The 72,089-nt window shown below is 32.6% G+C and overlaps 1 protein-coding gene across 1 annotated transcript; it reads right to left on the bottom strand.

Moving 5' to 3' along the window:
- Positions 1 to 35,986: 35,986 nt before the first annotated feature.
- On the bottom strand, positions 35,987 to 54,569 carry LOC142224369 (uncharacterized). The gene is made up of 3 exons (XM_075294142.1): positions 54,219 to 54,569; positions 36,960 to 37,118; positions 35,987 to 36,888 (listed from the first exon to the last, which is right to left on the bottom strand). The coding sequence occupies exons 1-3, from the start codon at positions 54,406 to 54,408 to the stop codon at positions 36,014 to 36,016; spliced, it is 1,224 nt and encodes a 407-aa protein (XP_075150257.1). The 5' UTR covers positions 54,409 to 54,569; the 3' UTR covers positions 35,987 to 36,013.
- Between the last annotated feature and the right edge of the window lie 17,520 nt (positions 54,570 to 72,089).

Raw genomic sequence — 72,089 nt, 5'->3', positions numbered from 1 at the left:
AACCTACTTTGAATTCTATATATAGAAAGATAGATTTAAAGCTACACGCAAAGAAAAAACAAGTATATACGGCCGTAAGTTCGGCCAGGACGAATCTTATGTACCCTCCACCATGGATTGCGTAGAAACTTCTACGAAAGACTGTCATCCACAATCGAATTACTTGGGTTGTGGTATCTTAAAACTTCTTAACATCGTTTTCTAAATTGTGAGTTAGTTCATACGTGGTATGTTTTAGACAATACGTAGAGAGCCAGAATTGAAATATGGGGGTCGCTTATATGGGGGCTATATACAATTATGAACTTGATATGGACCAATTTTTGTGTGATTGGGGATCGATTAATCTGATGGCTATATATAACTATAGACCGATATGGACCTAGTTAAGCATGGTTGTTAACGGCCATATACTAGCACAATGTACCAAATTTCAACTGACTCGTATGAAATTTGCTCCTCCAAGAGACTCCAAAAACCAAATCTCGGGATCGGTTTATATGGGGGCTATATATGATTATGGACTCATATGGACCACTTTTGGCATAGTTGTTAAATATCAAATACTACCACCTAATTTCAACCAGATCGGATGAATTTTGCTTCCCCAAAAGGCACCGGAGGTCAAATCTGGAGATCGGTTTATATGGGGGCTATATATAATTATGGACTGATATGAACCAATTCCTGCGTTGTTGTTGGATACCATATACTAACTTCAGGTACCAAATTTCAACCGAATCGGATGAATTTTGGTCTTCCAAGAGGCTCCGGAGGTCAAATCTGGGGATCGGTTTATATAAGGCCTATATATAATTATGGACCGATTTCGACCAATTTTTGCAAGGGTGTTTGAGGCCATATATTAACACCACGTACCAAATATCAACTGAATCAGATGAATTTTGGTATTCCAAGAGGCTCCGGAGGTCAAATCTGGTGATCGGTTTATATGGGGGCTATATATAATTATGGACCAATTTTTGCATGGTCATTGGAGACCATATATTAACACCATGTACCAAATTTCAGCCGGATCGGATGAAATTTGCTTCTCTTAGAGGCTCCGCAAGCCAAATCGGGTGATCGGTTTATACGGCGGCTATATATGATTATGGACCGATATGGAACAATTCTTGCGTGTTTGTTAGAGACCACATACTAACATCATGTACCAAATTTCAGCCGGATCGGATGATATTTGCTTCTCTTAGAGGATTCGCAAGCCAAATTTGGGGGTCCCTTTATATGGGGGCTATACGTAAAAGTGGACCGATATGGCCCATTTGCAATGCCATCCGACCTACATCAATAACAACTACTTGTGCAAAGTTTCAAGTCGATAGCTTGTTTCGTTCGGAAGTTAGCGTGATTTCAATAGACGGACGGACGGACATGTTCAGTTCGACTCAGAATTTCACCACGACCCAGAATATATATACTTTATGGGGTCTTAGAGCAATATTTCGATGTGTTACAAACGGAATGACAAAGTTAATATACCCCCCATCCTATGGTGGAGGGTATAAAAACGATTGGAAAAGGTGTACCGAAAACGTTTTTCTTTTGTTAGAGTTTTTAGAATTTCTTCGAAAAATTCGTTTGTTAAAAAATTTTTATTTTTTCTTGGTATGCAAGGCGGACGTACCAACCACTGCTCCACGGTGCCCAACTAAATGTATGTTTCTGTTAAATACAATTTTTTTAATCGGCTCGTGATCGCCGCACACTATGCTATATAAATATAACTTATAAGGATATTTGTCTATTGATGACAATAACAGCTACGTAGCCCAGTGGATAGTGTGTTGGCTTACAAATTGCATGGTCTGCGGTTCGAGTTTCCGTCCAGGCGAAAGGTAAAATTTAAAAAATTATAAAATCGATTAATTTCTTCTACATTGTTTATATTGCAGAAAAAGGTGCTAAGAGCTAAAAAAAACTCGTGGAAGTGAGAAAGATGTGAGAGAAAATGCAATTAGCCAGAAAAGATTGTTTTTTTGAGTTAGTCTTTACGAAATTGTTTTAACACCCTGGAAAAGAATAAATGTTTATCACAAAAAGTATATACTTTTGTTTCAAATAAACTTCCTTACAGCGAAAAGCAAATGAGAAACGATTTTTGTTTGTCTAAAATTTCGTTTAGGAGGAAAGAATTAGTTTTTTTTTGCGTGTAGGCAGCTCCCATTTTTATTATTTAAACAAACCATATCTTTGGCTCGGATGGTCTAAATATTTGGATTCTTACTTGAGGCCAAACATTTTGAGTTTAGAATGTAAAAAGGGCGAAATTGACGAAAGAATTTTACGAACCCTTTTCTAATCCCCTCCATTCTCATCCTCTGAAGGACATATAAATGTTGCTACTACTTTCAAAGCCTCTTTGCTACAGTACTAGTACTACTTCCACCACGTCCGCGAATGGGGTACATTCACATTGAGTAGAGGCGAAAAAGTCATCAAGTTAATATCGTATATTAAACACCAATGCCACTTTGTATTTCATAATTTCCATTTAATGGTTACTCCATGGCCCACGCCACTCTTCTATAGAAAAATCCATAGTTTTATGTCCATGCAACTCTTGCCCAGTTTATTATAACTTGCCATGCATATCAGTTAAACAAATACTCGCATTGAGTTTATGGAACTCGGTAATATTTCAATAATTGATTGAAGAGTTACTTATGTGGCTTTTGTTGTCCTGTGCTAGGTATACCCAGCGGCGTAAATCGAGAGCACTTTAAATTTAAAGCATTCACGGAGCCCTTATTTTAGAGGCAATACTCATACGATTAGGTCTTACAAAATAATCCATTTTGTAAGACCTCTTCCTTCTTTACAAAAAAAGTTGATACTCATTCATCATTCATTGCAAAAAACAGGCCTTAAAAAAGGTCTTTATTTACTAAGATTGCTATCCCTTTTCTCATAGCATACTTGTCGAGGCCTTTTGAAATGGCTTATCTGGGACAAGTAACCGAAAGTTAAGAATAAAAATAATTTTGCACAATTTAAAGCAAAACGTGTTTCTTCATTCGGACTTGTGATTTCGTTGGAGCAAGTCGCGGTGTTTGTTTTTTTTTTTGTTTGTTTTTGTTTTAAGTAGCTGAATTGTCAAATATTCGGTAAGTATATATTTTTTTGACTAATATACTATATTGAATTACATTATAATAATAATTTTATAATAATTTAACTTATTTATTTAGCGGCAACTTCTACATTGAAAGCCAATGTTCTGTTCAATATGTGGAAATCAGACGTCCAATACGAAATCAGTTCCTATGAAGAAGGTGATTTATTTTTTATAGTACAAATTTATATAGTACAAAAAAAAAATAAAAAGAAAAAACAAAAAGAAATTTGGGTTTCTTATTTATATATGAAATTTGGAGTAGGTCCTATATAGGGTATGTAAACAAGGCCTTTTAAACAGCCTTCATAAAAAGGCATTAAATTGGCATTATTTTAAATTCCTATTAAGAGGCCTCTTTTTATATATGCATCATAAAGCCTTTTGATGTATACATTATAAAAGGCCTTATTTTATCACACATTATAAAGAACTTATTTGAGGCACTTCCTAAAAGGCCTTAAAATATTCACCTTATATTAGCCCTTATGCTGTAAGTTGAAGTCGGAGCCCTTGGTCGGCTATGACACCCTGTGTAAAAAATCAATGAATATGTAATGGGAAGTCAATACCTTGTGTCTGCAAATAAATGCCTTTTAAAAGGCCTTATGAAGAGCGATTTCCGCCGCTGGGTAGGTGTAGTCGTCGGGTGTGCGTATGTTTGTTTGTTTGTAAGGGAATATAGTTTTGTGGCTCTATGAGTATATTAGTGATTACCGGCTAACTGACCACCACCACTCTGTTGGTGGGTGGAGGTCAGCTTTTAAAGATGATTTCATGTGATAAGTTGAAAAAGCCCATTACATCGACATTCGTTCTGTTGGCACTCGAACTTCATCGATTATTCAAAAGGGACAAAGTACTTAAATGCACTAAATTATAATTATACAACAATATGAAAAATAAGTCAAAGGCTTTTAGCCAAGTACTCCAATGATTGGTAGTGGTAGTGGTCAATTGTTGAAATACTCGGTCTGGACAGAACACAAATGTTTACATCTTAATGATGGCATTGGCGATAGTTTTGGAAGAGTTTTCTACTGCCGTATGTCTTATTAACAAATTTGTTGTATGTGTTCTATCCTGATCAAAAGTAATTATTAATGATACCCTCCAGAAAAGGGTAAGGATTATGGAAATTATTTCCATTACAATTCAATGAAATGCGAGGGGGATCTAAGTACTTATTACTTAAAAAAGTGAAATGCCCTGGTGTACTTTTTAACTGCAGCTCACGAAATCACATCCTCTCATAGAACTAACTCAGCAAAAACTGGGTAAAAACTAGTGATTCTTTGAGTAATACCGGTAATCAAAAAGTTACTACTTGCAGTATTACCTGGGATCAGGGCTGCCGATTTATCGGGCTTTTTGACGATTTTTTACTCACAAAATAGACAATTCCGATATTTTCCTATATTAACTCCGTTCTTTAGACACACAGTTTAAGGAGTTAAAGTTTTTACATTTTGAAGAAATTTTTGAAAATATTAAGCCTCTAATGCCCAATCTCGTCTTTAGGCGGGCTTCATTAAATCAGCAAGCTTTTAGTAAAACACACCTTAAGACAACAAAAATTAATAAAATAAAAAAAAGAAAACTTAGTTTAAATTATTCAAGAGGCTTTACAGCATATACTGAATTTTACCATATAATTTTTTCTTGTTTATTTTTCTTCTTTTTGTGTCGTTAACATTGAACATTTAATCCGCTGGCAAAAAACTGGGGCATTAGAGGGTTAAAATAAATTTGAAAAATTTTGGGAAAAAATTCGGAAACAAAACGTGGAGTATTTTGCTTTTCGAGTTTTGTCAAAATTCGTACAAATTATAATAATGATTCTTCCATACTCCACAGCAAACGTAGAATTTTTTAAGCAAAAAAACTAAAATTAGATGATAGTTGGAGAATAAGTCATTGGACGGAATATTCTGTTAAAAAAATAACCTAAAATGAAATAACTCAAGTTGTTTTAATACCAAAATTGATAATGATTTACTCAGATTGTGCAACAGAAACTTTTACTAATTATGATAAAATCCTAGTACACTATAAAAAATAACCACATATAGACATATCTATCGGAAACACCATAAATAATCACTTGTTTTGGAAAAAACGGGACTTTTTGTTTCGTTTCAAAATATTTAATTTTTAAATAAAAATGTTACTCAATTAATAACAATATTTTAGAAAAATAGATTTTTTATACAAAAATTACGAAATATTTTTGTTTAACTAGAAAATGACTTTTATGTTAATGTTATTTGCGTACAAACCTGATTTCTTTGTATCTTATTTTATTGTATCTTTGGATCCGAGTAAACTTTTTTTTTAGTGCGTACGTATGTCGCAAAAGTCGTAAAATTAATTTTCTCGTCTCATTTTCTTATAAGAAATTTGTAATATTTATTCAGGTTGGAAGGATTAATAAATATTTAAAAAAAATACTAAATTCTAAGTTATACAGTTAATATACACATATTACTAAATATTTTTTACTGAATATTGTTAAACTTCATTCTCGACCTAGCAATTTTTGGCATCGTCTTTCTTAGATCTGACATGACATAATCTGTTCCGTATATTCCGGTGTATGTACATGCGACCTATTTAGGAAAAAAGCTTCTAATTCGAATTGCTTCTACACCCTCAAAAAAAATCGCTTCTTTAACATATGTTCCAAACATATTTTGCAGGAAGCACATATATTATTGGATACTGCCGAAACATTAATATGTTTGTTTTATGTGAACATATTATATGTTTGGAAGAATTTTGAGCCCAAAAATATTATATGCTTGGAAGAATTTTTCCCAAAGACGGTTGTGCTCATTCCCTAACATACTCGTTATTTTCACTTCCACGAAATATTTTAATTCTTGGCACCTTTTTCTGTAATACAAATAATGTTGAAGAAATTATTCATTTTTATAAATTGTTTAAATTTTACCTTTCGCCTGCACGGAGAATCGAACCGAGGACCATACAGTTTGTAAGCCAACACACTATCCACTGGGCTACGTAGCTGTTATGGTCACCAGCAGATAATTATCGTTATAAGTTACATTTATTTATATAGCATAGTTTGCAGCGCCCACGAGCCCATCCAAACATAACATTATTTAACAGAAACATACATTTGTTTGCCACGTGGAGCAGTGGTTAGCATGTCTGCCTTGCATGCAAAGGGTCGTGGGTTCAATCCCTGCTCCGACCGAACACTTTTTTTTAATTTACACATTTATATTTATATTATATTAAATTTTTATAATGAAACTTCGAAATATGGGTTATTAAAGATTTATAGTCATTAACAATGCTTGATATAAACGAAATTGACTGATTTTTGGATAAAATATTATTTTTTTATTGCAAAAATAACAATTTTGTAACAAAAAACTGTTTTTTGTACAAAACTTTAAAATTTGGAAGGAATTCAAAAACTCTAACAAAAGAAGAACGTGGAGTCGAGTATAAACATACATAAATAATTTTATAATATAAACATAAATTTATTTAGGTTTTTAGGTTTTTTACTAGCATTTAACACCATCGGTCTAAAATGCCTTTTATTTTTCTTTAATAATTCATTTTAAAGAAAATAAACTTTTTAAATTGTTTTAGCTGCAAAACTCGAACTTAATGCCCGATTTTATATTTGAAGGTGTCCGTCAACACCTCTTGGACTACTTATTAATAAAGAGGAACTAAACTTTATTTTTATACATTTTACTGTGTAATTTTTCACTATTTCCTCCTTATTTCATTTTACTGTCCCAACTCGTTATTTTTATGAAGACCCCTGATTTCTTTTAATGAACCAAGAAAAAAATTGTGCCCATAATGCCAAAATGATAAACAAAACACATGTCCACACATACATACAATGCTGCTCTCAAGGCGAAAACACATGCTTTTTTTTCAAATGTCTATTCTCTTGGTTCCGAATGTCCATTCTCTTTATTCAAATTAAATAATATTTAGACTTAAGCATATCAAATTTTTGGCCTTATCATAAAACAGTTTTCCGAAACAACATACCAGCGGTTTCACAGAAATTGTTCTCTTTTGATTCTTTCGCTGTGTTATGTTGATATCTTTCGTCAACTCTCCCGGTTTCCATCTCTATTTCTTTCTCTAAAATATCACAACATTTGTATGTTTAGTCGAAATTTGTAAATTTATATATGTTTGCATTCACACATATGATTTTTATGAAACATTCATGCCCCAAACATAATTTATTCTAATATATTAACATAGATGTCCCAAACATTTAGTGTTTGTTTAGGAACATTACATGTTTGCACTTAAATATATTGTGTTTTAAAATTGTGCCCGAAACACATTTTGTTTATATCGGAACATATGAAAAACATATTTTTCTAAGAGTGTAATAGTAAGGTCAGATAAAGACTTATGGCAGTTATGCTCCAAAGTAGGGATATCTTGTCTTTTTAAACAAGTTTTTTTTTTAATCCGAAAACCATGTTGAATCCATTTTATTGAGTTCTTCCAAAGCAAAGTGCTACGCAAGCTCGATTTATTTTTTCTTTAGTTTAACTGCGTATTTATCACAGGCTTCTATTTACTAAAAAAAATATAATACCTTGTTCCACAGTGTGGAGCAGGGTATAAAAAAAAAAAAAACAAGTAAGAAAAGTCTAAAGTCGGACGGGGCCGACTATATTATACCCTGCACCACTTTGTAGATCTAAATTTTCGATACCATATCACATCCGTCAAATGTGTTGGGTGCTATATATAAAGGTTTGTCCCAAATACATACATTTAAATATCACTCGATTTGGACAGAATTTGATAGATTTTTCCAAAATCTATAGACTCAAAATTTAAGTTGGCTAATGCACTAGGGTGGAACACAATTTTAGTAAAAAATAAAAAAATATGGGAAACATTTAAATCTGAAGCAATTTTAAGGAAACTTCGCAAAAGTTTATTTATGATTTATCGCTCGATATATATGTATTAGAAGTTTTGGGGAAATTAGAGTCATTTTTACAACTTTCCGACTAAGCAGTGGCGATTTAACAAGGAAAATGTTAAATCTGAACCGATGTCAACTAAATTTGGAACGCATAGCTACAATGCTAATTCTGCTCCCTGTGCAAAATTTCAACTAAATCGGAGTTAAAAATTGGCCTCTGTGGTCATATGAGTGTAAATCGGGCAAAAGCTATATATGGAAGATATATCCAAATCTGAACCGATTTCAACCAAATTTGACACGCATAGTTATAATGCTAATTTTACTCCATATGCAAAATTTCAACTAAATCGGAGCAAAAAATTGGCCTCTGTGGGCAAATGAGTGTAAATCGGGCGAAAGCTATATATGGGAGCTATATCTAAATCTGAACCGATTTGGCTGATATTTTGCAAGTTTTTCGAGACTCATAAAGTATTCGGATGTACGGAATTTGAGGAAGATCGGTTGATATACACGCCAATTATGACCAGATCGGTGAAAAATATATATGGCAGCTATATCTAAATCTGAACCGATTTTTTCCAAAATCAATAGGGATCGTCTTTGAGCCGAAACAGGACCCTATACCAAATTTTAGTACAATCGGACTAAAACTGCGAGCTGTACTTTGCACACAAAAATACATCAACAGACAGACGGACATCGCTAAATCGACTCAGAATTTAATTCTAAGCCGATCCGTATACTAAAAGGTTGGTCTATGATTACTCCTTCTTGGCGTTACATACAAATGCACAAACTTATTATATCCTGTACCACAGTAGTGGTGAAGGGTATGAAAACAATATCTTTTTAGGTTTGCTCGGCCGAACATATCCATCCAAGCTTTCGTTGCATCATCAATTGTGTGATAGATTTGTTTAAAATTTTCATTTATTATAACAACTGGCACTAATTCGACAAAAAAAATTTCTTAACAGATTTTATAAACATTTTTACTTAAGTTTAATGGCCTTCCCTTCTGTCAGTTTCTGCAGAAATTTGCTTCATATATTTATGAGCCAGGACAGTCCATCATTGTACCATCGAGTAGCACATGGTAATTTTGGCATGGAGCGTCCCATTCTCCAGATTTACATTTTTGAATTTAAGATTTTTTTTAACATTCCTGAAAAATGGGACTTTTCGCACATCAGCCTTAGTTATGGTCCCAAATTTTCTAAATGGAGAGATACACAATCCAACAACGTGTTAAATGGTTCCAAGAAATGGCAACAGTGGATGATCAATTTTCGAAGAAAATCATCTTCAGTGATGAGGCACATTTTCAACTCAGTGGATTCGTCAATAAACAGAATTGCCGCATTTGGGCGAATGAGAATCCAAGAATGATTGTCGAAAAACCAATGCACCCACAAAGAGTGACTGTTTGGTGCGGTTTATGGGCTGGCGGCATCATCGGGCCGTATTTTTTCCAAAATGAGGCCGGTCAGACAGTTACTGTGAATGGTGTTCGCTATCGTGAGATGATAACGAACTTTTTATGGCCCGAATTGGAAGATATGGATGTGGACGATATGTGGTTTCAGCAGGACGGTTCCACTTGCCACACAGCTAACGAAACAATGGCTCTTTTGCGCAACAAATTCAATGGCCATGTTATCTCACGTAATGGCGATGTCAATTGGCCGACAAGATCATGTGATTTGACACCGTTGGACTTTTTTCTTTGGGGTTATTTGAAAGAAAAGGTGTACGTCGATAAGCCAGCAATAATTCAAGAGCTAAAGGATGAGATAATTCGGCACATTAACGGCATAGAACCTCCATTATGCCTCAGCGTCATCGAAAATTTGGACCATCGGATGAAGGTGTGCCACTGAATTCGCGGCGCCCATTTGGCCGATATTTTGTTCCATACATAATTGAGTAATACCAATATATCATAATAAAATAAAATTACAATAATTTCCTAAATAGTTTGTGATTTATTCAAAATCAACATCGGCCCTTGAAATTTTAACCACCCTTTAATAATGCAATGAATGCATATTTTCTCGAAAATTATGTATTTCGGCAACCATATATATGTTTTCCGAGAAAGTAACATTTTTGCAACAAAAGTTTTCCATGTTCAACGTCCCAAACTATTATCTTGCTCTTAAAATTTGTTTGGTGTGATCATATTATTTAATTATTAGAATTATTAGGGTCTGCATGCAGGTCAAGTTCGAAGATGGGCTATATCCGTCCAGGTTTTGATATAGTCCCTATATAAACCGACCTCCCGATTTGGGCTTATAAAAACCGTAGTTTTTATCCAATTTGCCTGAAATTGCAAACCTAGGGGTAGTTTAGAACCGTCAAAAGGTGTGCCGAAAATTGTGCCCATCGGTCCATGTTTTGGTATAGCCCCCATATAGACCGATCTCTCGATTTAACTTCCAGGGCGTCTAGAAACTGTATTTACAATCCGATTTGCCTGAAATTGGAAATCTAGAAGTATTTTGGAACCATAAAGAGGTGTGTCGAAAATGGTCCGTATAGGTTCATGTTTTGGTATAGCCCGCATACAGACCGATTTCCCGATTTTGCTTCTTGGGCGTCTAAAAACTGTATTTACAATCCGATTTGCCTGAAATTGGAAATTTAGAGGTATTTTAGGACCATCAAAAGGTGTGCCGAAAATGGTGGCTATTGCCCATGTTTTGGTGTAGCCCCCATATAGACCGCTCTCCCGATTTTACTTCTTGGGAGTCTAGAAACTGTATTTTCTAACTGATTTGCTTGAAATTGGAAAGCTAGAGGTATTTTAAGACCAAAAATAGGTGAGTCGAAAATGGGATGAATTGGTCCGTGGTTTAGTGTAGCTCCCATATAGACCGATCTTCCAAATTTAGTTCTTGGGCTTCTATAATCCGTAGTGTTTACCCAATTTGTCTGAAATTGGAATTCTAGAGGTATTTGAGAACCATTAAGAGGTTTGTCGAATATGATGAGTATTGGCCCATGTTTTGGTATAGCCCCCATATAGACCTACCTCCCGAATTTATTTCATGGGCTGCTAGAATCTGTAGTTTTTATCCACTTTGCCTGATATTGGACACCTAGAGGTAACAGGTTGGCTGATAAGTCTCCGGTCTAACAAAGAAAAATATTTTTTTGTCAAAATTCGTTTTTGTTATTCAACATAGTTCCCTTCAAGAGCGATACAACGTTTATAACGACCTTCCAATTTCTTGATACCATTTTGGTAGTACTCCTTCGGTTTTACCTCAAAATAGGCCTCAGTTGAATGAATTTTTGCCATCGTTCTCAATGACTTGTGGCACGGTGCGTTGTCTTGGTGGTGCCGCGATTTCGACCTTTAAACGCTCCAATAACGCCATCTAGTAGTCACTGTTTATGGTTTTTCCCTTCTCAAGATAATCGATACAAATTATTCCATGCGCATCCCAAAAAACAGAGGCCATTACTTTGCCAGCGGACTTTTGAGTCTTTCCACGCTTCGGAGACGGTTCACCGATCGCTGTCCACTCAGCCCACTGTCGATTGGACTCAGGAATGTAGTGATGGAGCCATGTTTCATCCATTGTCACATATCGATGGAAAAACTCGGGTGTATCACGAGTTAACAGCTGCAAACACCGCTCAGAATCATCAACACGTTGTTGTTTTTGGTCAAATGTGAGCTCGCGCGACACCCATTTTGCGCAGAGCTTCCGCATATTGATGAAAGATATGACCAACACGTTCCTTTGATATCTTTAAGGCCTCCGCTATCTCGATCAACTTCATTTTATGGTCATTCAAAATCATTTTGTGGATTTTTTGATGTTTTCGTCGGTAACCACCTCTTTCGGGCGTCCACTGCGTTCACCGTCCTCGGTGTTCATTTCACCACACTTGAATTTTGCATACCAATCAATTATTGTTGATTTTCCTGGGGCAGAGTCCGGAAACTCATTATCAAGCCAAGTTTTTGCTTCCACCGTATTTTTCCCTTCAGAAAACAGTATTTTATCAAAACACGAAATTCCTTTTTTCATTTTTTTTCACAATAACAAAAGTTGCTTCACAAAAGACGCTCTATCTCACAAACTAATTGACTTACAGACGTCAAATTTTGACACGAATCATTTGAAGGTTGGTGCTATATAAAAATAATATGCATTTAATACTAGCGACGCCATCTATGTGTCAGACCGTGGACTTATCAGCTAACCTGTTATTTTAGGACCACACATATGACAGCCGAATATGGTGTGTATCGAGCCATGTTTTGATATAGCTCCCATATAGACCGATCTCACACACATATGACAGCCGAATATGGTGTGTATCGAGCCATGTTTTGATATAGCTCCCATATAGACCGATCTCCAGAATTATCTCCTTGGGCTTCTAGAAATCGTAGCTTTTATCCGATTTGCCAAAAACAAATTAAATATACTGGTATTTTAGACCCCAAAAAGTCTGTATCGCATTTATTTTTACCGGCCCATTTGGTACGGCATCGATATAGACAGATTTCACTTCTTGCGGGTATAGCAGATAAATTGTATGATCATAAGAATTCATTGAAATTTCCAGATTGTACTCCTCATAATAATTTAAATAATGCCGGTGAAAATCGACAGATTTTAGATTTCGAATTAAGGCTTTATTTCATCATTTACTCGATATGTTTATGGTTTCTCTAAAACTCCAACAAAATTTGGTTATTATAAATCCAGAATCTGATTTAGTCTTCATAGTTAGAATCTTTACATTTATCTTCACGAAGCGTACTAGTTGAACTAATCTGCGTGGGAGAATATCTGCACGCAAAAAAAAAATAATTCTTTCCTCCCAAACGAAATTTTAGACAAACAAAGTTGGTTTCTCATTTGCTTTTCGTTGAAAGGAAGTGTATTTGGAAGAAAAGTATATAAAGGGTGATTTGTTAAGAGCTTGATAACTTTTTTTTAAAAAAAAACGCATAAAATTTGCAAAATCTCATCGGTTCTTTATTTGAAACGTTAGATTGGTCCATGACATTTACTTTTTGAAGATAATTTCATTTAAATGTTGACCGCGGCTGCGTCTTAGGTGGTCCATTCGGAAAGTCCAATTTTGGGCAACTTTTTCGAGCATTTCGGCCGGAATAGCCCGAATTTCTTCGGAAATGTTGTCTTCCAAAGCTGGAATAGTTGCTGGCTTATTTCTGTAGACTTTAGACTTGACGTAGCCCCACAAAAAATAGTCTAAAGGCGTCAAATCGCATGATCTTGGTGGCCAACTTACCGATCCATTTCTTGAGATGAATTGTTCTCCGAAGTTTTCCCTCAAAATGGCCATAGAATCGCGAGCTGTGTGGCATGTAGCGCCATCTTGTTGAAACCACATGTCAACCAAGTTCAGTTCTTCCATTTTTGGCAACAAAAAGTTTGTTAGCATCGAACGATAGCGATCGCCATTCACCGTAACGTTGCGTCCAACAGCATCTTTGAAAAAATACGGTCCAATGATTCCACCAGCGTACAAACCACACCAAACAGTGCATTTTTCGGGATGCATGGGCAGTTCTTGAACGGCTTCTGGTTGCTCTTCACTCCAAATGCGGCAATTTTGCTTATTTACGTAGTCATTCAACCAGAAATGAGCCTCATCGCTGAACAAAATTTGTCGATAAAAAAGCGGATTTTCTGCCACTGATTTTGGTAATAAAATTCAATGATTTGCAAGCGTTGCTCGTTAGTAAGTCTATTCATGATGAAATGTCAAAGCATACTGAGCATCTTTCTCTTTGACACCATGTCTGAAATCCCACGTGATCTGTCAAATACTAATGCATGAAAATCCTAACCTCAAAAGAATCACCCTTTACTTTTTTGTGATAAAAAAACAATTTCATAAAGACTAACTCAAAAAAAAATGTTTTCTGGCTAATTGCATTTTCCCTCACATCTTTCTCACTTGCACGAAGTTTTTTAGTTCTTAGCACCTTTTTCTGTAATACAAACAATGTAGAAGAAATTATACGATTTTATAAATTTTAATTTTTTTTTTACCTTTCGCCTGGACGGAGAATCGAACCGCGGACCATGCAATTTGTAAGCCAACACTATCCACTGAGCCATGTAGCCGGTATTGTCATCAATAGACAATTACCCATATAAGTTATATTTATATAGCATAGCTTGCGGCGCCCACGAGACGATTAAACAAAGTTTATTTAACAGAAAAATACATTTAGTTGGACACCGTGGAGCAGTGGTTGCTACGTCCGACTTGCATGCCAAGGGTCGTGGGTTCGATCCCTGCTTCGACCAAAGTTTTTTTTTTTTACATATATTCCAGATATGGTCGGAAGATTCCGAAAAAATGTTCAACATTACATTCTACTATATTAAATTTTTACTATGAATTGTAAAATGTGCCTTATTAAAAACCTTAAGTCAAAAAAGAACAGTGTTTGATATAAAAGGAAAAAATAAAAATTTTGTAACAAACGAATTTTTTTGGTGATAAACGTGTATACTTTTCGAAGCAATTCAAAAAACTCTAACAAAAGAAAAACGTTTTCGGTACACGTTTTCCAAACGTTTTTTCTTTGCGTGTGTTATTAAACCCCCTGAAATTCTATATATTATTAAGTAATCCGCTACGACGAAGAGTTTTCAAAGTAAACTACTACCCAGCAAAAAATTTGGAAGTTCTTCTAAAGGCACAACTTTAAATGCACATCCAAAAATGTTCTCCCACAGATGTTCTTTATTTTAATTACTCAGGAAGTTATTTTATTTAAATTTTTATACCCTCCACAATAGGATGGGGGTATATTAACTTTGTCATTCCGTTTGTAACACATCGAAATATTGCTCTAAGACCCCATAAAGTATATATATTCTGGGTCGTGGTGAAATTCTGAGTCGATCTGAGCATGTCCGTCCGTCCGTCCGTCTGTTGAAACCACGCTAACTTCCGAACGAAACAAGCTATCGACTTGAAACTTGGCACAAGTAGTTGTTATTGATGTAGGTCGGATGGTATTGCAAATGGGCCATATCGGTCCACTTTTACGTATAGCCCCCATATAAACGGACCCCCCAAATTTGGCTTGCGATTGCTCTAAGAGAAGCAAATTTCATCCGATCCGGCTGAAATTTGGTACATGGTGTTAGTATATGGTCTTTAATAATCATGCAAAAATTTGTCCATATCGGTCCACTTTTACGTATAGCCCCCATATAAACGGACCCCCCAAATTTGGCTTGCGATTGCTCTAAGAGAGGCAAATTTCATCCGATCCGGCTGAAATTTGGTACACGGTGTTAGTATTTGGTCTTTAATAATCATGCAAAAATTTGTCCATATCGGTCCACTTTTACGTATAGCCCCCATATAAACGGACCCCCAAATTTGGCTTGCGATTGCTCTAAGAGAAGCAAATTTCATCCGATCCGGCTGAAATTTGGTACATGGTGTTAGTATATGGTCTCTAACAACCATGCAAAAATTGGTCCATATCGGTCCATAATTATATATACCCCATATAAACCGATCCCCAGATTTGAACTCCGGAGCCTCTTAGAGGAGCAAAATTCATCCGATCCGGTTTAAATTTTGTACGTGGTGTTACTATATGGTCTCTAACAACCATGCAAAAATTGGTCCATATCGGTCCATAATTATATATATCCCCCATATAAACCGATTCCCAGATTTGGTTTGCGGATCCTCTAAGAGAAGAAAATTTCATCCGATCCGGCTGAAAGTTGATACATGATATTAGTATATAATCTCTAAGAACCATTCAAAAATTGGTCCATATCAGTCCATAATTATATATAGCCCCTATATAAACCGATCCCCAGATTTGAACTCCGGAGCCACTTGGACGAGCAAAATTCATCCGATCCGGTTGAAATTTGCAACGTGGTGTTAATATATGGCCGCTAATAACCATGCCAAAATTGGTCCATATCGGCCTATAGTTATATATAGCCGATCCCCAATCACACAAAAATTGGTCCATATCGGTTCATAATCATGCTTGCCACTCGAGCAAAAATAATCTAGCAAAATTTGTCGAAATTTTATTAATTTTATATTATTTTGGCAAAATTTTATTTCTGTGGAAAATGTTGTCAAAATTTTAATTCTATAGAGAATGTTGTCAAAATTTTAAATCTTTTGAAAATTTAGTAAAAATTTTATTTCTATAGAAAATTTTGTCAAAATGTTATTTCTATAGTAAATTTTGTTAAAATCGTATTTCTATAGAAAATTTTGTCCAAATTTTACATCTATAGAAAATGTTGTCAAATTTTTATTTTGTCAAAATTTTATTTCTATAGAAAATTTTGTCAAACTTAATTAATCGGCCATTTTAAGTTTAATATATACCACGTATGGACTACGTGGTATATATTACGGTATTAGGAAGTTTTAAGATACCATGTCATCGGCAAAAGTTACCGCAACCCAAGTAAATCGATTGTGGATGACAGTCTTCAGTATAAGTTTCTACGCAATCCATGGTGGAGGGTACATAAGCTTCGGCCTGGCCGAACTTACTGCCGTATATACTTGTTTATAACTCGCTTTTTCATATTTTTAAAAAGTAATTTTAACATTTATACCCACCGGGCGTATAATAAGTTTGTCATTCCGTTTGTAACACATCGAAATATCGATTTCCGACTATATAAAGTATATATATTTTTGATCAGGGAGAAATTCTAAGACGATATAACGATGTCCGTCTGTCAGTCTGTCTGTTGTAATCACGCTACAGTCTTCAATAATGAAGCAATCGTGCTGAAATTTTGCACAAACTCGTTCTTTTGTTTGCAGGCAGGTCAAGTTCGAAGATGGGCTATATCGGTCCAGGTTTTGATATAGTCCCCATATAAACCGACCTCCCGATTTGGGGCCTTGGGCTTATAGAAATCGAAGTTTTTATCCAATTTGCCTGAAATTTGAAATCTAGAGGTATTTTATGACCATAAAGAGGTGTGCCAAAAATGGTGAGTATCGGTCCATGTTTTGGTATAGCCCCCATATAGATCGATCTCCCGATTTTACTTCTTGGGCTTATAGAAACCGCAGTTTTTATTCAATTTACCTGAAATTGGAAATCTAGAGGTATTGTAGGAACAAAAATACGTGTGCCAAAAATGGTGAGTATCGGTCCATGTTTTGGTATAGCCCCCATATAGACCGATCTCCCGATTTTACTTCTTGGGCTTATAGAAACCGCAGTTTTTATTCAATTTACCTGAAATTGGAAATCTAGAGGTATTGTAGGACCACAAATACATGTGCCAAAAATTGTGAGTATCGGTCCATGTTTTGGTATGGTCCCCATAGAATCCGAAGTTTTTATCCTATTTGGCTGAAATTGAAAATCTAGAGGTATTTTCGGGTCATAAAGAGGTGTGCCAAAAACGGTGAGTATCGGTCCATACTTTAGTATAGCCCCCATAAGAACGATCTCCCAATTTAACTCCTTGGGTTTCTAGAAACCGTAGTTTTTATCTGATTTGCCTGAAATTCTAAATATTCTGGTATTTTAGGCTCACAAAAACGTGTATCGGATTAAGTTTTTATCGGTGCATTTGGTAATGCCTCCATATAGACCGACTTCACTTCTTGAGGGTGTAGAAGGCGCACTGATCATGGAAATTGCTTGAAACTCAATGTAAAATTTCCAGATTTTACTTCTACAGATTTAAGATTTCAAATCAATAACGTCTTGATTTATAACTTTCTTGCACACTTACAAGAGATGTTAATGATTCCTCTAAAACTCAAACAAAAATGGTTCTTATAAATCCTGAATCTGATATAGTGCTCATAGGTGAAATCTTTAAATTTATCTTCGGGAAGTGTCCTCAAGTACTCAAGCCCTACTGAAATTTCAAAGGAAACCCTGATATTTGGTTCATGGTGGTGGGTATTTAAGATTCGGCCCGGCCGAACTTACTGCTGTATATACTTGTTGAAAATATTTTAGTTCAAGCGTTTCAGGCAAACAGGTAGAATGCATTAAAAATCATAAAAAAAAAATTTAAAGTATTTAATTATCAAAATATCACAAAAATTTTCAAATCACATCAAAACCACTGAATTCGGATCACAACTTAAGAAGCAATGAATATTCAGTGCAATGGGTGTTGAAATGGTGGACATCCGCCCATGTTAAATTCATCGCTTCTGCGCCAATTTTACACCACTTCCGGATCCAAAAAGAACATTTTCACTACTTTTTGGGCGACGCGTTTTTGCTGGGTATATTTGATTCATGGTGGTGGGTATTTAAGATTCGGCCTGACCGAACTTACTACTGTATATACTTGTGTTTATTTATTCTATTTAAAATCGGATAAAACTTTTTGCATTAATTTTTGAAAATTTTACATAGTACCAAAGACCAACTCCCAATAGCTTTGGGATAAATCCTTATACATTCATAACCCATTACTTTTAGTAGATATGTACTCTTCTACTCTACATATCTGGTATCGCGTGACGTTGTCTCATTTATAACAGAAAAACACGCATCCATTAAAGGGCCCAGTTGGTGGTTCGTTGTTCTTTACGCCTCTCATAGACATCCGTCTCCCCTCCACCCGCAACAATAGCAATACCTTTTAAATGGAATTCATTTTTTAAAGAGTTGTACTTAATGTGTCCTTCACACACACACACACCTGCATACACATATCACACAAAGGCCTCTAAAAGCTGTTGCTATCTCCAGCTGAGAACCCTATAGATTGGTAAATTTTTATGATTCAAAACAACAACAACAATAAACAAAAACAGCGAACATGTTGTAATAGTTCCTTATTTGTCACTGGCAATTGTTCCAGCCATTGTGTTCTGTTCTGTTGTGTTCGTTTTTTTATGGCATTGACTTAATTGAGCACGCGCCAACACTTTGTTGCCGTTTAGTAAAGTACTCACCATGGAATACCGATTCCATTTTCTTGCATTATTTTAATGCCATATGGAATAGAAAAAATAGGGACACATTTGTGGTTATGTCCTTGTTGGCACAGTGGAGAAGTTGAAAAAATCTTGATAAATATCAATAGGATATAGCGATATTAAAAGAATTATTTAGTTATATTTATATAGAAAATTTCCTCAAAATTTTATTTCTACAGAAAATTTTGTCAACATTTTATTTCTATAGAACAATTTCTCACAATTTTTTTTTTATAGAAACTTTTTCCAAAATTTTATTTCTAGAGAGACCTACCAAAACATGTAGAACTCTACCAATCTACCAAACAGAAAAACTATTTTTGGTAGAATTCTTCCAACTGTGGCAACCGCGGTGGTTGCATTATCATATGTTTTAAGATAATAAAGCACATAGAACCATATTTATTTTGTATATTTGGTTTAAATTTAACGAAAAATATTGTAGGGGAAATTCTTTGAGAATTTAGGGAAAATTAATGAACTTTTTTTTGTCCTTGTAGGGCAAACCGAAAAATTTCCCTGCAACACTGCACAGTGGGCCAAATGACAGGTTTTTGACGCATTAAATCAACGGAAACACCCAGAGCTCTGAAATTTTGTACCACTGGGGATGAGAATAAAGTACGATTAAAATTTTGGACCGATCCGCCCACTGCCACGCCCACTTTAAAATGAAGGCCTATTTCAACCCAAAGGAAGCGCCTAGAGCTCTGAAATTTTGTACATGTACCACTGGGGATGAGAATAAATTATGATAAAAAATTTGGACCGATCCGCCCATTGCCACGCCCACTTTAAAATGAAGGGCGTATTTCAACCCAATGGGTGCGCTTAGAGCTCTAAATTTTTGTACATGTACCACTGGGGATGAGAATAAAGTATGATCAACATTTCGGACCGATCCGGCCACTGCCACGCCCACTTTCTAGTGTAGGATGTATCTCAACCACATTTATCATACACCAAATCAAATATTTCAATATGTAGTAACATTGGAAACTGAAAATCTAGATTAGAACTGATGCTCACTGTTACTCCATCTTGATCACTGCCTTAAAGTGTATATGATTTCAGCAATTTTAGTTTAATTCAATCGCTCATTTTAGCTAAAAGTTTCAAAAACCATCATTTCTGAAATGGGAACATATTCGTTAAAAAATAACATTTTGTTCTTGAAACATGTTTGCAGTGATCATATTACTTCTGTACGTGTCACTACCTTGACACTCTGCTATATGTAAGTCTATATGTAAATATTAGCTTTATGATTAAGCATATTTTGTAACTGAACTTGTGTCGACGAATCAGTTACAGTAAGACACCCAGGACGACATTTTATTTTATATACCTATTATTAATGATATGGTAGATATTGCAGATTTACCTAAATTTCTCATTCGTTACTATTGTTTTGTCCAGATGTTTCTACTAAACAAAGTAACGCTACTTCATTCTATTTCCCTGCACAATTATTTTACTTTTTTCTTGATGGTAGACTTATCACTTTTTAATGTTTTTGCATTATTATTACAGCACTGGGAGTTGTTTTCTATCCAATATTTAATAATTTCTGCGTTTTGATTGTAAAACCATAATTATAACAGGGTAGCTTCATTAGCACTTATAAGCAGACAAATTTATGTTTGCAAGAAAGACAACATCTCAACCTTTCTAACGCAGTACAAAACTCAACCAATACGTTCCAATATAGTAAGTTCTACTCCAGAAAACATGGGACATACATTATATTTAGCAAAGAAAAAATATGCTTTTTGTCACACATTTTTCTTAGACAACCAAACAATATTTACCATCGCTGTTAATTTTTACTAAAAGTAAATACTTTGACTTAAATTTTACATTTTAAATTAAGTTTATAACTTTAAACACTTTTTTTTACCAGCAAAATCTCTAAAGCACCTTGCTAAATTATGAATTCAAGAAAAAAATCAATGGCAAAGAGTTGCCACTTCGTCGGCCTGAGACGGCCAAACGGTTTGCCATATTGTTTTACCATTTTGGATTTGTTTTTCGTAATGTGTTGTCAACTTTTTAGTACCACCAAATATTTAATTTTCACAAGTTCAAAAATTGATTTTATGCGTGAGATTTCGGTCATTTGGCCCAATGTGCACTGATAGAAAATGTTGTCTAAATTTTATTTCTATAGAAAATTTTTGAAAAATTTTTTTGTTTAGATTTTTTTGCATGTATTTATTTCTTTAGGAAATTTTGTCAAAATATTATTTTTTTTAGCAATTTTGTCAGAATTTTATTTCTATAGAAAATTTTGTCAAAATTTTATTTCTATAGAAAATTTTTTCAAAATTTATTTCTAAAGAATATTTTGTCAAAATTCTATTTCTAAAGAATATTTTGTCAAAATTCTATTTCTATGGAAAATTTTCTCAAAATTTTATTTCTATGGAAAATTTTGTCAAAGTTTTATTTCTATAGAAAATGTTTTCAAATTTTTTTTCTATAGAAAATTTTGTCAACATTTTATTTCCATGGAAAATTTTGTCAAAATTTTATTTCTCTAGAAAATTTTATCAAAATTTTATTTTTATAAAATTTTTTTCAAAATTTTATTTCTATACAAAATTTTGTCAAAATTTTATTTGTCAAAATTTTATTTCTATACAAAATTTCAATTCTATGGAAAATTTTGTCAAAATTTTATTTCTATAGAAAATTTTGTCAACATTTTATTTCTATGAGAAATTTTGTCAAAATTTTATTTCTCTAGAAAATTTTATCAAAATTTTATTTCTATACAAAATTTTATCAAAATTTTATTTCTATACAAAATTTTATTTCTATACAAAATTTTAATTCTATGGAAAATTTTGTCAAAATTTTATTTCTATTGAAAATTTTCTCAAAATTTTATTTCTATGGAAAATTTTGTCAAAGTTTTATTTCTATATTATTTCTATACAAAATTTTGTCAAAATTATATTTCTATACAAAATTTTGTCAAAATTTAATTTCTGTTCAAAATTTTGTAAAAATTTTATTTCTATACAAAATTTTTATTCTATGGAAAATTTTGTCAAAATTTTATTTCTATAAAAAATGTTGTCAAAATTCTACTTTATAGAATATTTTGTCAAAATTTTATTTCTATACAAAATTTTGTCAAAATTTTATTTGTATACAAAATGTTCTCAAAATTTTATTTCTAAACAAAATTTTGTCAAAATTTTATTTCTATACAAAATTTTGTCAAAATTCTATTTCTATACAAAATTTTGTCAAAATTCTATTTCTATACAAAATTTTGTCAAAATGCTATTTCTATACAAAATTTTGTCAAATTTCTATTTCTATACAAAACTTTGTCAACATTTTATTTCTATAGAAAACTTTGTCAAAATTTTATTTATATAAAAAATTTTGTAAAAATTTTATTTCTATGGAAAATTTTGTCAAAATTTTATTTCTATAGAAAATTTTGTCAATATTTTATTTGTATACAAAATTTTCTCAAAATTTTATTTCTAAACAAAATTTTGTCAAAATTTTATTTCTATACAAAATTTTGTCAAAATTCTATTTCTATACAAAATTTTGTCAAAATTCTATTTCTATACAAAACTTTGTCAACATTTTATTTCTATAGAAAATTTTATCAAAATTTTATTTCTATGGAAAATTTTGTCAAAAGTTTATTTCTCTAGAAAATTTTATCAATATTTTATTCTATACAAAATTTTGTCAAAATTTTATTTCTGTACAAAATTTTGTCAAAATATTATTTCTATACAAAATTTTGTCAAAATTTAATTTCTGTTCAAAATTTTATTTCTATACAAAATTTTAATTCTATGGAAAATTTTGTCAAAATTGTATTTCTATAAAAAATGTTGTCAAAATTCTACTTTATAGAATATTTTGTCAAAATTTTATTTTTATACAAAATTTTGTCAAAATTATATTTCTATACAAAATTTTGTCAAAATTTAATTTCTGTTCAAAATTTTGTCAAAATTTTATTTCTATACAAAATTTTAATTCTATGGAAAATTTTGTCAAAATTGTATTTCTATAAAAAATGTTGTCAAAATTCTACTTTATAGAATATTTTGTCAAAATTTTATTTCTATACAAAATTATGTCAAAATTTTATTTGTATACAAGATTTTGTCAAAATTTTATTTCTAAACAAAATTTTGTCAAAATTTTATTTCTATACAAAATTTTGTCAAAATTCTGTTTCTATACAAAATTTTGTCAAAATTCTATTTCTATACAAAATTTTGTCAAAATTCTATTTCTATACAAAATTTTGTCAAATTTCTATTTCTATACAAAACTTTGTCAACATTTTATTTCTATAGAAAATTTTGTCAAAATTTTATTTTTATAAAAAATTTTGTAAAAATTTTATTTCTATGGAAAATTTTGTCAAAATTTTAACTCTATAGAAAATTTTGTCAAATTTTTATTTCTATGGAAAATTTTGTTAAAATTTTATTTCTCTAGAAAATTTTATCAAAATTTTATTTCTATACAAACTTTTGTCAAAATTTTATTTCTATACAAGATTTTGTCAAAATTTTAGTTCTATACAAAATTTTGTCAAAATTTTATTTCTATACAAAATTTTATTTCTATGGAAAATTTTGTCAAAATTTTATTTCTATAAAAAATATTGTCAAAATTCTATTTTAAAGAACATTTTGTCAAAATTTTAATTCTATGGAAAAATTTTATTTGTATAGAAAATTTTTATCAAAATTTTATTTCTATAGAACATTTTTGGAAAATTTAATTTCTATACAAAATTTTTGGAAAATTTAATTTCTATACAAATTTTTTGTAAAATTTTATTTCTATAGAAAATTTTTGCAAAATTTTACTTCATTAATTTTTTTTTTTGCAAAATTTAATTTCTACAGAAAATTTTGTCAAAATTTTATTAGTATCTCTTAAATGAAGAGGAACATTTTGGAAAATCTACTTAAACATAAAGAATTCTACCAACCTACCAAACATTAAAAAATTTACCATTTTTGTTAGAATTCTACCAATTGTGGCAATCGTGATCATACACCCAAAGAAAAATCTTCGTAATATTAATGAAATTTTGCATTATAATTAAAACAAGAAAACAATTTCAAAGACGTACGCGAATTTTAGGGACATATATGTTTAGAGTACTGGGGACCTATCTGCTAATGTTTTTGGACATTTAGCTAGAAAAAACATTTTTGCCGCAAAAATGTTCCATGTTGCCCATTCATAAATAAAATTTTGCTCTAAGAGGTGACCATGTTTCTTCGTGCGTGTACATAATCTTGGGTCTGGCCAAACGGTGCTCCGTATTTGCTTGTATTTTTCTCGCAATGCCATTTTTTTTAATCTTTCTCACTGTGCAGGAATACGAAAATTTCAAAAAAAAGTTCACAGAGAAGCGAAAACTCTTAAACCCTAAAAGCCCTATCTGGTAATATTATCTAATTAGAAGCTCTTAGTAGAGAGCAAAGAAAAGTAATAGCAGTCAACGCAGAAGCACCACCGTCATAAACATTAACCAAAACACAGTTAATAGAAATAGTCAAAAAGTTCTAGCCATTAAGGCTATTATGGCTAAGAATAAAATAAAAACAACGACGACAACAACAGCAGCTACTACTACTACTAAAAGAGACCAAATTTTTGTGGCCTTTTGTTTGTTGGCCATAATGGTTTCCAAATGAGAATTCTTCAGCTTAAACTAGGAACTAACAAAAAGATGGCAATTCAATGGTCCTTGGTCCTTTAAGTAGACAATTTGTCTGTTATTATCCTTTGCATTACCTCTAAACGGCCATTGTTGAGGCGGAAATTCCCTGTATAATACAAACCACTATTGTTAGGAAATAAAAAGAAAACTTTGTACAATTTTCTTGGTTCCTTTAATACGACCAATAAATTGCATAATTTGAGTGGTTGATTTTTTTTTGTTTCTCTCGGTCAATGCTTGATTATTGCGTCCTTCAAAGGCCATCAAAATTGAAAGAGCTAAATAAAATTTTCGAAATGGTTGCAGAAATAAAATAAAATTTTATCATTCGTTTTATATAGCCCATGGATTTGGGCAAGAGTTAATTGAAACTCTTAAGATAGATCATATTATCGAGCAAAGAAATTTTGGGATCGATTTAGTATTAGACCATAAAAATTATAATACAAAATTTATAGATATATATTAAATATTGATGTAACTCTAAATACCATAATAAAGAAATCAGAGTTATAGATTGATCAATAAATTCTCATTAATCTTTATACATTACATTAATCTTTAATACATATTATACGATTGAATTAGAAAACAACAACATTTTTTTTACACAGAAAAAAAATATTATCAAATTTTATGATTAAGTCAGAAATAAAAATTTCTGTGTATACAACCCTGTATGACTGACAGTAATTGTTTATAAAAATATATATTTTTTATAAGCATATCGGATTATATGCTTGGAACTTAAATTTTTAGTAGAAACTTCTACGAAAGACTGTCATCCACAATCGAATTACTTGGGTTGTGGTATCTTAAAACTTCTTAACATCGTTTTCTAAATTGTGAGTTAGTCCATACGTGGTACACAGAAAAAAAAGTGTCTTGTAAATTTAAGGACCATTTTGACTTCCACATAGTTCAACAAATTTACTGTAATATAGTTCATTTTTCGTAACCACAACGAAAATTAACTTAGCTAAAGCAAAACTTATAAAAATTCAGTAAATGTTTTTTAGTTCACTAACTACGAAATGGGAAGGATTTTTCCTTAAAAAAATTTCCAACACAGTAGTTAATGCATCGTTGATTCTATTATAAAAGTACATGGGCAATATAAAAATCTTACTACGAAATGTGGACAATTTACTAAGAAAAAATTTTGTATGGAAAAAAAAATTTGTAGTAAAAATTAACTTAACGACATTACCGATTCGTACGATGACTACCTACAGATTATTTCCCTTTTTATTATATGTTGGAATGGTTTTACTAACATTGAACATTTTAGTTAAAATAGAATAAAAATTAGTTAATATAATCCTTGACAGGTGTATATAATTTTTATAGATTCCTCATAGATTTGGTATATATTTTACCTTAACTTATAGATAGAATTCCAACTAATCAATAAACGTGCTACTGGAAAATGTGAGTGCATCATGCGAGGGAGTTTTTAGAGACATTTTGTGTATATCTCGTATGATTGTTTGTGTTTGTTATTGAGTCATTTAGGCTGTTGTTGGTTGTTTTGATTCTAGAGACAATGGAATGTTCCTTGTGTGTTGTTGGTATCTTTTGTGGTGAGAGTTGTTTTTTTTTTTGCAATAGCAAGATCAGAAAGGGATCGTGTGTGTGTGTGGAGTTGTTTTTCTTTACGCCAGGTATGTATCCCTTATGACTATTTGTGTCTGTGAGTTTTATTGTTGCATTCAGTTATGTTGATGCATTTATGAAGTGCACACGTGGATTTAATTTTGCAAAATTGTACGTGCGGTATTGGTGTTTATTAATGAAAATACATTTATTTCGAAACATTTTAGAAACTGAGAAGTGAATGATGTGATGTTAGAGGAATCAAAAACGCTTTTTATTGATAAAAAACAAATAACAGATTAAGGAACTGTATATTTCTGTTAATATGTTAGTTTAAAATTAGTGCGGATTTTAAATTGATTTACATAAAAAATATACAACATGAGTGGTAATAGGATGATTTATATTTATTCTACATCTGGATCACAGTTTGAGAAGCAACCATTTTTTTGAATCTATATTTTTTATGTTACAGCAATTCCTACAGGTGAGTACTAAGTTCGAGTTTAGCCGCTAAAATTAAAAATAAATCACTAAGTAAAGTATAAAATTATACGTTTTCGATACAAATTTAAATATAACTTGATGGAGAATTGCCCAAATCAAGTTTTTTATAAAGATTATTTTTTATAATGGATTATTAAAGAAAACGTATCATGGAAATTGCAATTTTAGCCGCTAAACTCGAACTTAATATCCACCTTAAATACTAAATGCTATACTGACAAGTGGAAATTATGTCTAATTTTATAATATTTTTTATTTCAAATATATTCTGAGAATAATTTCAATAACGTCCCATTTGTCCATGGATATGATTCCAATAATGTACCTACTGGATGGATTTTTCAATGTGGTAAGTTTTTCTATAAACGGTATTTTGTCCGTTTTTAATAAAACCAAAATTTCAATTTATTAAAAATTATTTTTTTCACTTGCAGGTAGACAGGTCTCGTAATGGTAATTTTTTGAATATTCTTACTGTTTAATACTAATTAAGCTGATATCCTTATTGGCTCTAGGAAATACTTTTGAAACCCGTAAGTTAAAGATCAATATGAACAATAGAATTAATTAATTAATAATATTTTTCTTATATTTTGTATAACTTTGCAATTTCAGATGCTTATAAGCCAAATCCGCCCAACAAAAGTTAGCCAAAATCGATGAAATTGGACAATTCAATTGAATATAGCAACTTATGCCACATATATCTTTCATATGGATAGAAAACATGGAAATTTAAATTAATTAGTTTAGTCCTAATAACATAGAATATTACTCTTTTGAAGAAGCAATTACTAACTACCGACAAGTAAATGCGTCCAACGTACTAATAAAAATATTTCCTTTATTGTATATCATAAGCCATAGTTTTGTGTAATATAATAATAATTTTTATACCCTTCACCACTACTGTGGTACAGGGTATAATAAGTTTGTGCATTTGTATGTAACGCCAAGAAGCAGTAATCATAGACCAACCTTTTAGTATACGGATCGGCTTAGAATTAAATTCTGAGTCGATTTAGCGATGTCCGTCTGTCTGTCTGTCCGTCTGTCTGTCCGTCTGTCTGTCCGTCTGTCTGTCTGTCTGTCTGTCTGTCTGTTGATGTATTTTTGTGTGCAAAGTACAGCTCGCAGTTTTAGTCCGATTGTTCTAAAATTTGGTATAGGGTCTTGTTTCGGCTCAAAGACGATCCCTATTGATTTTGGAAAAAATCGGTTCAGATTTAGATATAGCTGCCATATATATTTTTCGCCGATCTGGTCATAATTGGCGTGTATATCAACCGATCTTCCTCAAATTCCGTACATCCGAATATTTTATGGGTCTCGAAAAACTTGCAAAATACCAGCCAAATCGGTTCAGATTTAGATATAGCTCTCATATATAGCTTTCGCCCGATTTACACTCATTTGCCCAAAGAGGCCAATTTTTAACTCCGATTTGGTTGAAATTTTGCACAGGGAGTACAATTAGCATTGTAACTATGCGTGCCAAATTTGGTTGACATCGGTTCAGATTTGGATATATCTCCCATATATAGCTTTCGCCCGATTTACACTCATATGACCACAGAGGCCAATTTTTAACACCGATTTAGTTGAAATTTTGCACAGGGAGTAGAATTAGCATTGAAACTATGCGTGCCAAATTTGGTTGAAATCGGTTCAGATTTGGATATATCTCCCATATATAGCTTTCGCCCGATTTACACTCATATGACCACAGAGGCCAATTTTTTGCTCCGATTTAGTTGAAATTTTGCACAGGGAGTAGAATTAGCATTGTAGCTATGCGTGCCAAATTTGGTTGAAATCGGCTCAGATTTAGATATATCTCCCATATATAACTTTCGCCCGATTTACACTCATATGACCACAGAGGCCAATTTTTAACTCCGATTTACTTGAAATTTTGCACAGAGAGTATAATTAGCATTGTTGCTATGCGTGCCAAATTTGGTTGAAATCGGTTCAGATTTAGATATAGCTCCCATATATATGTTTTTCTGATTTCGAAAAAATGGTCAAAATACCAACATTTTCCTTGTAAAATCGTCACTGCTTAGTCGAAAAGTTGTAAAAATGACTCTAATTTTCCTAAACTTCTAATACATATATATCGAGCGATAAATCATAAATAAACTTTTTCGAAGTTTCCTTAAAATTGCTTCAGATTTAAACGTTTCCCATATTTTTTTTACTAACATTGTGTTCCACCCTAGTGCATTAGCCGACTTAAATTTTGAGTCTATAGATTTTGTAGAAGTCTATCAAATTCTTCCAGATCGAGTGATATTTAAATGTATGTATTTGAGACAAACCTTTATATATTGCCCCCAACACATTTGACGGATGTGATATGGTATCGAAAATTTAGATCTACAAAGTGGTGCAGGGTATAATATAGTCGGCCCCGCCCGACTTTAGACTTTCCTTACTGGTTTGAAATAAAATACTGGTGGTTATAGAAAATTGACTTGTTTTGTACGAAAAATTTCTTAGTTGTATACAGGCTTGTTGTACCTTTGATTCCTCAACTTCTCTACTTTTTTGAAAATTATACCGACAAACAGTTTATTGCAAACCAATTTCTTAATACAGGTTTCCCAAAAAATTGTTAATTTTTCCGGATAGCAGGAATATTTTGAATGAGTTCAACTATATTCTTCCCACAGCATAGTAATAATGAACTAAAATACGATGTAATACATGAACTAATTTATAAGAAAATCATGAACTTATCTAGATGAAAAAAATCTTTGGCGCCAAATCATGGTCATTCTTACTATGGGTTAGTTCATTTTTCATAAAAAAATAGTAAACTTTTTTTTCGGTGTAGAGAGTCAGAATTGAAATATGGGGGTCGCTTATATGGGGGCTATATGCAATTATGAACTTGATATGGACCAATTTTTTGTGATTGGGGATCGATTTATCTGAGGGCTCTATATAACTATAGATCGATATGGACCTAGTTAGGTTAGGTTAGGTGGCAGCCCGATGTATCAGGCTCACTTAGACTATTCAGTCCTTTGTGATACCACATTGGTGAACTTCTCTCTTATCACTGAGTGCTGCCCGATTCCATGTTAAGCTCAATGACAAGGGACCTCCTTTTTATAGCCGAGTCCGAACGGCGTTCCACATTGCAGTGAAACCACTAAGAGAAGCTTTGAAACCCTTAGAAATGTCACCAGCATTACTGAGGTTGGATAATCCACCGCTGAAAAAATTTTTTGTGTTTGGTCGAAGCAGGAATCGAACCCACGACCTTGTATATGCCAGGCGGGCATGCTAACTATTGCACCACGGTGGCTCCCATATGGACCTAGTTAGGCATGGTTGTTAACGGCCATATGCTAGCATAATGTACCAAATTTCAACTGACTCGGATGAAATTTGCTCCTCCAAGAGGCTCCAAAACCAAATCTCGGGATCGGTTTATATGGGGCCTACATATGATTATGGACTGATATGGACCACTTTTGGCATGGCTGTTAAATATCATATACTACCACCACATACCAAATTTCAACCAGATCGGATGCATTTTGCTTCTCCAAAAGGCACCGGAGGTCAAATCTGGGGATCGGCTTATGTTATATGAGGCTATATATAATTATGGACTGATATGAACCAATTCCTGCATGGTTTGTGGATAACATATACTAACATCACGTACCAAATTTCACCCGAATCGGGTAAATTGTGCTCTTCCAAGGGGCTCCGGAAGTCAAATCTGGGGATCGGTTTATATGGGGGCTATATATAATTAGGGACCGATTTCGACCAATTTTTGCATGGGTGTTTGAGGCCATATATTAACACAACGTACCAAATCAGATGAATCAGATGAATTTTGGTCTTCCAAGAGTCTCCGGAGGTCAAATCTTGTGTTCGGTTTATATGGGGCTATATATAATTAAGGACCAATATGGACCATTTTTTGCATGCTCATTAGAGACCATATACTTACACCATGTACCAAATTTCAGCCGGATCGTATGAAATTTGCTTCTCTTAGAGGCTCCGCAAGCCAAATCGGGAGATCGGTTTATATGGGGGCTATATATAATTATGGACAGATGGGGACCAATTTTTGCATGGTTCTTAGAGATCATATGCTGCCACCAAGTAACAAATTTCAGCCGGATCGGATGAAATTTGCTTCTCTTAGAGTCCCCGCAAGACAAATTTGGGGGTCCGTTTATATGGGGGCTTTCAAGCAATTTTCATGATCAGTGCGCCTCTATACTCTCAAGAAGTGAAGTCGGTCTATATGGAGGTATTACCAAATGGACCGTTAAAAACTTAATCCGATACACGTTTTTGTGAGTCTAAAATACCAGTATATTTATAATTTCAGGCAAATTGGATAAAAACTACGGTTTCTATAAGCCCAAGACCCCAAATCGGGAGGTAGTTTTATATGGGGACCATACCAAAACATGGACCGATGCTCACCATTTTTGGCACACCTCTTTACGGCTCTAAAGTACCTCTCGATTTCCAATTTCAGGTAAATTGGATAAAAACTGCGGTTTATATAAGCCTAAGAAGTAAAATCGGGAGATCGGTCTATATGGGGGATATACCATAATATGGACCGATACTCACAATTTTTGGCACACCTCTTTATGGTCATAAAATACCTCTAGATTTCAAATTTGCAAATTGCAAATTGGATAAAAACTACGATTTCTATAAGCCCAAGACCCCAAATCGGGAGGTCGGTTTATATGGGGACTATATCAAAACCTGGACCGATATAGCCCATCTTCGAACTTGACCTGCCTGCAGACAAAAGACGAGTTTGTGCAAAATTTCAGCACGATTGCTTCATTATTGAAGACTGTAGCGTGATTACAACAGACAGACAGACGGACATCGTTATATCATCTTAGAATTTCCCCCTGATCAAGAATATATATACTTTATATAGTCGGAAATCAATATATCGATGTGTTACAAACGGAATGACAAACTTATTATACGCCCGTCACCATTCTATGGTGGCGGGTATAAAAACATTTGACAACATTTTCTATAGAAATAAAATGTTGTTGAAATTTTTTAAAGAAATAAAATTTTGAACAAATCTACTGTATAAATAAAATTTTTGCAAAATGTTCTATAAAAATAAAATTTTAGTAAAATTTTCTAAAGAAATAACATTTTGGCAAAATTTGCTATAGAAATAAAATCTTGACAAAATTATCTATAGAATTTAAATTTTGACAAAATATAGCAAACTACAGAAATAAAATTTTGACCAAAATTTGCCACAGAAATAAAATAAAAGAAATAAAATTTTGACAAAAATTTTCTATAGAAAAATTTTCAATAGAAATAAAATTTTAGCAAATTTTCTATAGAAATAAAGTTTTAGCAAAATTTTCTATAGAAATAAAATTTTGACAAAATTTTCTATAGGAATTACATTTTTGCAAAATTATGGATAAAAATAAAATTAAAAAAAAATTATAGAAATAACATTTTAACATAATTTACTATAGGAATAAAAATTTGGGAAATATTGCTATAGAAATAAAATGTTGGTAGAATTTTCTATAGAAATAAAATTTGAACATAATTTTTTATAGAAACAAAATTTTTTATAGAAATAAAATAATTACAAAATTTCTTATAGAAATAAAATTTTTGACAAAATTTCCCATAGAAATAAAATTTTGACAAAATTTTCTAAAGATATAAAATTTTTACAAAATTTTTTATAGAAAATAACTTGGCAAAATTTTGTATGGAAATAAAATTTTGACAAAATTTTTTTAAATTGTTGATAAAATTTTCGGTAGAAATAAAATTTTTACAAAAATTTCTATAGAAATAAAATTTCGACAAAATTTTCTATAGAAATACAATTTTTGATAAAATTTTCTATAGAAATAAAATTTTTGGTAAAATGTTCTTTAGAAATAAAAACAAAAATGTGACAAAATTTTCTATAGAAATGAAATGATGTTGAAATTTTGTAAAGAAATAAAATTTTGAACAAATTTACTATAGAAATAACATTTTGGCAAAATTTGCTATAGAAATAAAATTTTGAAAAAATTTTCTATAGAAATTAAATTTTGACAAAATATAGCAAAAAACCGCAAATTACGGAAATAAAATTTTGACCAAAATTTGGTACAGAAATAAAATTTTGACAAAATCAGAAATTACAATTTCGGCAAACATTTTCTAAGAAATAAAATTTTAGCAAAATTTTCTATAGAAATAAAATTGTGACAAAATTTTCTATAGAAATACAATTTTGACAAAATTTTTTATAGGAATTAAATTTTGGCAAAATTTTTGATAAAAATAAAATTAAAAAAATGTTTTTTTTTTGATAGAAATAACATTTTGACATAATTTACTATAGGAATAAAAATTTGGGAAATATTTCTATAGAAATAAAATGTTGGTAGAATTTTCTATAGAAATAAAATTTGAACATAATTTTTTATAGAAATAAAATTTAAACAAAATTTTTTATAGAAATAAAATGTTTACAAAATTTTCTGTAGAAATAAAATTTTGACAAAATTTCCCATAGAAATAAAATTTTGACAAAATTTTGTTAAATTGTTGATAAAATTTTCGGTAGACATAAAATTTTTATAAAATTTTCTAATTTCTAAATTTTTACAAAATTTTTTATAGAAAACAAATTGGCAAAATTTTGTATGGAAATAAAATTTTGACAAAATTTTGTTAAATTGTTGATAAAATTTTCGGTAGAAATAAAATTTTTACAAAATTTTCTAATTTCTAAATTTTTACAAAATTTTTTATAGAAAAAAAATTGGCAAAATTTTGTATGGAAATAAAATTTTGACAAAATTTTGTTAAATTGTTGATAAAATTTTCGGTAGAAATAAAATTTTTACAAAATTTTCTATAAAAAAAAATTTCGACAAAATTTTCTATAGAAATACAATTTTTGATAAAATTTTCTATAGAAATAAAATTTTTGGTAAAATTATCTTTAGAAATACAATTTTTGGTAAAATGTTCTTAAAAAAAACATTTGACAAAATTTTCGATAGAAATAAAATGTTGTTGAAATTTTTTAAAGAAATAAAATTTTGAACAAATTTACTATCGAAATAATATGTTTAAAAATTTGCTGTAGAAATAAAATTTTGACAAAATTTCCCATCGAAATAAAATTTTGACAACATTTTCTATAGAAATAAAATTTTGACAAAACATTCTATAGAAGATTTTTTTGTTTCGTAAGATTTTTTTAGTTTGGTAGTTTTTTGGTAGAATTTTCTCCAAATTTTGGTGGATTATTTTTGGCTCGAGTGGCAACCCTAATTGTACACTGAAAAAATATTAACGTGATATTAAAGATTACGCAACTTTAATTTTAGGATGCGAAATTTACAAAATATTATGACAAATTTCTTTATAATAATGAAATTTTAATTAAAGTAAAGTTTATAATCTTTTCTTCAAAAATTTTTTTCATTAAATTTAGAACACAATCTTTGTAAATTTGGGGCGCTCCGTTAAAGTCGCATATCTTTGAACTAAGGCTAATTTTCCTTAAAGTAAGGAGACACATTTTTAATTTAAAGAAATTGTTCTTATATTAACCAAAATTTTGAAAATTTAGACTTAAGATAAAAGCGCTTCAAATATAGGCTAAGACTGATTTTGAGAATTTTGCGTCTTTGGTTTAAAGTATTTTTTTGGAATTAAGAAAACATTTTTTTACTTTGAAGTATTCGTTATAACTTTATTAATAAACCGCGAAAAGAGAATGAAAGTTTGAGAAATGAGATCTGTACCCTAATTTTAATTTTATTGGTCTTTGATTTAAAGCCAGATAGGTCGCTAGAAAATTTCTTTATTTTAAAGAAGCCGCATCTTTGGCTCGGAATCAATACCAAACTTCTTAAGTGAAGGTCAAAATCATTGGATCCAAGTAAACTTTTTTTTTGAGTGTAGTACCATTACGTACCAAATTGCAACCGGATCGGATGAGATTTGTTCTTCCAAGAGGGGTCGGGTTATATAGGGGCTATATCTAAAAGATGTGCAATGTCGCTCATTTGCAATACCATTCGACCTACATCAACAACAAGTACCAGTCAAGTCAATACCAAGTACCAAGTTTTAAGTCAATAGCTTGTTTCATTCGGAAGCTAGCGTGATTTCAACATACCGATGGACGGACATCGCTATATATATATACAAAGTCTTAGACAAGTTTACATACCCCTGAGTTTTTTTTTTTTGTAAATGATATATGTTATATGCATAATTTTTAAAATTTTATTATTTAAAGAAAATACAATTTTTTAACCGTATGTAAACTTGTGAAAACTGTGGGCCAGAGACCAATATTTCGATGTGTTACAAACGGAATGACAAAATGATGCCCATGTACATAAATAAAAAAAACATACTCAGGCAATTGCGCTTCTCAACACAAATTTTCATTTTCCTGTCTATTCTCTTTGTCGCTCTCTGTCCATTTCTCCGAATACACACTTGAATGAGTAAACAGAATAATATTTAGACTTAAAAATTTCATATTGTTGGGGAACCTCGATCATGTAGCAGGCACATACCAAAATGAATGCAAGCACATTTATTCACAAAAATATGTCTCTCCAGCAGAACACTATTTGCTCTCATAGAATTCTCTCACTGTGTTACGTTGATGTCTTTCATTATCTATCTCCGTCGTCATCTTTGTCATTGTATTTTCTCTCGTTCTCTCAGACTTTTCTAAACATATATATGTTTATACGAAACTTCTAAATTAATATACGTTTGTATCCAAAGACATTATATTTAAGAAAGGCTGATGTTCTAACAAAATCCCGTACATGTGCCTAACAGGTTTTACTAGTTTATGAAAATTGGAAATTCAATAAAAGCGATTTGTAGCCTAATAGTTCGGTTGTTTTCTCAATATAAAAAATAAATCCACCTCTTTAGCTTGAAATCAATACCAAAATCCTTAAGGTTAAAATCTTTGAATGTTGTTGAGTTTCCGCCCAAATAATCTAAACCGATTATCTGGGAGGAAATATAGTAAAACACTCCAAAATTTCCATATCATCAAGTCTTTTATTCATTATATAATGGGGCAGGCATTTTGTGTGTAAGAGAGGAAGAATCCTCTATTCGAAATATCAAAATCTTCATTAGCATCCGTATTGACGTAGAGAACAAAAGGTTTCGTGGCACTTGTCGTGGCGACCAAACCCAATCCACAAAATCTATCACTAGGCAAGGCTACACCGCCTTGGGTGGGATTGGGTATAACAACAAAATCTGATGAACAATCTTGACTTTGAACGGCCTCAGTTCCTAAGAGTGATGGATCCACAGCTCCTACATCATTGGTGAGAGAAAAAGAATAGGCATCCGAATCAACCTGTGACCAAGTAATCGAACATTTATTCGCTCCCATTCGCACACAAATGCCGTACATTTGATTGGCCAACTGACGAGTTCCTGGCACCCCAATCGAATTGGGCAGTGAGTTTGGAGCTGCATTATAATTGAAACTTTGCACGGAACCACTATCCTCCAAATGATATTGTAAGCAACCGGAAGGTGCCTGGGTAGCAGAGGCACATGCAATTTGTGATATCTGAAATTGCCATTGACGATTGTAGGCATAACCATCGGACGATGCTACAGCAATGGTTATGGGTGATTCTCCATTAAAATCCACATAGACATGTTGTCCAGAGTTTTCACCACAGATTGGTGGTACTCGCGATGAACCTCCTGTAATCTGTAATGAATCGGTAACACAGAAGCCATCACCATTTGGTGGAGCCAAAGACAGTGAAAGGAAATCGATACGCAATTGACAAATATTCGAATCACAAGGTTGTACAACAATTGTGCACTTCCCTCCGCCACCATAAGTCCCCGGATATCCAGAATTATAGAAATAGGTGTTGTTGTAGTGAGTAGTAGCTCCGCATGTTTTTTGATCTGAAATCACAATAAGAACGAGGTAAAACAAAGATGTCGTTTTCTGATATATAAACTCCGGAGAGACTTACAAATGCAACAAACAGCCTGATTTGTTATGGTGGAACAACTACCCGCCGATACGCCACCATTGTCACTGCATTCGCCACGAACCATACATGTCCCAAAGAGATTATTTTTTCCTGTACACACTTCATTCTGAAAACGACCAATTGTGTAGAATGGGAACCCTGAAAATAAATAAATATTTTATTGATTAGTAAAGGGTGATTTGTTAAGAGCTTGATAACTTTTTAAAAAAAAAAAACGCATAAAATTTGCAAAATCTCATCGGTTCTTTATTTGAAACGTTAGATTGGTCCATGACATTTACTTTTTGAAGATAATTTCATTTAAATGTTGACCGCGGCTGCGTCTTAGGTGGTCCATTCGGAAAGTCCAATTTTGGGCAACTTTTTCGAGCATTTCGGCCGGAATAGCCCGAATTTCTTCGGAAATGTTGTCTTCCAAAGCTGGAATAGTTGCTGGCTTATTTCTGTAGACTTTAGACTTGACGTAGCCCCACAAAAAATAGTCTAAAGGCGTCAAATCGCATGATCTTGGTGGCCAACTTACCGGTCCATTTCTTGAGATGAATTGTTCTCCGAAGTTTTCCCTCAAAATGGCCATAGAATCGCGAGCTGTGTGGCATGTAGCGCCATCTTGTTGAAACCACATGTCAACCAAGTTCAGTTCTTCCATTTTTGGCAACAAAAAGTTTGTTAGCATCGAACGATAGCGATCGCCATTCACCGTAACGTTGCGTCCAACAGCATCTTTGAAAAAATACGGTCCAATGATTCCACCAGCGTACAAACCACACCAAACAGTGCATTTTTCGGGATGCATGGGCAGTTCTTGAACGGCTTCTGGTTGCTCTTCACTCCAAATGCGGCAATTTTGCTTATTTACGTAGCCATTCAACCAGAAATGAGCCTCATCGCTGAACAAAATTTGTCGATAAAAAAGCGGATTTTCTGCCAACTTTTCTAGGGCCCATTCACTGAAAATTCGACGTTGTGGCAGATCGTAAGTCTATTCATGATGAAATTTCAAAGCATACTGAGCATCTTTCTCTTTGACACCATGTCTGAAATCCCACGTGATCTGTCAAATACTAATGCATGAAAATCCTAACCTCAAAAGAATCACCCTTTATTATATAAGGTGAATAAACTGATAGAAAAGTATGTTTTTCATATGTTCCGATTAAAACCAAATGATTTTGATTTATAGAAAATTTTGCAATATTTTGTTTCTATAAAAAATGTTCTTTTATACAGAAAATTTTGTAAAAATTTATCAAAGATTTTGTCAAAAATTTTATGTATATAGAAGATTTTGTCAAAAGTTTATGCATATAGAAAATTTTGGCAAAATTTTATGCCTATAAAAATTTTTGTTAAAATTTTATTTCTATAGAAAACTTTGTCAAAATTTTGCTTTTGTAGAAAATTTTGTCAAAAATTTATTTCTATAGAAAATTTTGTCAAAATTTTATTTCTATAGAAAATTTTAGTCAAAATTTTATTTCCTTGGAAATGTTGCCAAAATTTTAATTCCATAGACAATTTTGCCAAAATTTTATTTCCGTAGAAAATGTTGTCAAAATTTTATTTCTATAAATTTTTTTTTTCAAAATTTTATTTCTATAGAAAATTTTGTCAAAATTTTATTTCTATAGAAAATTTTAGTCAAAATTGTATTGGAAATGTTGCCAAAATTCTATTTCCATAAACAGTTTTATCAAAATTGTATTCCCTTAAAAAAGGTTTTCAAAATTTTATTTCCATAGAAAATTTTGTAGACATAGACAATTTTGCCAAAATTTTATTTCCGTAGAAAATGTTGTCAAAATTTTATTTCTATAAAATTTTTTTTTTTCAAAATTTTATTTCTATAGAAAATTTTGTCAAAATTTTATTTCTATAGAAAATTTTAGTCAAAATTGTATTGGAAATGTTGCCAAAATTCTATTTCCATAAACAGTTTTGTCAAAATTTTATTCCCTTAAAAAAGGTTTTCAAAATTTTATTTCCATAGAAAATTTTGTCAAAATTTTATTTCCATAAACAGTTTTGTTAAACTTTATTCCTATAAAATATTTTGTTAAAATTTTATGTCTATAGAAGAGTTTGTCAATATTTGATGTCCATAGAAAAGTTTGTTAAATTTAATTTCTATAGAAAATTTTCTCAAAATTTTATGTCTATAGAAATTTATGTCAAAATTTTATTTCGACAAAAATTTTTGTCACAATTTTTTGCTACAAAAATGGAAAATTTTGTAAAAATTTTATTTCCATAAAAAAAATTGTTAAAACTTTATTTCTATAAAAAATTTTATTAAAATTTTATGTAAATAGAAGATTTTGTCTACATTTTATGTCCATAGAAAAGTTTGTTAAGATTTAATTTCTATCGAAAAATTTTCTATCAAAATTTTGCTTTTGTAGAAAAATTTTTCAAAATTTTATTTCTATAGAAATTTTTGTCAAAATTTTATTTCTATAGAAAATTTTGTCAAACTTTTATTTCTATATGAAAATTTTGGTCAACATTTTATTTCCTTGGAAATGTTGCCAAAATTTTATTTCCATAGAAAATTTTGTCAAAATTTCATTTCCATAAACGATTTTGTTAAAAGTTTATTTCTATAAATTATTTCATTAAAATTGTATGTCTATAGAAGATTTTGTCAACATTTTATGTCCATAGAAAAGTTTATTAAATTTTATTTCTATAGAAAATTTTGTCAAAATTTTATGTCTATAGAAATTTATGTCAAAATTTTATTTCGACAAAAATTTTTGTCAGAATTTTATGTCTACAAAAATAGAAAATTTTGTAAAAATTTTATTTCCATAAAAAATTTGTTAAAACGTTATTTCTATAAAAATTTTGTTAAAATTTTATATAAATAGAAGATTTTGTCTACATTTTATGTCCATAGAAAAGTTTGTTAAAATTTAATTTCTATCGGAAATTTTGTTAAAATTTTATGTCTATAGAAATTTATGTCAAAATTTTATTTCGAAAAATTTCGATAGAAATGTTATTTCTATAGAAGATTTTGTCAAAACTTTATTTACACTCAAAAAATGTCAACCCTCTATTTCACTAAAGCAAAATTTAACTTTATTTTAGTTCATGGAATTATTATGTTTCGAGAAAGTTTCCTTTACTCTAAAAATGTTTGCGTACGTTGCTTAAATGAGCTAAAACACGGGAAAAAATATACACTAATGAAGCATTAAGATTTACTAATTTCGTACTTCTCATTAAAAATCATATAAATTTATAACCTCCCAAATTTCTCCATAAATTTCCAGCAAGTCGGAGAATTTTAGTGTTTTTTCACAGTAATTTAAAAAAAATCGGGTAAACGGGTGGTCCCCTTCCCCGACCAAATATCGAAAAACATAGTAGCGGATCTTTGTATAGACGCCCCTTCAACCTTCTTTGGAAATTTCAGGCAAATCGCATAATTTTGATTCAAGTTTCAAAATTAAGCAATTTTGCCGGGGAGGGGTAAAATCGCATAATCAGGTACCCTATATTAATTTCATAACATCATCGCATGTTTTCTGTAAATTTCAAATAAATCAGAGAATTTTAGTTTTTTCAAAGGGGCAAAGGGGAGGTACCCTCCCCGACCAAATATTGAAAAATAATGTAGCGGATTTTTGTCTTCACCCCACAACCTTTCTTGAAAGCTTCACCCAAATCGCAGGACTTTGGTCCAGGTTTCAAAAAGAGGGGCACGGGGGAGTCTACCTCCCACGCATGGTTGCCACTCAATACAAAAATAGTCTACCAAAATTTGGAGAAAATTTCACCAAGAAATCTTATTTTGAAAAATTTATATAGAAAATATCGTCGAATAGAAAATTGAGTCAAAATTTTATTTCTGTAGAAAATTTTGTTAAAATTTTATTTCTTAAGAAAATTTTGTTATAAACTTTATTTCTATAAAAATTTGTTCAAAATGTTATGTCTATAGAAAATTTTGTGAACATTTTATTTCTTTAGAAAATTTTGTCAAAATTTTATTTCTATAGAAAATTTTGTTAACATTTTATTCCTAAAGAAAATTTTGTCAAAATTTCAATTCTAAAGAAATTTTAGTTAAAATTGTATGTATATACAAAATTTTGTCGAAAATTTTGTTTTCTATAGAAAATGTTGTCAAAATCTTATTTCCATAGAGAACTTTGTCAAAATTGTATTTCTATAGAAAAATTTTTTATAAACTTTATTTCTATATGAATGTTTATTTCTGTAGAATATTTTGTCAAAATTTTATTTTATAGAAAATTTTGTTCAATTTTTTTCTATAGAAAATTTTGTTATAAACTGTATTTCTACAGAAAATTTTGTAAAAATTTTATGTCTACAGAAGATTTTATCAAAATTTTATGTCTACAGAAAATTTAATAAAAATGTTATTTCTATAGAAAATTTAATCAACATTTTATTTCTATAGAAAATTTAGTCAAAATTTATTTCTATAGCAAATTTTTGTTAAAATTTTATATCAAAAGAAAATTTTGTCAAAATTGTATTTCTATAAAAAATTTTGTTAAAATTTTATTTCTAGAGGCAATTTGTGAAGTACCTCTTAGTTGGGCAGGAATATTCTGCAAAATCTACCAAAACATCAAGAATTCTACCAATCTACGAAACAGTAAAAAATCTAACATTTTTGGTACAATTCTACCAACTGTGCCAAACGTGATCTCAATCCTTTTGCGACTAGAGTATTTTGAAGAGTAAGGTCGGCAATAAAAAAATACCAAAATGTCGATCATTTCAAAACGGCGCTGGCCCAACTAGCGCAGAGCAAATTTGTTAGCGTGTTATGGATTTGTCGGCCGTTTTAAGACTATAATTCGTGCCACAAGTAGCCAATTCGAACAAATCTAAACTGATTCTAAAATTCGATGTGTTTTCGGACAATGAAATTAACAAATATAACGCTTTACTTTGTTGAATTAGATATCGGACACCCTGCATGTATCACCCGATTTTCACAAAAATATACATATATATAAAATTTTCGTTCGACGATCTAATTCCAATTAAACTTCCAAAATATCAGCATGGTAGGATCAAATATTACTCTCATATATACATATATATCTTTCGCACGACTTACACTCGTATGACCACAGAGACGAAATTAGGGCTGTCATTCGGGATAAATCCCGTGCCAAATTCCGGGGATTTTTATGGATCCCGAAAAATTAATTCCATTTTTTTTTAATTTGTGGCTTTTTAAAAGAGAATTATCTTTGAAACTGGGCAGGCTTTCTTCTCATTAATCTTCTGAATGTTTAGCTCAGTAGCTGTAACTATTTAGATTCAGTACAAGGCAGAAAATAACAAAGTACCTTAAATTGCAGTAGATATCACATAGGAGTGAAGTGCCACAGTAACCTAGTTTAGGTTAGGTTAGGTGGCAGCCCATATTGGTGATCTTCTCTCTTATCACTGAGTGCTGCCCGATTCCATGTTAAGCTCAATGACAAAGGACCTCCTTTTTATAGCCGAGTCAGAACGGCGTTCCACATTGCAGTGAAACCACTTAGGGAAGCTTTGAAACCCTCAGAAATGTCACCAGTATTACTGAGGTGGGATAATCCACCGCTGAAAAACTTTTTGGTATTCGGTCGAAGCAAGGCGGGCATGCTAACCATTGCATCATGGTGGCTCCCACAGTAACCTAACTCAATCAAACCCGTATTGAACTACCATCCATTGTTTCCATGGGGCGAAACTTGCTAGTGTTAATATATTCTCTTTTGAAGAATATTATAAATATATGCCTATTTCCCTTCCGTGGGTCTAACACAAGAATTGACTTTCACTTGATACATGAGCACCTATTTAGTACATCAGTTTTATATATGAACTACATCGAAATGCGGCTGATCGTGTGCATTTAATTAGTACACAAAAGTACAAGAGCGACTCTAAGCCTAAATTGCAAAGAATACAAATAAATTTTGTTTTCGTATTAACACCATTTAAAATTCTGGTCGAAACAGGTTGTAACACAAAAGCCAATATGACTATGCATGTGGAATTTACATGAAATTTAATTAATAGTAAGTGAAATTCAAAGATTTCTCCGTTTTGGAAATTCGAAGGCCTATATCCTATACAAAACAATAACAATTATAACAAAAGCACTTTTTTGTATGTTCCCATTAAGCTCGGAAACGGCAAAATCAATTTAACATACTTGAAAGGTTCAAGGAAAGTAAATAAGGTACCCCATGATTATCCCCATGAAGATTGGACTTAAGTTCTCCGATTTACTTGAAATTCTCATGGAAGTTTGGAGATGGCCTCTGGACAAAGATCTGCTACTTATTTTCGATATTTGGTTGGGTGGGTGGGGACTTCCTCTTTAACCGACATTTCTCTAAGTATGATGAAAATCTAAATTTCTCCAATTTACTTGCAATTTACAGAGATCGTGGGAGAGGTTATAAAATTAAAATAAGATACCTGAGTTTTTGAAATTTAGATGGGAAGGGGCCTCCTTCTTAGCCCGGAAAGTTGTCCGATATATTTTTTAAGTATAACGAAAATCTAATTTTCTCCAATTAACTTGCAGTTTGCAGAGAACGTGGGCGAGGTTTTAGAGGGGGCCCCTTCTTAGCGCGAAAAGTAAATAAGGTACTGATTTGCTTCAAAGTTTGAGAGAAATCTAAGTGTTACCTCTACAACAAAATCCTCTACTTCCCTCTATTCACATAATTGTTCGAGGAGGGCACAGTGAATAAACTAAAGCCCAAATAGACCGATCTATCGATTTGACTTCTTGAGGGTATGCAAGTTGCAATTTTCATTCGATTTGTTTGAAATTTGAATTTTATTTACATGGGGTCTGATATGTAATGCAACAAAGTAAAACACAATTGTTTTCGTTTTATTAATCAAAAGTAAAAGTGAGATTTGTGAGAATTTGCTACGTTTGGGAAAAATTATGACTTTCAAACGGCCGACAAAGTCATCACACCCTGCACGAAAATACTTCTGCAGTATTTTGATACTTTGATATTTTTATACCCACCACCATAGAATGGTGACGGGGGTATAATAAGTTTGTCATTCCGTTTGTAACACATCGAAATATCGATTTCCGACTATATAAAGTATATATATTCTTGATCAGGGAGAAATTCTAAGACGATATAACCATGTCCGTCTGTCTGTCTATTGTAATCACGCTACAGTCTTCAATAATGAAGCAATCGTGCTGAAATTTTGCACAAACTCGTCTTTTGTCTGCAGGCAGGTCAAGTTCGAAGATGGGCTATATCGGTCCAGGTTTTGATATAGTCCCCATATAAACCGACCTCCCGATTTGGGGTCTTTGGCTTATAGAAATCGTAGTTTTTATCCAATTTGCCTGAAATTTTAATTCTGAAGGTATTTTCGAACCATAAATAGGTGTGCCAAAAATTGTGAGTATCGGGTCATGTTTTGGTATAGCCCCCAAATAGACCGATCTCCCGATTTTACTTCTTGGGCTTCTAGAATCCGCAGTTTTTATGCAATTTACCTGAAATTAGAAATCTAGAGGTATTTTAAAACCATAAAGAGGTGAGAGGTGAAAATGGTGAGCATCGGTCCATGTTTTGATATGGTCCCCATATAAACCGACCTCCCGATTTGGGGTCTAGCGGTATTTCATGACCATAAAGAGGTGTGCCAAAAATGGTGAGTATCGCTGCATGTTTTGGTATAGCCCCCATATACACCGATCTCCCGATTTCGCTTCTTGGGCTTCTACAATCCGCAGTTTTTATTAAATTTACCTGAAAATCGAAATCTGGAGGTATTTTAGAACCATAAAGAGGTGTGTTAAAAATGGCGAGCATCGGTCCATGTTTTGGTATGGTCCCCATATAAACCGACCTCTCGATTTGGGGTCTTGGTCTTATAGAAATCGTAGTTTTTATCCAATTTGCCCGAAATTGGAAATCTAGAGATATTTTCGGGCCATAAAGAGGTGTGCTGAAAACGGTGAGTATCGGTTCATATTTTAGTATAGCCCCCATAAGAACGATCTCCCGATTTAACTCCTTGGGTTTCTAGAAACCGTAGTTTTTATCCGATTTGCCTGAAATCGTAAATATTCTGGTATTTTAGGCTCACAAAAACGTGTATCGGATTAAGTTTTTATCGGTCTATTTGATAATGCCTCCATATAGACCGATTTCACTTCTTGAGGGTATAGAAGGCGCAGTGATCAATAAAATTGCTTGAAAATCAACGTAAAATTTCCAGATTTTAGTTTTCGGGTGAAAATCTACAGATTTAAGATTTCAAATCAAGGCGTTATTTTATAATTTTCTTGCACACTTACAAGAGATGTTAATGATTCCTCTAAAACTCAAACAAAAATGTTTCTTATAAATCGAGAATCTGATATAGTCTTCATAGGTAAAATCTTTAAATTTATCTTCGGGAAGTGTACTGGTTGTACTGCTCTGCTTGGTCTGTCCTCAAACCCCCATGAAATTTCAAAGGAAACCCTAATATTTGATTCATGGTGGTGGGTATTTAAGATTCGGCCCGGCCGAACTTACTGCTGTATATACTTGTTTATTGCCAACCTTAATTTGCCAAATGCGTCAGGAGCAAAAGTGTTACAGATTGAGATCCAGAGATTATGTTTGTCATTTTACGGTAGAAATTAAGCGAGGAATCTCTTTATTAAGTCATTCATGATTGACGCGTGCTGAGAGCGATGGTGCCGGGTCCTGTTGGAATGTCCATGATCCGCGGCTAAAATGTTTGTCTGCCCAGGGCTGCAATACCGTATTTAATGTTCCTCGTAAATAAAGTGATGATAATATTCGATATGTATTTTGACCTCACAATAAATACGAAAGGGGAGCTATAATAGGCCGTTACGGCGGCTCACACCATTACCATTACCATTGTCAGTGCTTGAGTTCTGATGGTCAATTAAAGGTGTACATTTTCGACTGACCTCTTTGACACATTAACTGGATCATATTGTTTGTTCACAAACTGCTCAATTTGCAATAGCTTCTCATCAAATTCAGTCCACTTTCGTGCAAGCGTGAAGCAACTCTTTGGCTCTTTCCAGTCTAATTTTTTGTGTATCGGTAAGTTCTTGCACTTTTTAGAACTTCAATAGATTTAGTCCAAGTTCATCTGGCCGGTATTGTAACCGTTTTTATACCCTCCACCATAGGATGGGGAGTATATTAACATTGCCATTCCGTTTGTAACACATCGAAATATTGCTCGAAGACCCCATAACGTATATATATTCAGGGTCATGGTGAAATTCTGAGTCGATTTGAGCATGTCCGTCCGTATGTCTGTTGAAATAACGCTAACTTCCGAACGAAACAAGCTATCGACTTGAAACTTGCCATAAGTAGTTGTTATTGATGTAGGTCGGATGGTATTGCAAATGGGTCATATCGGACCACTTTTACGTATAGCCCCCATATAAACCGACCCCCAGATTAGGCTTGCAGAGCCTCTTGGAGGAGCAAAATTCATCTGATCCGGTTGAAATTTGGTATGTGGTGTTAGTATATGGCCTATAACAACCATGCAAAAATTGGTCCATATCGGTTAATAATTATATACAGCCCCCGTATAAACCGATCCCCAGATTTGAACTCCCGAGCCTCTTGGAAGAGCAAATTTAATCCGATCCGGTTGAAATTTGGTACGTGGTGTTAGTATATGGTATCTAATGACGACGCAAAAATTGGTCCATATCGGTCCATAATTGTATATAGCTACCATACAAATCGATGCCCTGATTTGACCTCCGGAAGCACTTGGAGGAGCAAAATTAATCCGATTCGGTTGAAATTTGGTATATTGCGCTAGTATATGGCCGCTAACAGCCACGTAAAAATTGGTCCATATCGCTCTATAGTTATATTTAGACAAAAATTGGTCCATATCGCCAAAAATAATCTACCAACATTTTATTTCTATAGAAAATTTTTTCAAAATTTTATTACTATACACTCAAAAAAAAGTGAACTCACTATTTCACTAAAGCCAATTTAACTATATTTTAGTTCATGAACTTATTATATTTGGTGAAAGTTTCATTTACTCTAATAATTTTTTGCGTACGTTAGTTAAATGAACTAAAAGACGGGAAAAAATTATACACAAGTTGAGGATATAGATTTACTAATTTCGTATTTGTCATAAAATAGTTCAGTATTTCTTCAAATTTTAAATTTTACTACAAAAGTGTCCATTATGAACTTCGTATGTCACTAAAGACATTCTTGCAATTTTGAACTCCAATTTTTCCTTCAAACTACAAAATTTTCTTTAAAAAGTGAAAAAAATTATTTAGGTCTAATAAATTTTCTTGAATTTGTCGAAAAATATTTACTTATTTTTGTGATATCGGCGCGATGCCTGCGCTTGTAATACTGTTTAGTTAAAAATTTCTAAAAATATTCAAAATTTTCTAAAATTAATCAAAAGTTTTCTTCCTTGTTGGGTTCAGTGTTTTTTCAGTGTAGAAAGTTTTGTCCAAATTTATTTCTGTAGAAAATTTTGTTAAAATTTTATTTTTGTAGAAAATTTTGTCAAAATTGTATTTCTATAGAGAATTTTGTCAAAATTTTATTTCTATAGAAAATTATGTCAACATTTTAGTTCTATAGAAAATTTTGTCGAACTGAATTCTATACGTATTTAATCGGACTTTTTTTTGTTTAATACATCTCCCGTATGGACTAACTTAGAATTAATTTAGATTAATTAATTTAATTTAATTTAGAAGACCATGTTAAGGATTTTTTAAGATACATTGCCATCGGCAAGTGTTACCGGAACCCAAGTAATTCGATTATGGATGACAGTCTTTAGTAGAAGTTTCTACGCAATCCATGGTGGAGGGTACATAAGATTCGGCCTGGGTGAACCTACGGTCGTATATACTTGTTTTTTCTACGTTTAGAACACGATGCAACACTGCCAATATCACGGCAACGAGAATTGGTACGAGAAACAAAAGATTTATTCACATTTAAATGTTGAAGAGCTCTAACGATAGCCATTTGAGATTTTCCCGCCAAATGTAAACCAATCACATTCTCAGGCTTGAATTCCATCACGATCAGGGTTGATAAAATTGACACTTTTGTACTTTTTTTGATACTATTTGAACATAAAATGTATGAGCTCAAAGAAATTTGGAAAATGAGTCGCGGGTGTAACTCATTTTCCAAATTTCTTTGAGCTCATAAATTAAAATATGAATGTCAGTCAAAATCCTTGCAGACAATTGGAACACTTCTCTCAAATCAAACAGGAAATTTTATTTTTGAACAGCTAAAGCCAGAGAAGATATTTGTCTATGCCTATCAAACTTGTCTAGCATATGACCAAGCTTATTTCAAGATCAAAATGTTTTTTTTTGGACGGTGAACATGTAATATTTTTCTGACAAAAATTTTATTTTCTCGTAAATTATGTATCTGATTTCGGCAACCATGTATACGTTTGCCGAGAAAAGAACTTTTTTATAGCAAAAACGTTCCATGTTTACCGTCTAAAAATAAGATTTTGTTCTTGAAACATGTTAAGGAGATGGGAGCCACCGTGGTGCAATGGTTAGCATGCCCGCCTTGCATATACAGGGTCGTGGATTCAAACCCAGTTTCGACCAAACACCAAAAATTGTTTCAGCGGTGGATTATCCCACCTTAGTAATGCTGGTGACATTACTGAGGGTTTCAAAGCTTCTCTAAGTGGTTTCACTGCAATGTGGAACGCCGTTCGGACTCGGCTATAAAAAGGAGGTCCCTTGTCATTGAGCTTAACATAGAATCGGGCAGCACTCTGTGATAAGAGAGAAGTTCACCACTGTGGTATCACAATGGACTGAATAGTCCTCTTCCTTATCTGCGTGTGCAAAGAATTTAAAATATTACGGTGACAAATATGTCGGAATTCGAATGAGACAGATCCTATGTCACGCATTGGTAGATATGAACATCTGAGTCGAAGTTGGTTGCAAAACATATCAACCACACAGAATTTTTTCAGAGTCAATCATTAAATTAATTGATTCAATTAATTATACCCTGCGCCACACTGTGGAACAGGGTATTATAAGTTAGTGCATATGTTTGCAACACCCAGAAGGAGATGAGATAGACACATGGTGTCTATGGCAATAATGCTCAGGGTGGGTCCCTGAGTCGATCTAGCCATGTCCGTCTGTCCGTGAACACATTTTTGTAATCAAAGTCTAGGTCGCAGTTTTAGTCCAATCGACTTCAAAATTTGGCACAAGTATGTGTTTTGGCTCAGAATAGAACCCAATTGATTTTGGAAGAAATCGGTTCAGATTTAGATATAGCTCCCATATATATCTTTCGCCCGATATGTACTTATATGGACCCAGAAGCCAGAGTTTTACCCTGATTTTCTTGAAATTTTGAACAAATATAACACTTAGTCGTACAGTCAAGTGTGCAAAATTTGGTTGAAATCGGTTCAGATTTAGATATAGCCCCCATATATATCTTTCGCCCGATATGAACTTATATGGACCCAGGAACCAGAGTTTTATCATAATTTGCTTGAAATTTTGCACAAGGAGAACAATTAGTACTAGAGTCAAGTGTGACAAATTTGAATAAAATCGGTTCAGATTGAGATATATCTCCCATATATATCTTTCGCCCGATTTGGACTTATATGGTCCCAGAAGCCAGAGTTTTACCCCAATTTGGGTGAAATTTCGCACTAGGAGTACAATTAGTTATATAGTCATATGTGCCAAATTTTATTGAAATCGGTTCAGATTTAGATATAGCTAGCATATATTTCTTTCGCCCGATTTACACTCATATGACTACAGTGGCCAATCCTTTGCTCCGATTTACTTGAAATTTTGCATAGGAAGTAGAATTAACATTCTGACAGTCAGTACCAAATCTGGTTGAAATCGGTTCAGATTTAGATATAGCTCCCATATATAGTTTTCGCCCGATTTACACTCATATGACCATAGAGGCCAATTTTCTAATCCGATATAGTTAAAATTTTGCACAGGGAGTAGAATTAGCTTTGTTGCTATGCGTGCCAAATTTGGTTGAAATAGGTTCAGATTTAGATATTGCTCCCATATATATGTTGTTCTGATTTCGACAAAAATGGTCAAAATACCAACATTTTCCTTGTAAAATCGCCATTGCTTAGTCGAAAAATTGTAAAAATGATTCCAATTTTCATATACTTCTAATACATATCTATCGATCGATAAATCATAAATACAATTTTGCGAAGTTGCCTAAAAATTGGTTCAGATTTAAATGTTTCCCATATTTTTTACTAACATTGTTCCACCCCAGGGCATTAACCGACTTAGATTTTAAGTCAATAGATTTTCTAAGAAGTCTTAAATATATTGTCGGCTTAGATTTTAATGTATGTATATGGGAACATAAACCTTTATATATAGCACACAACAAATTTGAAGGATTTCAGATGGTATCGAAAATGATGGTATCAGATGGTATATAGTCGGCCCCGCCCGACTTTAGACTTTCCTTACTTGTTCTTATATTGAAATTTCTTCAATCAAGAAAATGATATTAGCAATCAATTCATAAACAAATTAAATGAATTTTTCCGGCACTATTAATTACTTTTTAGTTGGTTCAATCAAAATTTTAAATTTTGATCGAAAATTTAAATTAAAATTTTAATTGAGGATATTAATTATTTATTATATTTGTCCATTAGATTAAATAATTTCCTTGTACTTTTACAAGAGCTTATACTCATTAAGAGTTCCAGATTTTTCTGTTGATTCGAGTCCAAACAAATTTTCTCCGAAGAAAATGTTGAATTATTTTTTAATTGGAAATATTTTTTTATACCCTAAACCACATAGTGGTTAGGGTATAATAAGTTTGATCGGTCAAAAAATGTGCCTACCAGAAATATTGATTTTAGACCCCATAAAATATATACCGATCGACTCAGAATCACCTCCTGAGTCGATCTAGCGCTTGGTGTCCGTCCGTCTGTCTGTCCATGTATTTGTTGTTCACAGGATTCCGGTCCCAATTATTAACCGATTTTGATGAAATTTGGTACAGGGAGTTTTTTGGGCACAAGAACGAACGCTATTGAATTTGGAAGAAATCGGATCAAATTTAGATATAGCTCCTATATATATGTATCGCCCGATTTCGACAAATGGGGTCACGTTGCGCGTTTTTTCAAACGGATCGTCACCAAATTTGGCAAAAGGTAATCTTTTCCATCGCCCTTGAAGTCTGCAAAATTTCATCCAAATCGGTTCAGATTTAGATAGAGCTCTCATATATATGTATCGCCCGATTTTCTCGAATTTGGCCACAAAACCTTTATTTATCAACCGATCTTACTCAAAGTTGGCTAAATATAATCTTCTATAGCACTAACTATATGTGCAAAAAATCATCGAAATCGGTTCAGATTTAGCTATAGCTCCCATATATATGTACCGCCTATTTTTTTCTAAATTTGGCCATAAAACCCTTATTTATTAACCGATCTTACTCAACCTTGGCTAAATGTAGTCTTCTATAGCATTAACTATATGTGCAAAATTTAATCAAAATCGGTTCAGATGTAGATATAGCTCCCATATATGTATCAACCGATTTTGAAAAATTCGCCCCTAATAACCTTATGTTTGACCATACAGGCCTCATTTCTTAACTGATCTTACTCAAATCTTGCACAAGGTAACCTTTTGTGGTATTAATCAAACCAGCAAAATATTATGCAAATTGGTTCAGATTTATATATAGCTTCCATATATATGCATCGCTCGATTTTCCCAAATTTGGCCATAGTACTCTTAACCAATGTTACTGAAATTTCAAATTTTGATGTACTAGCCGATCGTACTTATACGTACTTGTAGCTCTTACATAAGAATATTGCTCGATTTTTACAAATTTGTATATATTACCCACACTAATTTAACGATTTTTCTATTTTTTAATAATGGGCTCAATATTAGTGGCATACTAACTCCGTAGGTGCAATATCAACATAGCCAGTGTTGCTAGAAGTAGGGGAAATTCCCCATATGTAGGGTTTTTCTAATATTTAGCGTCTTGTAGGGACGTAGGGCCACAATGTAGGACATTTTCACTCAACAAAATTTGTAATAATTTTTACATTTTCGTGGCTCTAGAGGAGGAAATTAGAAGCCGGCAAGGCTTGATCTTTAACAATGTGTGGTAAACTTTATTCCTGTAGAAAATTTTGTCAACATTTTATTTCTATAGAACATTTTGTCAAAATTGTATTATTTCTATAAAAAATTTTCGCAAAATTTTATTTCTGTGGAATTCTTTCTTAAAATTTTATTTCTATAGAATTTATTGTCAAAATTTTATTTCTATAGAAAAATTTCTCACAAAAATTTGTTTATAGAAACTTTTTCCAAAATTTTATTTTTATAGAAATTTAACAAAAAAGATTACTAATTTGCGTAGAATTCTACCAACTGTGGCAACCGTGGTGGTAATACAAATTTATATTCTTATATACGTTGCATATTCATGTTTTAAGATAATAAAGTACTTAGAATCATTTTTGTTTTGTAATTTTTTTTTAAATTTAACGAAAAATATAGTAGGGAAAATTGTTTGTGAATGTAGGAAACTTTTTTTTGTCCTTGTAGGGTAAACCGAACATTTTCCCTGGCAACATTGACTATGAGCAATAGTCAGATTGACACAAAGCACCCATAGACATGTACCCCTTAATTTTCTTAAATATGCAACTGCGGTTTATCTCACAGACCTAAATGTTACCCCACAAATGCTTATGATTACTAAGTCTGTATTGGTGGTTTAGGGTATGATATAGTCGACCCCGCCCGACTTTCTACTTTACTTACTTGTTTAATAATGGGCTCAATATTAGTGGCATACTAACTCTGTAGGCGCAATATCAACACAGCCAGTGTTGCTAGAAGTAGGGGAAATTCCCTATATGTAGGGTTTTTCTAATATTTAGCGTCTTGTAGGGACGTAGGGCCACAATGTAGGACATTTTCACTCAACACATTTTGTAATAATTTTTACATTTTCATGGCTCTAGAGGAGGAAATTAGAAGCCGGCAAGGCTTGATCTTTAACAATGTGTGGTAAACTTTATTCCTGTAGAGAATTTTGTCAACATTTTATTTCTATAGAACATTTTGTCAAAATTGTACTTCTATAGAAATTTTTTTCAAAATTTTATTTCTATAAACAATTTTCTCAAAATTTTATTTGTATAGAATTTATTGTCAAAATTTTATTTCTATAGAAAAATTTCTCACAAAAATTTGTTTATAGAAACTTTTCCAAAATTTTATTTTTATAGAGATTTAACAAAATGATTCTACCAACTGTGGCAACCGTGGTGGTAATACAAATGTATATTCTAAGTTATATACGTTGCATATTCATGTTTTAAGATAATAAAGTATTTAGAACCATTTTTGTTTTGTAAAATTTTTTAAATTTAACGAAAAATATAGTAGGGAAAATTGTTTGGGAATGTATGGGAAAGCAGGGAACTTTTTTTGTCCTGGTAGGGTAAACCGAACATTTTCCGTGGCAACATTGACTATGAGCTATAGTCAGATTGACACAAAGCACCCATAAACATGTACCCCTTAATTTTCTTAAATATGCAACTGCGGTTTATCTCCCAGACCTATATGCTACCCCACAAATGCTTATGATTACTAATTCTGTAATGGTGGTTTAGGGTATGATATAGTCGGCCCCGACCGACTTTCTACTTTACTTACTTGTTATTTAATTAAAATGCTAAATGGGAGAATTAATATTTTAATTAAAAATTTAACAAAAAATTTTAATAATTTTCTTAATTTACTTTTTTGTTTTATTTCGGATAAAAAGTGAATGGTATCAATTAATTTTTTAAAAGCGTCCAAACAAAACATTATTTTGGGACTAAATTGAATAGGCTCTTAGTGTGTGACCAATTATTGGTTCTCCCAATTAATATTGATTAATACCAAGAGATCAAAACTGGAGGATTAAAAGAAATATATTATATCATTTTTATATTTTGTTCTAGACGTATGACGTCTTATTAATTTAGGTGCGAGGTATAATTCGACCATTTTTAAGTAATGAGTCATTTTCGCTTTAACTTTTTACCACTTGACGACCGTTTGGGTAACCTTTGTTTTTTGCTGAAAAAAACTACAATACTCACATCTTCCCTTTCGTGAATTTGGAGCTTCTAAAGATGTTGACTCCTTTAGTTTGTCTGCCCTTAATTGAATTTGATTAACTTTTTCATTGTTTGTATTTTGCAAAATAATTTCAGAGCATAAACATTCATTATTGAGAGATAAGAGAACAAATGTACCAATAGTAACAATAATCACACTGTATAACAACATATTTCGTAATAACCTTTTTATTTTTGTTATTTAATGATTTGCGTTTGATTTTCTGATTCTTTTTTTTTCAAACAATATTTATTGGATGACTATAAATTTTTTACGTTTTTTCTTTCGTTTTTTTTTTTTTAATATTCCACAAAATCTAGCGACAACTATTCGGTTTTGAGACACGCTTATTACTAAAGTTATGTTACATTTTAAATGATTTTAGACGTATTCTGACCAAGACTTTGGTATAGCTTTAATCTAGCATGAAGATGCTAATTGGCAAACGACATGCATCATTCCACTTTCTTTTACAAATCCCTTAGGAGAAACCATGTCATTCATAGATGATTTTTTGAGGAATTCTCACAACAACTGGTGATCATCTTCAAAAAAAGAGATTACAAGGGTTTTTGGCTAAAATGCCATATGACCTAATCGATAAAGTTAGATTCAATGAAAGACATCGAAATATTTACCAAAAAAAAAAAAAAAAAATCTAAAAGCGTTTCGTTTCTGTGAAAATATGTTGCCCTGTATGGATGCAAAAGAGTGTTTTTAAAAAAATTTGATTGAACCAATTAAAAAGGTAATTAATAGTGCCGGAAAAATGCAATTAAATTGTTTATCAAGTGATTGCTACTATCACTTTCTTAATTGAAGAAATTTCAATATAAAAATTAATTAAATCAATTTATTCTTAAAATCTTAAAAATGTTCTGTATGGCTGATATGTTTTGCAACCAACTTCCGAATGCAAATACTCACTTTTGACAATCATTGTATTCTCATATAAACGAAACGAACTTTCAAAAACGCAAATTGATTCGAATTCGAGTGACTGCTTTTCTATTGACTTGGTTTTCGTTCGACATACAGAGACAGGATATACATTTAGAAAACATGGTTCCTGAAGCATTCCAAAATATTTAATAAGAATAAAAGAAAACCAACAAAATAATTTTAAAAATCTACGATCTCAGCAGGATTCGAACCACGGTTGCTAAAATTGGTAAAATTCTACCAAAAATTTTAGATTTTTTATTGTTTGGTAGATTTTGCAACATATTACTCTCCAAATAAAAGGATCTTCTCAAATTTTTATAGAAATACTTTTCTACACACAAAAAAAAAATTTCTGATTTAATCACGAAATTATTTGATCCAATTAATTTTTTAATTGAAATGTCTTCAATCAATTAAAAAATTAATTGAAGGTCAATTAAACAATTAATTGATCCAATTAAAAAATTAATTGATATTATTAATTTTAATTGATTTTTGTTTCAATTAAAAAATTTGTTGAATCAATTAAATTATTAATTGAATATTTTTTTAAACTCAATTAAAATTTTAATTGGAAAAATGTTCGTGAAATTTTTTTCTGTTTATTTTTGACAACATTTTCTACATACAAAAAAAAATTATCGAAAATTTTTCCAATTAAAGTTTTAACAAATAATCAATTAAATATTTAATTGATTCGACAAATTTTTTATTGCAACAAAAATCAATCACAAAAATTAATAGTATCAATTAATTATTTATTTGGATCAATTAATTTTTTAATTGATACTATCATTTCTGTGATTGAAGACATTTCAATTGAAAATTATTTGGATCACTTAATTTCGTAATTGAAGATTAACAAGTATATACAGCAGTAAGTTCGGCCGGGCCGAATCTGAAATACCCACGACCATAAATCACATATTACAGTTTCCTTTGAAATTTCAGGGGGGGGGGTTTGATGACAGATCAAGCAGAACAGTTCAACCAGTACACTTCCCGAAGATAAATTTAAAGATTTTACCTATGAAGACTATATCAGATTCTGGATTTATAAGAACCATTTTTATTTGAGTTTTAGAGGAATCATTAACATGTCTTGTAAGTGTTCAAGAAAATTATAAAATAACGTCTTGATTTTAAATCTTAAATCTGTAGATTTTCACCCGAGAAGTAAAATCTGGAAATTTTACATTGAGTTTCAAGTAGAGGTGTGCACGAGAGTAATAGTTTACTCACGCTCACGCACACTCACGACTGAAAAATCATACTCTCGCACTATATTTTTTGGTAGGACTCACGAACACACACGCACGAAAACGTCGTGACTCTCGAAAAATATCGTGACTCACGAAAAATACCGTGACTCACGAAAAATATCGTGACTCACGAATAATTTTATGAATAATTTACCTTACCGAAGTCTGAAAACATGAGCATTATTAAAATCGAGAGTGTTATTAAACTCTTAACATCCCAGGTGTCACTAAAATTGTAATTGAATTTAACTCTTAAGCGTTTTATGTTGGTGAGCAGGAATATTTTCGTGAGTGTAATTCGTTACTCACACACACTCACGAAGATATTATTTTCGTGACTCACGCTCACGCACGACAGTTTGGTTTGTTAATCACGCTCACGCACACTCACGCTGTTGTCATGAGCGTGACTCACGCACGAATCACGAACATTTTCGTGAGTCACGACAATTTCGTGTCACGTGCACACCTCTAGTTTCAAGCAATTTTCATGATCAGTGCGCCTTCTATACCCTCAAGAAGTGAAATCAGCCTTACCAAATGGACCGATAAAAACTTAATCCGATACACCTCCTTATGATCCTAAAATACCTCTAGATTTCCAATTTCAGGAAAATTTGATAAAAACTACGGATTCTAGAATTGCAGTGAAACCACATAGAGAAGCTTTGAAACCCTCAGAAATGTCACCAGCATTACTGAGGTGGGATAATCCACCGCTGAAAAACTTTATGGTGTTTGGTCGAAACTGGGTTTGAATCCACGACTCTGTACATGCAAGGCGGGCATGATAACCATTCCACCACGGTGGCTGCCAACATGAACCGAAACTCACCATTTATCGCACTCCTCTGGACCGAAAATACCTCTAGATTTCCAATTTCAGGCAAATTGGATAAAAACTACGGATTATATAAGCCCAAGACCCCAATACTGGGGTCGGTTTATATGGGGACCATACAAAACATGGACAATTTCTGGCACACATCTTTATGGTTATAAAATACCTCTAGATTTCCAATTTCAGGTAAATTGGATAAAAACTGTGGATTCTAGAAGCGCAATAAATAAAATCGGGAGATAGGTCTATATAGGTGCTATACCAAAACATAGGCCGATACTCACAATTTTTGGCACACCTCTTTTTGATCCGAAAATACCTCTAGATTTCCAATTTCAGACAAATTGGATAAAAACTACGGTTTCTATAAGCCCAAGAAGTAAAATCGGGAGATCGGTCTATATGGGGGGTATACCAAAACATGGACCGATACTCACCATTTTTGGCACACCTCTTTATGGTCCTAAAATACCTCTAGATTTCCAATTTCAGGCAAATTGGATAAAAACTACGGTTTCTATAAGCCCAAGACCCCACAGACAGACAGACAGACAGACGGACATGGTTATATCGTCTTAGAATTTCTCCCTGATCAAGAATATATACTTTATATAGTCGGAAATCGATATTTCGGAATGACAAACTTATTATACCCCCGTCACCATTCTACGGTAGTGGGTATAAAAATATTTTTTTGTGTGCAGAAATAAAAGTTGGACAACATGTTCTGCAGATATAAAAATTTGACAGAAGTTTCTACAGAAATAAAATATTTGGCAAAATTTTCTATAGAAATAAAATTATGACAAAATTTTCTACAGATATAAAATTTTGACAGAATTTTCTACGGAAAAATTAGAAATAAAATTTTGACAAAATTTTCTATAGAAATAAAATTTTGTCAAAATTTTCTAATATATTTTTTTAAATAATATTTTGACAAAATTTTCTATAGAAATGAAATTTTTGGTAAAAATTGGTAGATTATTTTTAGCTCGAGTGACGACCGTGATTTGAAGCCGGACTCCTAGATATAATGCATTTCAGAGTCGGCGATAGCATCCTAAAAAATCGCCTCTGAAATCTATACTCCCAAACACATTCTGCTTCAAGCATATATATATTCCCAATTTGTTCAAACAAAAAAATTTTTGTACTGTGCAAACGTGCGATATTTCATCATAAGCATATAATTTTCTAAGGTCCCAAATAGTTAATTCCAGTACGTATACTTTTTAGACTTTAGCTATTGAATGGGAAAATGGGAAATGTTCCATTAATAAAAAAACGTGGACTAGTGCAATTGCTGAAAATTTTCATTTTTAATCCTTCAATTTTCTAAAAATGGAAAATAAATATGTTTTTCCCCGTTCGATTTTTATATCCTCCACCATACGATGGGGGTATATTAACTTTGTCATTCCGTTTGTACAACATCGAAATATTGCTCTAAGACCCCATAAAGTATATATATTCAGGGTCATGGTGAAATTCTGAGTCGATCTGAGCATATCCGTTCGTCCGTGCGTCCGTCCGTCTGTTGAAATCACGCTAACTTCCGAACGAAACAAGCTATCGACTTCAAACTTGGCACATGTAGTTGTTATTAATGTAGGTCGGATGGTATTGCAAATGGGCCATATCGGCCCCATATAAACGGACCCCCAAATTTGGCTTGCGGGGATTCTAAGAGAAGCAACTTTCATCCGATCCAGCTGAAATTTGGTACATGGTGTCAGCATATCATCGGACATCGGTCCATAATTATATATAGCCCCCATATAAACCGATCCCCCGATTTGGCTTGCGGATCCTCTAAAAGAAGCAAATTTCATCCGATCCGGCTGAAATTTGGTACATGGTGTAAGGATATGGTCTTTAACGACTATGCAAAAATTTGTCCACATCGGTCAATAATTATATCTAGCCCCCATATAAACCGATCCCCCGATTTGACTTGCGAAGCCTCTAAGAGAAGCGAATTTCATCCGATCCGGCTGAAATTTGGTACATGGTATTAATATATGGTGTCTAATGACCATGCAAAAAATGGTCCACATAGGTCCATAATTATATATAGCCCTCATATAAACCAATCACCAGATTTTACCTCGGGAGCCTCTTGGAAGACCAAAATTCATCTGATTCAGTTGAAAATTGGTACGTGGTGTTAATATATGGCCTCAAACACCCATGCAAAAATTGGTCGAAATAGGTCCATAATTATATATAGCCCCTATATAAACCGATCCCCAGATTTGACCTCCGGAGCCCCTTGGAAGAGCAAAATTCATGCGAGTCGGTTGAAATTTGGTACGTGATGTTAGTATATGGTATCCAACAACCATGCGGGAATTGGTTCATATCAGTCAATATTTATGTATAGCCTCCATATAAACCGATCCCCAGATTTGACCTCCGGTGCCTTTTGGAGAAGCAAAATTCATCCGATCTGGTTGAAATTTTGTACGTTGTGGTAGTATATGATATTTAACAGCCATGCCAAAAGTTGTCCATATCAGTCCATAATCATATATAGCCCCCATATAAATCGATCCCGAGATTTGGTTTTGCAGCCTCTTGGAAAAGCAAATTTCATCCGAGTCAGTTGCAATTTGGTACATTGCGGTAGTATATGGCAGTTAACAACCATGCCTAACTAGGTCCATATCGGTCTATAGTTATATATAGCTCTCAGCTAAATCGATCCCCAATCACACAAAAATTGGTCCATATCAAGTTCATAATTGTATATAGACCCCATATAAGCGACCCCCATATTTCAATTCTGGCTCTCTACACGCAAAAAAATAATTCTTTCCTCCCAAACGAAATTTTAGACAAACAAAGTTCGTTTCTCATTTGCTTTTCGCTGTAAGGAAGTGTATTTGGAAGAAAAGTATATACTTTTTGTGATAAACGTTTATTCTTTTCCAGGATGTAAAAACAATTTCGTAAAGACTAACTCAAAAAAAATTTTTTCTGGCTAATTGCATTTTCCCTCACATCTTTCTCACATCCACGAGGTTTTTTAGTTCTTAACACCTTTTCCTGTAATAACAACAATGTAGAAGAAATTACACGATTTTATAAATTTTTAAAATTTGTTTACCTTTGGACAGAGAATCGAACCGCGGACCATGCACTTTGTAAGCCAACACACTTACCACTGAGCTATGTACCTGTTATGGTCATCAATAGATAAATATCCATATATGTTATATTTATATAGCATAGCTTGCGGCGCCCACGAACCGAATAAACAAAGTTTATTTAACAGAAACAAACATTTAGTTTGGCACCGTGGAGCAGTGGTTGCTACGTCCGACTTGCATGCCAATGGTCGTGGGTTCGAACCTTGCTTCGACCAAAGTTTTTTTGTTTGTTTTTTTTTTACATATATTCCAGATATGTTCGGAAGATTCCGAAAAAAAGTTTAAAAGTTTAAAATTTTCGAAGCAATTCAAGAAACTCTAATAAAAGAAAAACGTTTTCCAAACGTTTTTTTTCTTTGCGTGTACCACGTATGGACTAACTCACAATTTAGAAAACGATGTTAAGAAGTTTTAAGGTACCACAACCCAAGTAATTCGATTGTGGATGACAGTCTTTCGTAGAAGTTTCTACGCAATCCATGGTGGAGGGTACATAAGATTCGGCCTGGCCGAACTTACGGCCGTATACTTGTTTATTCTCTCTCTGACGTTTCTATAATATATAAGTTAATACAAAATTTTTAAATTCATATATGTTGGCATCCAGAGATATTAAATTTATGAAAATGTAATGTCCCAAACATAATATGTTCTAACATATATGTCCCAAATATGTTATACTAGTTTATGAACATTATGTGTTTGCACTTAAAATTAATGTGCTAAAAATTTTAGTTCCAAACATATAATTTGTACATATATACTGGTAATCAATTTTTTTTTAATTATCTTTCTAGACATAAATAAAATACAATTCGAACAATGTTATCTAATTCACAACGATATAATGCCATTATTTATTAGATACTCCGCTATGCATTTCATCAGGGCTTTATAAATATGAAAGGGTTCAGTGGATCACTATGCCTTTAACATCACGTGAATTTGTAGAGAAAACACAGCAGAAGTTAATTAAAGCTTCCGACATCACAGTGGAAGATTACTCAACAAAATAGAAACGATAGGAAGCATTATTATATTTGTGTTCTTAAAAATACACTGAAGAAATATTGTTGTTAGGCCAAAGATTTTATGTCATTAAAATACGAATGTGAATTTAGCTTAGCAATGGAAAATCGTAAATAGGCCTTAAATTTCTGGGGGAGGGCCTCCCCCTATAGGCCTTTCTACATTTATAAGTAAAAGCGCCTTCAAAATAATGTCTTGGGAAACATCTCTTATTTTTGAAGGTTTTTTTGCTTTGCAGGCAAAACACAAAAAGTCAACAAATTTAAAAACGATTTTATTAATTTTGAATAATTTTTCAGACCTTCTAAAGTCAAGTTGACCTTAATCAAACAAAATTTTCTTTCATGTTAGGATACCCAATTTTAAGTCAAATCACTTTACCACACAGAAAAATATTATCACAAAAATATTCCCAATTAAAAAGTTGATTGCAGCTGAAAACTTTTTCAATTAAAAAATTAATTGATATTATTAACATTTTAATCAAACTAGAATCATTAAGTCAACTTAGTCAACGATTGACATTTTTTTAAATTTTCAATTAAAAAATTAATTGATACAATTAACTTTTTAATCAAACTCGGAAGAGTAAGGCAGTTAAAAAATTATGGATATATTTTTTTTAATTCTTAGTTTAAAAAATTGTTTAAACTATAAATTTTTGAGTTAAACTAAAAAGAATTCAAAAAAGAGTTATAAAAAGTGATTGAAATATAGTATAGCGATTAAACATAATTTCGTTTTTAATTAAAAAATTAATTGAATTTTGCAATCAACATCAATTAAAAAGTTAATTGAAATTGGCTAATGAAATCAATTAATTGTTTAATGAAGTATTTTTGATGTTTTGATTTTTGATGTCCAATTAAAACTGTGATTGATACTATTATTTTCGTGATTGGAGACATTTCAATTATAAAATTAATTGGATCAATGAATACACACGAAAAGAAATTTTTCTGATTCAATCACGAAATGTCAATTGAAATGTCTTCAATCACAGAAATGATAGTATCAATTAAAAAATTAATTGAAAATCAATCCAAAAATTTATTGATCCAATTAAAAAATTAAATTATTATTTTAATTTTTGTGATTGTTTTTTGTTTCAATTAAAAAATTTGCTGAATCAATTAAATTTTTAATTGAATATTTTTTAAAACTCAACTAAAATTTTAATTGGAAAAATTTTAAGGATTTTTTTTTCTGTGTATAGACAAATGACTTCATTGAAAAGTTTATCAACTTTTGGACAAAAAAAATGTAGCGGGGAAATGCGTCTTCTATATTAACCTAGCAAAAAAGCGTCGCCAAAAAAGTACTGAAAATGTTCTTTTTGGTTTCGGAAGTAGTGCAAAATTGGCGCAGAAGCGATGGATGTCCTCCATTTCGATAGCCTTTGCACTGAATATGCATCGCTTCATAAGGTGTGATTCGAATTCAATGTTTTGGATGTTATTTAAAAAATTTTGTGATATTACAATTTTACACTTTTTTATGATTTTTAATACACTTTTTTATGATTTTTAATACATTATGATTTTTAATACAACGCTTGTCTGAAAATATTGTCAAAAATATTGTCAAATATTGTCAAAAATTCGCAATTTTTCCAGAATGGATTTAGTTTTTTTTTTTCGACAAACGTTTTTAACCTATTTGAAACAAAAAAGGTAAAATTACTTTTTAAAAATATGAAAAAAGCGATTTATAAAAAATTGAATTAAAAGAACTTCCTGACTAGTTAAAATAAAGAACATCTGTGGGATAACATTTTTGGAAGCGCACTTAAAGTTGTTCCTTTAGAAGAACTTCCAAATTTTTTTGCTGGGAAGCAAAATTCGCATTAGAATTTTAAGGAAATTAATTTTTTTGGCCTCACGCAATATTTTTTTCAGTGTAGAGGGTCAAATTTCATAGTAACATAACGAACCGAATTCCATATTCACGAAATGAAAAGTCGATTTCGCACTGAAACAAAAGCATGCTCCCGGTTCCAGAGATTTAGTCGTGAGCCACTGTGGTGCAATTGTTGGCATTCCCGCCTTGCATATAAAGGGCCGTGGGTTCAATCCCTGCTTCGTTCGAACACCAAAATATTTTTCAGCGGTGGATTATCCCCTTATCTAAGTTGTTTCACTACAATGTGAAATAAGGCTACATTTTCCTTTAAATTTGAATTTTTCCTTCTTGATTCTAGAAAAGAAATTTTACTAAACAAAAAGTTTGCCAAAAAGGTTTTTTAAAACGACAACTTAAATTTCTATATTCAGACTTCACGTATAATTTTACGTGAAATAAAGTATTGAAAAACAGCTCCTATATTTAAACGCTTTTTTGCTTCGCTATTTTAGAATATTTTCTGCTACATTGCAAAAAAATAATGTCGTTAGGCTAAAAATTCCATGTCCTTAAAATCCGAAAGCGAAGTTTGCTTAACAGAGAAGACAACTTGACCTTAGGTTAGGCTAGGTAGTAGAGGATGACATCAATTTTGTGTTGAATTGATGTCCACTTAGACCAGTATAGGTCCATCGATGTAACCTTTCCATCTTCTTCCTTCCGATGCGGTCCGTTTTGTCCCAGAACTTCCACCTGCTCGTTTTCTTTAAATGAAATCTCAGAACAACCAACCTGAGGCCCTGATAAATGCAGGAATGTTTCTTAAGCTGTACTCCCGCATATCAGTGAGAGCCTGAAAGAAAAAGGAGCCCAGTATATTGTTTCTTCTAAAGGATAAAGCTGGACACTGGCACCGTAAGTGGTACGAGTCCTCCGTAAATTCCGGGTCCAGGCACCATCTACAGATATCATCGTCTTTAGGTCCTATTCTTACTATGTTTTACCCAAGTGTGTTATGTCCTGTTATGATACCAATCAATGGCCGCAATTCTTCCCTGTTCATCGACATCAAAATTTCGCAGTTCTTACGTTTCTTTTCGTCCCATATGTTATCAACTTCGTTTGCTTGCAACCATCCGTAGGGACCCAGCGTCTTCTCCATAGTTCATCATATTTGACCTCTATCCTGTAATGATAAGAAGATAGTGGAGGAAAAACGTTCGCTAGGACATTACTCGTTCGACGAGCGCCCTCCTTAGCCAGTACATCCGCTTTCTCATTTCCTATTATCCCATAGTGCCCAGGTAGCCAGCACAGAGTTATATTATGCTGTTCAGTGAGAACCTTGAGTTCTCTAAGACAGCGGATGACTACTTTAGACTTTATGTCAGCACTGCGCAATGCCTTTAACAGGTTGGCTGATAAGTCCCCGATCTGACACATAGATGACGTCGCTAGTATTAAATGCATATTATTTTTATATAGTACCAACCTTCAAATGATTCGTGTCAAAATTTGACGTCTGTAAGTCAATTAGTTTGTGAGATAGAGCGTCTTTTGTGAAGCAACTTTTGTTATTGTGAAAAAAATGGAAAAAAGGAATTTCATGTTTTGATAAAATAGTGTTTTCTGAAGGGAAAAAACGGCGGATGGAAAAACTTGGCTCGATAATGAGTTTCCGGACTCTGCCCCAGGGAAATCAACAATAATTGATTGGTATGCAAAATTCATGCGTGGTGAAATGAGCACGAAGGACGGTGAACGCAGTGGACGCCCGAAAGAGGTGGTTACCGACGAAAACATCAAAAAAATCCACAAAATGATTTTGGATGACCGTAAAATGAAGTTGATCGAGATAGCAGAGGCCTTAAAGATATCAAAGGAACGTGTTGGTCATATCATTCATCAATATTTGGATATGCGGAAGCTCTGTGCAAAAGGGGTGCCGCGCGAGCTCACATTCGACCAAAAACAACAACGTGTTGATGATTCTGAGCTGTGTTTGCAGCTGTTAACTCGTAATACACCCGAGTTTTTCCGTCGATATATGACAATGGATGAAACATGGCTCCATCACTACACTCCTGAGTCCAATCGACAGTCGGCTGAGTGGACAGCGACCGGTGAACCGTCTCCGAAGCGTGGAAAGACTCAAAAGTCTGCTGACAAAGTAATGGCCTCTGTTTTTTGGGATGCGTATGGAATAATTTTTATCGATTATCTTGAGAAGGGAAAAACCATCAACAGTGACTATTATATGGCGTTATTGGAGCGTTTGAAGGTTGAAATCGCGGCAAAACGGCCTCATATGAAGAAGAAAAAAGTGTTGTTCCACCAAGACAATGCACCGTGCCACAAGTCATTGAGAACGAAGGCAAAAATTCATGAATTGGGCTCCGAATTGCTTCACCACCCACCGTATTCTCCAGATCTGGCCCCCAGCTACTTTTTCTTGTTCTCAGACCTCAAAAGGATGCTCGCAGGGAAAAAATTTGGCTGTAATGAAGAGGTGATCGCCGAAACTGAGGCCTATTTTGAGGCAAAACCGAAGGAATACCACTAAAATGGTATCAAAAAATTGGAAGGTCGTTATAATCGTTGTATCGCTCTTGAAGGGAACTATGTTGAATAATAAAAACGAATTTTGAAAAGAAATTTTTTCTTTGTTAGACCGGGGACTTATCAGCCAACCTGTTATACCCAGCAATAAAATTGGAATTTCTTCTCATGGCACAACTTTAAAAGAACTTCCAAAAATGCTCTCCCAAAGATATTCTTTATTTTAACTGCACAGGAAGTTCATTTGAGTCAATTTTTTCCGCTTTTTTCATATTTTTAACCCTGGACAGTCATCCTTCGTCAAAACGACTACGCACAATTTTATTTTCGTTCTAAAATATGTTATTTTCGTTTGTTTTGATCTAATTTTTAACATACCGTTAGTCATGTGCAAGCTGTTGATGATCGCACACGCGCTGCCCATTACTCACATTGTAAGTTATTTTTTTCTGTATTTTATTTTTTTAGCGTAGTCAAAATGACGAAGGATGACGTTTGTGTAACTTTGTGAATTTTTCTTCGTGATTAGTAATTAGAGTTTTACAATATGGCTTATCAAAAAACACAAACTGATAAAGAATTTGAGCGTTTCCTCTCCTTGAGTGACAACAACTATGAAAATGATAGCGATGTCAGCGAAGTAGGTTCTGACGTAGAGGTCGAGGAAGATGAATCAAGTGAAAACTCTGGTTCATCAAAGGATGAAATTGATGTGGATGAAGATGATATTCCCCTCAGTATTTTGAAATCAAAATCGAGCATTGTAATGTCCGACAAAGTGATACTTCGTGGGAAAAACGGTCATAAATGGTCGTCATTAAAGGGCACGAGACATCGGTATGGACTTAACATTGTTCATAAAAGCCGAGGACCAACTCGACAATGTAGAAACATTACTGACCCATTAGAGTGTTTCAAATTGTTCATAACGGACGAAATCGTTGATGAAATTGTACAATGGACAAATGTCGAGATAAGTTCACGTCAATCCATCTTTCTTGAAAACACGAATCAGGCACAGAGACAAAATACTACTGCAAATGAAATATATGGAATTTTGGGAGTGTTGGTATTGACTGCAGTCAAAAGAGATCAACATCTATCTGTGGAGGAATTGTTTGACAGGTCTTATTGTGGATCTAAATATATATGCATAACAACGAAGGCAAGATTCAAATTCCTTATGTCCTGTTTGCGGTTTGATGACAAGTGCATACGTCTTCAATTAGTTGGTGACAAATTTGCTCCCATCAGGAAAATATGGGAAATATTTATTCAGAAGTGTAGGGAAAATTATATCCCTGGTCCGTACCTTACAGTAGACGAGCAGTTATTGGCATTCAGGGGAAAGTGCAGTTTTCGGATGTATATCCCAAATAAGCCAGCTAAATATGGGCTTAAAATGGTAATGTTGTGTGATAGTGGAACCAACTACATGGTAAATGCAATTCCATATTTGGACAAAAACTCAACCACCCCTAATATGCCACTAGGGGAATTCTATGTCAAAGAACTTACTAAACCTGTTCAAGGCTCCAATAGAAATGTGACAAAGGATAACTGGATCACATCCGTACCTCTAGCCCAATCACTGGAAAAATACCCTTTTAAATTGACAATAGTCGGCACTCTTCGATCAAATAAAAGAGAAATACCACCAGAATTAAAAAAAAAACCAAAAGGGTCGTAAATGCGGCACTTCAATGTTTTGTTATGATAATAATTTAACGCTTTTGTCATATAAGCCAAAACCTAACAAAATGGTTTATCTTCTGTCATCGTGTAACTAAAAGGGCTCAATCAATCCCAAAACAAACAAACCGAACATGGTAGAGTTCTATAACAGTACCAAAGGAGGAGTTGATACATTTGACCAGATGTGCAGTTTGATGAGCTGTTCAAAAAAGACCAACAGGTGGCCGATGTGCCAATTTTTCGGAATTTTAAATATGTCTTTCATAAATTCGTACATAATTTATTCCCACAATATATTTCAAAATGGACAGAAACCGCTAAATCGCGGTCAGTATATGAAAAGTCTTTTTTCAAGCCTCATAAGAAGTCATCTAAATGACAGGCTAAGTAATCCAAACATAACCACGACTGTTAGAAATGATATTCAAACTGAACTTGCAGATAACAATTCCACAAACTTTCCAAACATAATTCCTCTAACGGAAGTAAGAAAAAGAAAGATATGTGCAGTGTGTCCTTCTTCGAAAAGGAGAATGACGAAAGTAGTTTGTGCAAAGTGCACTAAAAGCCTTTGTGACGAACACAAAATAGATGTTTGTGCCTCTTGCCTTAAATGAAATAAATTATTACAAAATTTATGTTCCTTTTGAAGTACAAATTGTTAGTTTTAAGAAACCAAAAGACTATATGAAATAGTAAGTCGCATTTAATTTTGTTTTGTGATATATAAAATTTAATTTAAAACTCATGCCTATTGAAGGAAGGCTGCGAAATGTTAAATTTAAGTTATATTAATACAACCGTTTTATAATTTTTTGTTTAATATTAAAAAAAATTGGGTTCTCATTTTTGTTCATGGTCGAAATTATAACATTTTCAAATTGGTCGTAGTCAAAATGACGATGGATGACGTTTGTGTACAAAAAATAAGGATGACTGTCCAGGGTTAAAAGGAAATTAATTTTTATTTGTTTCAAATAGGTTCAAAACATATTAAGAATTAATAAAATGGTACAAATTATTTAAATTTAGCCGAAAAAAATGTTAAATCCTTTCTAGAAAAATTGCGAATTTTTGAAAATATTTGATGACAAACGCTCCAGACAAGCGTTATAATGCATTAAAAATCATAAAAAATTTTAAAAATTATTTATTCGTCAAAATATCACAAAAATTCTTTATTCACATCCAACAGACTGAATTCACCTCACAACTTAAGAAGTGATGCAAATTCAGTGCAACGGATGTTGAAGTGTTGGACATCCGTCCGATGACAAGCCCATGTTAAATTCATCGCTTTTGCGTCAATTTGGCACCAATTCCGTATCCAAAAAGAACATTTTCATTACTTCTTTGGCGACTGGGTAGCTGCCTGACTGTCGATGAAGAAGCTGATTTCGCTTCTGAATAACGGCCTCATCAACAGTGACTCAGCATCCTTTGTGATCGCAGAAATCTCAGCCTGAAAAATACTGCAATCACTATCCAGCGTGTATTAGGCTCCCTCCCTTATTCCCAGTTCACTACAATATATTCCGCTGCCCGTTCCTTCCTCCATCTTTGATGCGTTCGTATACATGTTCGGGGTTCCGAAGGGTATCCTCCTGTCTTCCCACTCCTCTATACTTGACCTTAATAGTATGAAAAATTCTTCGAAATTAATGAAATTGTCTTTAAATTTGTTGATTTTTTATCTTGACGACAAAGCAAGAAAACTTTCAAAAATAGGAGATGTTTGTCAAAACTTTGTTGTAAAGACGTTTTTACTTGAATCGTAGTATAATTCGAAGTTGAGTCTGAATTAGGAAATTTAAGTTGTCGTTAAAAGCACTTTGACAGCACATAAATAGAAAAACTGAAAAAAAAACGAATAAATCAAAATATTTTTTCCTAGGACCAAGTACGCAAAACTCAAACTTAAAAGAGAATTATGTCGTAAATGTATCCATATTTAATATTTCCGATTGTTTGGCTTGGAATCAATACCAAAATCAATAGTTTAAAAACAAAATCTTTGCAACCGAGCATACTTTTGTTTCAATGTATTTTAACTAAACAATGGGTTTTACTAAGAAATATCTGTGTATACATATTCTCCGTGTTTGAAATTCCAACTATCCCTGAAGTTTTCACATTGATCCAAAGGTTTAAAAGCATATGATGAATAAAAATATATGTGACTATCGGAGAGTTAGGTACATCCGTACAAGCAAACTCTTTTTGTCTGAATAAAAATGTTATAAATTTAATATTTACAAAATAAAAACTTTCACAAAACATCACATCAAAAGGGAATATTGCTAAAGGACCATATCGAAATGGAAGTCATATAAAGGGTGATTCTTTTGAGGTTAGGATTTTCATGCATTAGTATTTGACAGATCACGTGGGATTTCAGACATGGTGTCAAAGAGAAAGATGCTCAGTATGCTTTGACATTTCATCATGAATAGACTTACTAACGAGCCACAACGTCGAATTTTCAGTGAATGGGCCCTAGAAAAGTTGGCAGAAAATCCGCTTTTTTATCGACAAATTTTGTTCAGCGATGAGGCTCATTTCTGGTTGAATGGCTACGTAAATAAGCAAAATTGCCGCATTTGGAGTGAAGAGCAACCAGAAGCCGTTCAAGAACTGCCCATGCATCCCGAAAAATGCACTGTTTGGTGTGGTTTGTACGCTGGTGGAATCATTGGACCGTATTTTTTCAAAGATGCTGTTGGACGCAACGTTACGGTGAATGGCGATCGCTATCGTTCGATGCTAACAAACTTTTTGTTGCCAAAAATGGAAGAACTGAACTTGGTTGACATGTGGTTTCAACAAGATGGCGCTACATGCCACACAGCTCGCGATTCTATGGCCATTTTGAGGGAAAACTTCGGAGAACAATTCATCTCAAGAAATGGACCGGTAAGTTGGCCACCAAGATCATGCGATTTGACGCCTTTAGACTATTTTTTGTGGGGCTACGTCAAGTCTAAAGTCTACAGAAATAAGCCAGCAACTATTCCAGCTTTGGAAGACAACATTTCCGAAGAAATTCGGGCTATTCCGGCCGAAATGCTCGAAAAAGTTGCCCAAAATTGGACTTTCCGAATGGACCACCTAAGACGCAGCCGCGGTCAACATTTAAATGAAATTATCTTCAAAAAGTAAATGTCATGGACCAATCTAACGTTTCAAATAAAGAACCGATGAGATTTTGCAAATTTTATGCGTTTTTTTTTTTTTAAGTTATCAAGCTCTTAACAAATCACCCTTTATAACATTTCATATGAATTCAGATTCCATTATGAAATACTGTATATTTTGTCACTTTGCAAACTGAAAATAAAATCCCATTCGAGATCTTGTGTTTGTATTTTTTTTATTCATTCATTTTGGGAGGGAGGGCGGTATGGTTTTACTGCCAACCAATTGGTGGTTCACCTACAACCAACAATGTTTGTATTGCTTCGTGACCATAGCAATGACAGCGACCTCATTTCCACTGTTCCCCAGTTTTGTTTTCTTCTTCTTCTTGCCTTTTATTTGGCTCAACAACAATTCTGGTTTTATTTTAAATCCACTTTCTATTCACACTCACTCACCCATTCAGTTGCTCTGAGCATTAATGTTCACTTGTCTGATTTTTCGCCATGTTGTGTTTCCTTTTTTTTTGTTTTTGGTCGTGGGAGTACATCCGTTTTATTTGTTCGCCATATTGTTTGGATTTTTTTTCTGAGCGGGGGGAGGCCTAGGGTTCATACGAAATTTATTTAAGTCTGCGCACTTTTTAATGCAATTCTTTACCAAGCCATTGTGGTGCTTGTGTTTATGTGTGCATGTATACCCTGGTGTCTAATCTTAACCATTTTTCCCTAGACCCCCTTTGAAAAATGTGGAAAAATGTGTGGTATCCCAAATCAAAATCTGTCAAAAATAATGTCATCAATACAAGACAAAAAAGTCATATTTAACGAGGTAAAAAGACAAAAATTTCTATAACTGAAACTTTTTTTGTGGGAAAAAAGTTTCACTGTTATTAATGTTTGTGATTGATTTTTGTTTCAATAAAAAACATTTGTTGAATCAATTAAATTTTTAAATAATATTTTTATAAAAATCAATTAAGACTTCAATTGGAAAAATTTTCGTGATTTATTTTTTCTTTTTATGTTACATTTATCGCGTCAGTTCTTCGATAAGCACCACATTTGCTTGGCTTTTTCTGAGTAACTCAACTTCTCCGATTTGTATGAGATTGTCAGAACATCTAAACTGAAAAAAATATTGACATGATATGAGAGATTTTGCTACGAAAATTTTAAGACACGCAATTTACACCGTATTAAGGACAAATATATTTAAAATAAAGAAATTTTAATTAAAACAAGTAAGTAAAGTCTAAAGTCGGGCGTGGCCGACTATAACTATTATACCCTTCACCACTATGTAGACCAGAATTTGTGTTACCATCTCAACTCCTTCCAATTTGTTGGGAGTTATTATGAATAAAGTAGTTTTCGGTTATAGTCCACA

Source organism: Haematobia irritans, chromosome 2 (assembly GCF_050003625.1).
Source record: "Haematobia irritans isolate KBUSLIRL chromosome 2, ASM5000362v1, whole genome shotgun sequence".
Taxonomy (NCBI): Eukaryota; Metazoa; Arthropoda; class Insecta; order Diptera; family Muscidae; genus Haematobia; species Haematobia irritans.
The sequence above is the reverse complement of the archived record's forward strand: the minus strand, read 5'-3'. Positions and strand labels throughout refer to the sequence as shown.

Coding starts and splice junctions, on each gene's coding strand:
- LOC142224369 (XM_075294142.1), bottom strand. CDS start 54,408: ATGTTGTTATACAGTGTGATTATTGTTACTATTGGTACATTTGTTCTC. Junction 37,119..54,218: donor AAATTCACGAAAGGGAAGAT/GTGAGTATTGTA, acceptor ATTTATTTTCAG/GGTTCCCATTCTACACAATT. Junction 36,889..36,959: donor TCAGGCTGTTTGTTGCATTT/GTAAGTCTCTCC, acceptor TTGTGATTTCAG/ATCAAAAAACATGCGGAGCT.